The sequence below is a fragment of the Chiloscyllium plagiosum genome, unplaced genomic scaffold, assembly GCF_037043375.1.
Source record: "Chiloscyllium plagiosum isolate Xiang-an unplaced genomic scaffold, Cpla_swu_hap1 HiC_scaffold_2, whole genome shotgun sequence".
Taxonomy (NCBI): Eukaryota; Metazoa; Chordata; class Chondrichthyes; order Orectolobiformes; family Hemiscylliidae; genus Chiloscyllium; species Chiloscyllium plagiosum.
The window spans coordinates 120,643,231-120,715,319 of NW_028270140.1; positions in this window are offsets into that span (position 1 = coordinate 120,643,231).

A 72,089-nucleotide genomic window follows, 5' to 3' on the forward strand; every position below is an offset into this window, starting at 1 on the left:
AACCACTGTGCCACCGTGCCGCCCACAAATAGCCTCTAACCTATCCAATACATCTTCCCTACTTATGTCAACATGATCCAGACTAATCAAACTTCTATCTCTAATCTCAGCATTCATCATGGTCTTCTCCTCAGCGAACACTGATGCAAAGCAATTATTCAGAATCTCTCATGTTTGACACACAGCCTTCCTTCATTATCCTTTAGTGGAGCAATCCTTTCTCTAGTTAACCGCTTGCATCTTATATAAGAATAAAATACTTTGGATTCTCCTTAATTCTGTTCGCTAACGTTATTTCATGACCACTTTTAGCCTGCTTGATTCCTCATTTAAAACTGGTCCTACTCTTCCGATATTCCTCCAGGGCCCATTCTGTTCTTAGCTACCAGGACCTCATGCATGATTCCCTTTTCCTCTTGGCTAATCGTTTGATTTCTCCAGTCATCCATGGTTCACGAATCTTGCCCTTCCTATCCTTTGCCTTCAACGGGACATGCCTATACTGCACTATCTTTAACCTATCTTTGAAAGCCTCCCACATCTCAAATGTGGACTTCCCTTCAAATAGCTGTGTCCAATCCACATTTCCCAGCTCCTGTCTAATTTTGATATAATTGGCCTTGGCCCAGTTTAGTACTCTTCCCTTAGGACCACTCTCATCTTTGTTTACGAGTATTGTCTACCTGACCCTATCCTTTTAACCATGCATTTCCCTTGGTTAATCCACCTGACATGCACATTCCTTGACACTGCAGGCAATTTAGCATGGCTAATGCACCAACCTGCACATCTTTGGCCTATGGGAGGAAACCGGAGCACCCACACAGACATGGGGAGAATGTGCAAACTCCACACAGACAGTCATCTGTACTGCGATACAATGAAAAGTATTGTTTTGTGTGCTAATCATACCTTACATAAGTACATCAGGGTAAGAGAACCAAATATAGTGTTTCTGCTACAGAGAAGGTACAGAGAAAGATCAACTCTAAAGATGAGAGGTCCGTTCGTAAGTTGCTAACCATGATGAAGAACATGTTCTTAAATCTTTTGGTGTAGAACACAGAATGTAGAACACTACAGCGCAGCTCAGGCCCTTTGGCCCTCGATGTTGCACTGACCTGTGGAACAACAATCTGAAGCCTATCTATCCTACACTATTCCATTTTCATCCATATATTTATCCAATGACCATTTAAATTCCCTTGATGTTGGCGAGTCTACTAGTGTTGCAGGTAGTCCATTCAATGTACCTATTACTCTCTGAGTAAAGAAACTACCTCTGACATCTGTCTTATATCTATCAACCCTCAATTTAAAGCTATGTCCCTTCGTGTTAGCCATCACCATCTGAGGAAAAAGGCTCTCACTGTCCACCCTATCTAACCCTCTTATTATCTTATATGTCTCAATTAAGCCACCTCTCAACCTTCTCTCTGACGAAAACAGCCTCAAGTCCCTCAGCCTTTCCTTGTAAGACCTTTCCTCTATGCCAGGCAACATCCTAATAAATCTCTGCTGAACCCTTTCCAAAGCTTCCTTCCTCTCATGCCCTGACCAGAACTGCACACAATACTCCAAATGCAGCCGCACCAGAGCTTTGGACAGCTGCAGCATGACCCTGTGGCTCCAAAACACAATCCTTTTACCAATAAAAACTAACACACCCTATGCTATCTTAACAACCCTATCAATCTGGGTGGCAACTTTCAGGAATCTATGCTCCTGGACACTGAGAACTCTGCTCATCCACACTACCAAGAATCTTACATTAGCGCAGTATTCTGCATTCCTGTTGTTCCTTCCAAAGTGAATCACCTCACACGTTTCCACATTAAACTTCAGTTGCCACCTCTCACCCCAACTCTGCAGCTTATTTAAGTCCCTCTGTAAACCGCAACATCTTTCAGCACTACCCACAACTTTACCAACCTTAGTGTCATCCACAAATTTACTAACCATTACATCTACACCCTCATCCAGGTCATTTATAAAAATGACAAACAACAGTGGGCCCAGAACAGATCCTTGTGGCATACCACTAGTAACTGAACTCCAGGATGAACATTTCCCATCAACCACCACTCTGTCGTCTTTCAGCTCGCCAATTTCTGATCCAAACCATTCAATCACCCTCAATCCCATGCCTCTGTATTTTGTGCAATAGCCTACCATGGGGAACCTTATCAAACACCTTACTGAAATCAATATGCACCACATCAATTGCTTTATCCTCATCCACCTCTTTGGTTACCATCTCAAAGAACTCAATAAGTTTTGTGAGGCACAACCTATCCTTTACAAAACCGTGTGGACTATCCCTAATCAACTTATTCCTTTCTAGATGATTATAAATCCTATCTCTTATAACCTTTTCCAACACTTTACCCACAACCAAATTAAGGCTCACTGGTCTATAATTATTAGGATTGTCTCTACTCCCCTTCTTGAACAAAGGTACTATATTTGCTCTCCTCTAGTCTTCTGGCACTACTCCTGGACACAATGATGACATAAAGATCAAAGCCAAAGGCTCTGCAATCTCTTCGCTGGCTTCCCAGAGAATCCTAAGATAAATCTCATCCGGCCCAGAGGACTTAATTATTTTCATATTTTCCAGAATTGCTAACACTTCCTCCTTGTGAACCTCAATCCCATCTAGTCTAGTAGCCTGTATTTCCGTATTCTTCTCAACAACATTGTCTTTCTCTGTGAATACTGATGAAAAATATTCATTTAGCACTTCCCCTAACTCCTGCCCATGCACAACTTCCCACTACTATCCTTGATTGGCCCTAATCTTTCTCTAGTCATTCTTTCATTCCTGATATAGCTACAGAAAGCTTTAGGGTTTTCCTTGATCCTATCTGCCAATGACTTCTCATGTCCCCTCCTGGCTCTTCTAAACTTTCTCTTTCAGTCTTTCCTGGCTAACTTGTAACTCTCAAGCATCCTAACTGAGCCTTCAAGTCTCATCCTAACATAAGCCTCCTTTTTCCTCTTGACAAGAGATTCAACTTCTTTACTCAACCATGGCTCTCTTGCTCGACCACTTCCTCCCTGCTTGATGTGTACATACTTATCAAGGACATGCAGTAGCTGTTCCTTGAATAAGCTCAGCATTTCAATTGTGCCCATCCACTGCAGTTTCCTTCCTCATCCTATGAATCCTAAATCTTGCCTAGTCACATCATTATTGCCTTGCCTCCAGCAATAACTCTTGCCCTGTGGTATACATCCATCTCTTTGCATTGCTAAAGTAAACATAACTGAGTTGTAGTCACCATCACCGAAGTGCTCAGCTACCTCCAAATCTGGCCAGGTTCATTATCCAGTACCAAATCCAATGTAGCATTGCCCTTGTCGGCCTGTCTACATACTGTGTCAGGAAACCATCCTGCTAACCTTGGACAAAAACTGACCCATCTAAATTACTTGAACTATTTCCAGTCAATATTTGGAAAGTTAAAGTCCCCATAACAACTACCCTGTTACTCCCGCTCCTATCCAGAATTATCATTGCTATCCTTTCCTCTACATCTCTGGAACTATTCGGAGGCCGATAGAAAACTCCCAACAGGGTGACCTCTCCTTTCCTGTTTCTAACCTCAGCCCATACTACCTCAAACATGCTTTCTGCCACCATAATACTGACCTTGAATAACAATGCCACACCTCCCCTTCTTTTACCATCTTCTCTGTTTTCCTGAAAAATCTAAATCCCAGAACCTGCAACAACCATTCCTGTCCCTGTTCTATCCATGTTTCCAAAATGGCCACAACGTCAAACCCCAGGTACCAACCCATGCTGCAAGCTCACCGACCTTATTACGGATGCTCCTGGCATTGAGGTAGGTACACTTCAAACTACCTTCCTGCTTGCCGGTAAACTCTTGTGACCTTGAAACCTCATTTCTGATCTCACTACTCAACCTCCTGGACACTGGAACTACAATTTAGGTTCCCATCTCCCTGGTGAATTAGTTTAAACCTTCCCGAAGAGCATTAGCAAATTTCCCCTCTGGTTCAGGTGTAGACCATCCTGTTTGTAGAGGTTGCACCTACCCTAGAATGAGACCCAATTATCCTAGTATCCAAAACTGTCCCTCCGTACCATCCCTGTAGCCATGTGCTCAACTCCTTCTCTCCCTATTCTTCGCTAGCACGTGGCACAGGCAACAAACCAGAGATAACAACTCTATTTGTTTTAGCAATAAGCTTCCACCCTAGCTCCCTGAATTTCTGCCTTAAATCCCCATTCGTTTTCCTACCTATGTCGTTAGTGCATGTGGACCATGACTTGGGGCTGCTCTCCCTCCCCCTTAAGTATCCCAAAACCACGATCTGCGACATCACGAACCATAGCGCCTGGGATGCAACACACTAACCGTGAGTCTCTCTCAGTCCCACAGAACCTCCTATCTGTCCCCCTAACTATGGAGAGCCCAATGACTAACGTTCTGCTTTGGGGGTGGCACAGTGGCACAGTTAGCACTGCTACCTCACAGCACCAGGGACCCCAGGTTCGATTCCAGCCTTGGGTGACTGTCTGTGTGGAGTTTGCACATTCTCTCCATGTCAGCATAAGTTTCCTCTGGGTGCTCTGGTTTCCTCCCACAGTCCAAAGATGTGCAGCTCAGGTGAATTGGCCATGCTAAGTTGCCCAAAGTGTTAGGTGCATTCGTCAGAGGGAAATGGGTCTGGGTGGGTTACTCTTTGGAGGGTCGGTGTGGATTTGTTGGGCCCAAGGGCCTGTTTCCACACTGTAGAGGAATCTAATCTCCTCTTCCCCTTCCCTTCTGAGCAACAGGGACAGACTCTGTGCCAGAAACCTGTACCCCATTGCTTACCCCAGTAAGTCGTTCCCCCCCCAACAGTATCCAAAATGTGAAACTTGTATATGATTGAGGGGAATGGCCACAGGGTTTCCCTGTACTGCCTGCCGGTTCCCTTTTCGTCCTCGAACTGTAAAGTATCTGCCTTTTTCTTGCACCTGAAGTGTGACCACCTCCCTGTAACTCCTCTCTATTACCTCCTCTGCCTCCTGAATGATCCGAAGTTCATCCAGCCAGCTCCAGTTCTTTAACACAGTTTTCGAGGAGCTGGAGTTGGGTGCACTTCCCACAGAGGAAGTCAGTAGGAACACTAGTGGTGACCCTTACCTCCCACATTCTGCAGGAGGATCATTCAACTGCCCTAATCCCCATTTCTCACCATTCTAAAATCACAAAGAGACAGTGGAAAAAAATAAAGAATAAAAAAAACTAGTTATCTTACTAATCTGGTGTACAGAACCCAGTTTTTTTTGGTTAGCGGAGGAGGATGGGTGGGAAACACTACCTTAGTAAGTGAAATACTACATTTCGGTGGCTGTGTTACCTGAAACAATACCTAAATAGTGTTTTGGGTAACGCAATCACCCAAATGTACTATTTAATTTCCCCAGCAATCCCGTGTCCGTTCCTGTTCAGTGTGTGCTCCGCCTATTCACGAGGTAAGTTTTAAAATCAGTGATTCACCTTCCCATCAGTCCCCTGGTCGATGCTCCTGCTCTTCCTGCTGCTGAAACAAAAATGTAGGGCCCGATGCTCAAGGAGTGAAACTTACTTAATGTATGATTTATCTTGCTTTCTAACAAAACAATACATTTCACGGTATCTCGACACATGTGACAATAATGAATCAAATCAAGTCAACTTTTGTATCTTCTGGGAGAGAGTGGAAGAGAGTATAATCATGGTGAGAAGGGTTTTTGATTATGTTGGCTGATCTCTAGGCAATGGGAAACATAAATGGAATCAGCAGAGTCAACCATTTACATTTTAAGAACTTTCCACAGATGTGAGTTAGATCTCATTCGAGCAGAAAGAAAACCACAACAAAATATCACAATAACTCACCTGGCTGCCAGATTCCATATTGGGTTACGATAGAGGATTCTGATATCTTTCTTCAAAAAAAGTGAAATGTCCATTGTCTCCAGACATTCCCATCAAATATCACAAGTCAGGCTAGTTGAGTTGCTCTTACAGAGATCTGATGTGGCGACAACGGGTTGAACTTCCTCCTCTTCTGCTGTAACTATCCTATAGTTCTATTCTATAAATTATATCTGCTATATGTAGGAGAGAATGAAAGTAGCTCAAATCACAGCAAGCACTTAGTGCTCCTTGTAACATTGGATCTTTTGGTCTCAACAAAAGGAAACATAATTTATGTTTAGAAGATCTATACGCGACTTCCTATTCTCTTACCATCCATAAGGATGTGTGTCAGTGGATTACGTTCATTCTTAAAAATATCGATGTTTGATTATAATTAAGTGAGCATCACACAGCAATCCCTAATGAAGCTAATTTTCTCACAAGCAATTGTAACTCCTTTCATGAAAGAGTAAAAACCTCTTCATTTCAGCAGCTATCTGACCAGGGAGATCTGTGGATTTTTCTTTGTACAGAGGATAAATACTTGCAAAATAATTAATTAGTACAGCCCAGACCTGTTTATACTCAGCTTAGGTTCAATGGGCTTTGAAGGTTGTATGTGATCAATTTGATTTGTAATTGTGATACTATTATGTGCAATGTTTGTGAACATACTTCATATGCTGTAGATTTGAATCACCTGTGTTGACTGTAGTTTTTTTCCTATTGTGCACAGTGGCTCAGTGGTTAGCACTGCTACCTCACAGCACCAGGGTCCCAGGTTTGATTCCAGCCTCTGGCGACTGTCTGTGTGGAGTTTGCACATTCTCCCCATGTCTGCGTCGGTTTCCTCGCACAATCCAAAGATGTGCAGGTCAGGTAAATTGGCCATGTTAAATTACTCTTTGTGTGGACTGGTTGGGCCGACAGGCCTGTTTCCACACTGTAGGGGATCGAATCTAATCTATATTTTCTGGAATTGACTGGTTCTTCATTTCAATTTTAATGTACAATGAAATCTTTTTTTTTGTATTTTACAGTGGTAAGAAGCTCAAATGCGGCATAAATACAGACAGGAATGTGTTGGGCTGAATAACCTGTTTGTTCTCTATGTAGTATGCTATTTTGTTTTGGTCATCATATTATTTAAGAATTGAATCTCTAAAATTCTCTACCTTCCCAATTATTTGCCAGAGTATTCAGAAACCGAAGACTTACACAAGGTGTCATTTTCTTGTGGTGCTGTCATCAAATGTTAATCTTTCACTGTCTGACATTAATCAGAAATAATTAATTCAATGTTATTTGAAAGATTGTACAGGTTGAGGCTCCTTTCTCCAGAAGAGATTTGATTTGATTTGATTGATTGTAGTCATGTGTACCTAAGCACAGTGAAAAGCTTTGTTTTGTGAGTGGTACAGGCAGATTATGGTAACAAGGACATACAGAACATAGGGTACTTAGACAGAGTAAGGCACAAAAGCTACCCTGCATAGGAGGTGCTTGAAGCAAGATCAACATTAACAAAATCAATATTATTTCAAGTGAGAGAATCCACTCATCGATCTATTAACAGCAGGGAAGAAGAAGCTGTTTTTGAACCTGCTAGTGCATGTGTTCAAGCTTCTGTATCTCTGCCAGACAGAAGAGCTTGTAGGAGAGCATTGCCGGGGAGTGATGTGTCTTTGATGATGTTGGCAGCCTTTCCATGACAGTGAGAAGTGTAAATGTAGTCCATAGATGGAAGGTTCCGTGATGGTCTGAGCTGTGCACACAACCTTCTGTAGTTTCTTATGGTCCTGGGCAGTGCGGTTGCTGTATCAAGCTGTCATGTAGCTGGATAATATAAAAAGTGGCATCTGTAAAAGTGGTGAGGATCCTTATGGACTTGCCGAATTTTCTCAGCTGCCTGAGGAAGAAGAGACGTTGTTGAATGCTGAGGAGTGATTCAGTAGAGGTCTTCAAGATTATGATAATGTTTGACAGGATGTATATACATATATGTTATATATTTGACAGGATATATATATATATATGTTTTATATATATATATTTCCACTTGAGGCAGACAAAACTAGGAATCATAAATGTAAAAAAGTTAGTTATTAATATCTCCAATTGGCAACTCAAGAGAAATTTATTTAGTCAGAGAGTAATTAGTGTTACATTGAGATTGACAATTTTAAAAAGGTATTTGAATTTCCAGTGACTGACATTGCACAATAGATTTCAAGTTTTATAACTTTTGCTGTAACAAACTAAAAGCAGCATTGACTAAACATCACCCAGCAGGCAACTAATGCTCTAAATTATAGAAAAGATAACCTTATTAATGTTTTAGCATGACGGATAATTCCACGCCACATACATATTTATTCCATCAAGTTTTCCACATGATTACAGTGTTTATGGGAAACTGTCCACAATCACTCCCACCTCTCAATGGGTTCGCAGCATTCACATCAAATGGAGGTGGAGGAGAGGGCTGTAAAGTGCTGTCAATTGGGCTTAATATTTAGCTCTTCCCTAATTGTGGGTTGAAACGTTGTTGTACACAAATGCTCTTTAGCAGCTGAGGGCTGACTAAGACCATCTGAATTGCATTTATGCCACAATATAAAAGTCCAAGGCTCCTTCATAGCAGCATCATCAAACAACACTTTACAATGAACCAGAGAAGGAAATATTGTGGCAGGCTAGCAAGGAGGGCAGTTTTTAAGATGATTCTTAAAGAAAACAAAGAATTGAAGATACTTCAAAGAAGGAATTGTAGAGCAGAGGAGTTAGTTGGTTCAAGTTTCTTGGATGATGTTTAAATGTGTGTCTGCCATTCAGGTTGTGACTCCTTTACTCCCCTACAAGATTTTACAATCCAGGATGAATCCTTCATCAGGTTTGCATCCACCTTTCTCCTCTTCCCCCTACACCATCAGAATGGTAGGATCATATTCATTATAATAATTGCAGTAATCTCCCTGTAACACATCCAATTTTGCTTAAGGGAAGACTGATGGAGTAGGGCTACTGCAAGACAGTGATGTTTGCAACTGTTTGGCTAATGTTACAGATCTCCAAGTGACAGCCTGAAGTCAGTTGTAATTCCATTATTAACAGTTCATTTGAAGTTATCAGCCCAGGAATTACTCGAAAGCTAAGGGCTAAGTCCGTGCATCTGTTCACACTGTTATATAAATTTGGAATTCATCAAAGTGTTACACAAGATCACTCAATTTGAAAGAAAACAATCACAATTTGTAGCGTGATTTGCATCAAATTCAATTATTTCCAGCTCTTCTTGTACCTTCCTGTTGTGATAGTAATAATAAAAGCACAAGTATTAGGACGATATCCTGCAATTTGTGGGAGGAGTCTGCTGTAATTCTGGCATTGAATTAAGCTCATTATTTACTAAGCAGAGGAGAGAATTAAGCCATTTTTCAGGAGCTGGTAATGACCCATGGAATGGAATCATTATCCTAACAAATTCAATCTACAGACTGCAGAGTATAAATACAAGGCCACAGTCTACATTTTGTGGCAAAGTCCAAGATAGTTGCTCTGGATGTGGGATCAGCTAAGACCTACCTAGATCCAGGGTGGGAGTGTGAAGCTGGGGAAGAGTGAGGTGAAGTCAGGTGTTGGGGAGCACTGGCAGTTAGAGTCAGCCAGCAGGATGTGTTGGCACCATATTTAAAAGGTTGCCAACTCTTTGCCAAATTGTACTCTCACAAAGGCAGCGCCTGTCGAAGGCTGAAGAAGAAAATCTTTGGAAGAATCTGTGGAAGGAATATTAGGTTGGGCAGAGCATAAATACGGTGCCATGATACATAAGATTTTTGCTGGGGCATTACTGAAGGCCTCCCTGTATTGATCTGGGCATCAGAACTTTATCTGAGAATATCTTTGACCTGTTCAATGGTTGCTCAAGACAATCCAGGGCAGGTATTGTATCCCACCTCTGAAACAGTGCTTGGTTCCTCAGGGCTGCCTGCCGCTATAGCCTCAGTGTGTAGCCCTTGGCTCTGGGTATCCATCCCTGAGAACGTATAGGGGCCTGACGAATCCAGTACTTTGGTCTGTCTGTGTCTCCTTCTGGGAATAGTGTACCATGCAAGAAATGGTTGTGGTGGGTGCAAATCAACTGTACATTTAATAAATGGAAACCCTTCCTATTACTGAAAGCCAAATTCTGGTTAGTGGGACCCTTATTTTGTCAAGGTGCCAGAAGGTCTGATTGACACTCTGCATGACTCTCGTGTAGGCACATATCAAGTCTCAGATGGATAGCCTAATTCCCTGAGTATTTGTTCTCTATTATACATGGATATCATTACGCTATACACTGGCTACTTTCAATACACACATCAAAAAGATGAACAGTACTATATACAAATAACTTACACGATAAGTTGAGAATTAGCTACTATTTACATGAACTGGCTTGCTCTCAAGTCGCTTTGGCAGCTCCTGATAGAGTAAAATTCATACCACATAACAAGTTACATAGTCCTTTACCGACACAGTGTGGGTTCAATCATTTCTTGGCTGTAGAAATATAAATTCCATGGTTAGTTTCTGGATGAGTTCCTTCTTCTAGAGGGTGCATTTAAGCATGAGGACGGTGAGGTAGATCAACGTAAACTGGATCAATAACTAGGCGTGATAGGAGACATATGCACGGATGTATCTGCACAATTGAGCCCCAGTCTTAAAAGTCATCCTGTCAATTAGTCACTTTCATATTCCTGACACCCTTTTGAATTTGCTGAATAACAGTAGCAAAAACTTATTGTGCATTTGCTAATTGAGTCCAGATCTTGATGTAATGTTTCTGAGAGAAATTCAATGCCAGTGTTGTGCTTCTAATTATCCGTTAAAGTTTGTTGGAGTCCATCACTGACACTGACAAAGATATCACTCCTCCCTTTGATATTTGTGAGCTCGATTAGGCACATCCTGGCTGGTACCAAAGGTGGTGTTTTGAATGTGAAAGTCCCGTACTAGTAGTGTTTTAGGGAAATACTGTATTCTCCCTTCCTCGATACATTATCCAGGTGATGTCTGAGTTCAGGCTCCAGGTCTCTCCAGTACAGTTTAGAATGGTATTTGGCCGAAAACCATGTAAGACATGCTCATTTGAATAAATGGGTTAGGAGCACACAATTACTCTGTTTATCTGCTGACATTTATCTAGAATAGTTACTATGAGCCTTCCATCTTTCTCAACAGTGAATGGAAGAGTACTATTATATACTCCCTCTCAGATAATGCCAACATTTTCCACCCTGAAGACTTGTAACCCATTTTGATCTGGTGTTATGATCGGGATCCTCAGTACCATCCTCTGGCCTTTCCTCGGCACCCTCACAATCAGTGTTAAACTAGACCATGTCAGTTGATGTAATTGTTGCCAGAAACATTGCTTTTCTTGCCCCTCGGATGCTGCCTGACCTACTGTGCTTTTCCAGCACCACTCTAATCTAAACTCATACTGTATGGTGCCTGCTTGGGAAAAGTGGGTAATCTTTGTGGCTTTAGATTTAATCTGCCCATTGCTCCCTCCTTCTCTATACGACTGCAGTCTTGTTTGTTTCCACGGGTCCTCCAGACTGTACAAGCCTATGCTAGATTTCCTTTTCCATGGGTCCCTGATCCTGTACTAAGTGGCCCACTCTCCTGTCTCTGACTCCCACCAGGGTTCATCGGTTAAATGAGAGCACTAAATTCTGGCTCTCACTAAATTCCTGCCCTGGGCTATCCTAGCTCAGAACTTGGGCTTTTTGTCCTCCTCAAGCACTTGATTTATAGGAAAAACTGAGGACTGCAGTTGTTGGAGATCAGAGTCGAGAGTGTGGTGCTGGAAGAGCGCAGCAGGTGAGGCAGCATCTGAGGAAGAGGAGAATCGACGTTTCGGGCATAAGCCCTTCATTGGGAATGAAGGCTTGTGAGCCTGGGGGGGCTGAGAGATAAATGGGAGGGGGTGGGTTTAGGGGGAAATGTAGCTGGGAATGTCATAAATAGATAAAAGTGGGGGTGAAAGTGATAGGTCAGTGGGGAGGGTGGAGCGGATGGGTTGGAAGGAAGGAAGTTGGACAGGTAGGACTGGTCAAGGGGGTGGTGCCGAGTTAGAGGCTTGGGACTGGGATAAGGTAGGGAAGGGAAATAAGGAAACTGGTGAAATCCACATTGATCCTGTGTGATTGCAGGGTCCCAAGGCGGAAGATGAGGCATTCTTCCTCTAGGTGGCAGGTGGTAAGGGTTACACAATAGTGGAGGCCCAGGACCGGCATGTCTTGGTGGAGCGGGAGGTGGACTTAAAGTTTTCAGCCACAGGGCAGTGGAGTTGGTTGGTGCGGGTGTCCCAGAGATGTTATCTGAAATTATCTACAAGTTGACATCCTGTCTCCCTGATATAGAGGAGACCACATCGGGTGCAACGGATACAGTAGATAACATGGACATCTACACTGCTGAAGCCAGGCACCAACTTGGCACTGCCCCCTTGACCGGTCCTACCTGTCTCACTTCCTTCCTTCCCACCATCCGTTCCACCCTCCCCTCTGACCTATCACTGCCACCCACACCTTCCTCTACTTATAACATTCCCAGCTACTTGCTACCCCCACCCACCCAGCCCCACCCCCTCTCATTTATCTCTCACCTCCCCGGCCCACAAGCCTCATTCCTAATGAAGGACGTATGCCTGATACGTCAATTCTCCTGCTCCTCAGATTCTGCCTGACCTGCTGTGCTTTTCCAGTACCACACTCTTGACTTGGTTTATGGCCCAATCACTAGTCAGTAACCTTCACCCTCTTTTAACCAGTTGAATTCTGGCATCATGTGGAGCAGCGGCCCTGCAAAATCAAGCTCAGGCTGGATGTTCGAGAATTCAAGGTTAATGGGATTCACCTTTGGAGGTTATATAGGTGTGTTTAATTTAAACCCACCCAGGGACACCAATGTTGTCTGTGCGTTGAAAACGAGTTTATGTGTCAAAAACACCTTACCCATGTTGGTGAGGTGGACAAAGGGACACAGAATTTGGTTTACTGTTCAACTCAATTTCATTAACAAAACATTCCTTAGTAAAAGCACCATGTGAACATTTCCCAAATTCCCATAATATTCACTCTCTATCTTGCTCTTTCCATCTGAGAAAGGATATTGCCCACAGTGATCCAAGTGTTTGAGCTGGACCATTAGAATTTCCATCTTTTCCAATGTAGGGCACTTTCTCTTCCATGAAGATGGATCTCGCAGGCCTTCTTGGATTGCTGCACAATCTTCTGTCACGTGTCTTGCTACAAGTCTTTGCTGAGGGGACAATTTCTGGGCTTGTATTTTTATTCCCCTCGTCCTAGGCCTTCCCAAATATTCTGTAGCCTTTGGTCAGCAGGGTCATGAGCTTGGTTCAAAGCATGCACTGGGGTCGGGTCAACACTCTTCATTGCTGCAATACTAGAGAGGTGTAAAGTGCATGTCCTCAGGCTCTGGCTGGAAGTCAAGATACCAAAAATACTGATTGGTGCTCCTTCAATGCACATAGCATGACATTGCAGTGCTTCCTGCTTTGCTGCCCATTGCTTTAGCTGGGTCTTCATAGAGTATATAGATTCGCTCAAGCAGATCAAAATAAATACACCAATGAGAGTTTTCTGTCTCATTCCTCCTTTCCCATCTGCCATAAAACTCTGACCTAATCATTGAAAATGCCTCTGATAAATTCTCCTTTTGTACTGAGCACACGCAAAATGGAAGTGCAACAATTTTATTTCTTTCCATTTGTCCGCGCCCAGATTTTGGAACAGTTTCTTACTGTCAAATGAACAGGAATTACTGCTGCCTTTGGTCTCTGAGACACTGTGCACTTGTAAAATGAAGCAAGTTAGCAAAGTTTTGCTTGTGATTCAAACTAAGAAGCTCGATCTTATCTTTTGCCCTCCCCATTAAAAGTGCTGAAATAATGCCACATCAGTGCTTCACTTTGTGTCCATTTCTCTGTCTTTATGTTTTTCTGCATGATGTCTTAAGAACAATGTAGCACAACAATGGCCTGTTAACAGAACAATGTGTCTTTCATGACCTTTTACAAATAATAACCTAATGGATTGAATGAAACAAGGCCTATTTTGAGGTTAGGAGCACATTCCACTATCCTTTATGCTTTAACTGAGCTACCAGGCATCTAGTCAGGGTGTTCTCAAGCAAGGGGTCCATGCCTCTGCACGCTGGGTAATGGTTTCATAAAGGTCAGACCAGGGAGGGAACTGACTCAGTTAAGGAGATGTACAGTCACCAGTTAGGAGTCTGGGTTCTTCTTGTCCGGGGCTGTCTGCTTAGGTGACTTAAGAGAGTGAGCCATAGTCAATCTGTCGGGTTTGTCTAGAGAAACTAGGGGAAATGAGCGAAGGGGCACTAGGGGACTCGCTGCCTCAGAAAAGAGCCTCAGGAAGTTATCCGCTGTGATTAGGAGTTCCAGATTCATGAGAAGGGAGTTGAATATCACCCCTACCCCACTCACCTGGGCTTTTCCTGCCCTATTGTTGGCTGTCTTCTCCTGTGATGAGAGAAACAGAAGGATAGAGTGAAATGGAAGTGGGTGGTAGCTGTTTAGGCTGGTAATCCAAAGGGGGGTGAAGTGTCCTGGGTGAGTGGGTAGGCAGTGCAGAGGCCATGCAGGGTTAGTGGTGTGGGGAGTTGATGGGAAGGGGGTAAAAGGGAGTGAGGGAACATATTGCAGGACTAGTGAGAGTGGTAGAGGATGAGCCTTGGGGGAGGTGGGTTCAGTAGCAGAGTTAGTGAGTGGAAGGTTGCAGAGAGGAGGTGGTGGCACTTACCCAGAGAAAACCAATGATGGTCCTGCAGCACTAGAAGCTGTTCTTCTGCACTGTGGAGACTGCACTGACCCAGGTGGTGACCTCAGACCATTCTGGCTGGATCTGATGGAGTGACCTTCTCTGCCAGTCCTCTGAAAAGCGAACATATCTCCTCTCTACCACCAGCACTACCAGGACCTTGTCAGAGAATCATGACACCAACTTCTTCATCTCCAACATATGCAGACTGTGTCTGCCAATTAGCAGGGCAGCTGCGGAATGCCAGTGCTCACCTGGGTATACAGCAATCTGTTAAAAAAAAAGTGTGGCACTAGGGATCTAGGGATGCTGGTCTTTTGGTGGATATCCATGGAGAAGTGAGTTGCTGTAGGAATGGCACATGGTAAGATGGGTTACAATTGGATGTGAGAGAAGCCCCAGCTGTTCACAATACATGTCAATGATTTGGAGGTGGGAACCCAATGTAATATTTCCAAATTTGTGGATGATACAAAGCTAATGTGTGCTGTGACGAAGGTGTAAAGCAGAAGATTTGGAAAGGCATAATAAATAAACAACATGCAGATGGAATGTAATCTGAAAAATGTGAGGTTATCCACTTTGGTAAGGAGAACAAAAGTACTGAGTATTTCCCAAATGGTAAAAGGTTAGAAAGTGTAAATATACAAAAGGACTGAGGTGTCCTTGTCAATAAGTCACTGAGAGCTAAACTGCAGGTGCAACAAATAATTAGGAAGGATAATGGAATGCTAGCATTTATTGTAAGAAAATTTGAGTACAGGAGCAGTGAAGTTTTGCTTCACTTGCTTAAGAGCTTGGTTAGGCTGCTCCTGGAGTACCATTTGCAGTTTTGGTCTTCTTATTTTGGAAAGATATGATTGCAAAGGAGGGTGTACAATGAGTGCACATGCTTAATTGGTATTACATTTGGTGGACATTGCCTAAAAGAGTTTGCATAGGTCTGCCACTGGCTCTCCACTCTGCAGAGAACCCCATCATCTAAACAAGATTTCATCTGCAACTGGACAAGCAAGAAGAGATTGAAAGTTGAATCTCCACCACGGCAAGTTTTGAAACTGAATTCAGTAAATTTGTTCACTTAAGGACTAGTACCAGAAAATCATATACCATTCTGGATTTGCACAAAAAAACACACAATTCTACAGTCTTTTGTTAAGGGAGCCAACTACATTCCTCCTTAGTGGGATTTACATGTGACCCCACTCCCATGCTGTGGTTGGTTCTTGATGCCCTCTGACGTAGATGAGCAAGCTGAACATTTGTAAACAAAATCTGACACAAAAATCAAGCAATAACCCAAGCTTTCTATCAGGACAAGACTAAGGTAGCCTCAGCCCTGTTAACCCGGATAAAACTGCTCTTATTATCTTCATTGATGCCCAATTTGGAAAAATGTCCCACGAACAGGCAACAAACTGACAATCATATTCACATAATCAGGCAGGACTTCTCAACTACCATTACAGGATAAATCCACACACAGCATCAGTTGGGAGGTTCAACGTTGAATCCATATGCTATAAAGTTTCATGGCTTCAAATCAAACAAGGTCGACACATATTTTTCTGATCACAAGACCTCGGTACCAGGGTGACCAAAACTGAGGTTGGGCAATAGTAGTGGATGTTGGCAGAGCCAGAGACCTGGGCAGGGCCAGATTCTCAGTGAGGATATCCATCAACCCATGCAATAAAATAATTAATCAACCAAATATAAAACTATATGCTTAGTATTCTCCACATCCTGTCAGCCTCCTATTACTTTCATAATGCTCTGCACTGCTGTGCTCCCTACCACACAAACACACACATCTTCAGTGACTCCCCTCACCCAATACACCAATTATTGTATCAGTAGTCCATTTTACTATCACGGGGAAGAATGTTTGAGGGAAGCAATGATTTAGAATGCACCTTGGCAACGAGGTATTAATGTGGAACACGAAGAACAAATCAATAATTCTATCAAAGGCCAGCTGAACTCTGATTGATATTGTCACCGTGCTGGATCTGTAGTATGTGATGAGGAAACCAATATGAGCAAAATGTTTTCTTGACCTCATTAGCACAATTTACCTCTAAAACTTATCTGTCCCTATTGTATAAGCTTGAAGACAAAATCTAATCCAGAATGAATATAAAGCCCCCTCAGAAAGAGATAGGAGCCTAATTTAACTCTGGCTCATTTCCAAACATCAAAAGCAGCAAGCTATACTCAGAGCTAAAATGTTTCCATACCCAATACAAGTGGACAAAGGTCTGCTGCCTTTATCTCATCTAGACCAGAATGAGATTGGGCAACAAGATCTATCAACGAACAGAGAGTGTAGGCTCAGTAATCATTCCAGTTTAAACCACCAAAACCAGAACTTATTCTATGTTTGTGCATGGCATCGGTCAAAAAATACTGAAGGATGAGCCTCGCTTGCCTTTACTGAGCTTCTGACCAGATGCCAATGTCTAATCAACTCTCTTAATTCTACTTGCATTTGACACTTAATAGGTTTTAATAACCACTCAGCAGTAGTACTGAAGGCTTAAGCACCAGATCTTCCTGTTCTCCTAGTCAAGCTGTTCCAGTACATTAAGATTTATATAAAATTGCGGAAGATTTCCCAAATCCGTTTCATCAAAAAAAGGACCCAGCCAAATACTGCCCTATCAACCTCCCCTGAATTATCAGCAAAGAGATGGAAGGAGTCTTCACTAGACCCACCGAGTACCAGCCACTCAAATAACCTGCCATTATGCTAATTTTCAATTCAACTAGTTCTCATAGTTTTCTGCATCCAAAGAAGAGGTTGCAGTAGCTTACCTTGACTTCAAAGCAACATTCACCAAGTAAGGCACAAAGGAGGTTAGAATAGAATACAGTTAGGTTAAATGGGGCTGATTGCGTTTGATTCCACAGCGTCTAACCCTGCTAAAAACCCTTCCAATGATGACGCTCGTTTATAACTGGACCTGGAATACAGCCAGTTATTTCGGTATTAGATACAGGTGTTTGGTAGGAGTACATTGAAGGTTGCCTAACAGTAGTTATGTTGTAGGACAGAGTACACAGGGTAAACCATTCATAGTTAACTAAGGAAGGTGGGTATGAAACTCAAAGAAAAACTGCATAATAATGCATAGACTAATTCTAAGTGAGAATATTGGACTTTTTTTTAGCATCCCACAAAGAATGACTTAAAAAGAACAGTGAAATTAGAATATGAGAGAAAGCTAGCTAGAAAGATTAAAATAGAAAGGAAGAGATTTTGCAGATATTTAAAAAAGGGAAAGAGTAACTAAAGGGGATTTTGTCACTTTAAGAGGGTGAGGCTGGGAAATTATTAATGGGGAACTAGGAAATAACAATGAACAGGTTTTTTTTCTGTCTTTACAGTAGAGGGCACACATACACTCCAAAAATAGTAGAAAATCAATATAAGACCATAAGACATAGGAGCGGAGGTAAGGCCATTCGGCCCATCGAGTCCACTCCGCCATTCAATCATGGCTGATGGGCATTTCAACTCCACTTACCCGCATTCTCCCCGTAGCCCTTAATTCCTTGTGACATCAAGAATTTATCGATTTCTGCCTTGAAGACATTTAGCGTCCCAGCCTCCACTGCACTCTGCGGCAATGAATTCCACAGGCCCACCACTCTCTAGCTGAAGCAATGTCTCCGCATTTCTGTTCTGAATTTACCCCCTCTAATTCTAAGGCTGTGTCCACGGGTCCTAGTCTCCTCGCCTAACGGAAACAATTTCCTCGCGTCCACCCTCTCCAAGCCATGTACTATCTTGTAAGTTTCTATTAGATCTCCCCTTAATCTTCTAAACTTCAATGAATACAATCCCAGGATCCTCAGCCGTTCCTCATATGTTAGACCTACCATTCCAGGGATCATCCGTGTGAATTTCTGCTGGACACGCTCCAGTGCCAGTATATCCTTCCTGAGGTGTGGGGACGAAAACTGTACACAGTACTCCAAATGGGGGCCTAAGCAGAGCTTTATAGAGTCTCAGTAGCACAACGGTGCTTTTATATTCCAACCCTCTTGAGATAATTGACAACATTGCATTCGCTTTCTTAATCACGGACTCAACCTGCATGTTTACCTTTAGAGAATCCTTAACTAGCACTCCCAGATCCCTCTGTACTTTGGCTTTATGAATTTTCTCACCGTTTAGAATGTAGTCCATGCTTGTATTCTTTTTTCCAAAGTGCAAGACCTCGCATTTGCTCACATTGAATTCCATCAGCCATTTCCTGGACCACTCTCCAAAACTGTCTAGATCCTTCTGCAGCCTCCCCATTTCCTCAGTACTACCTGCCTAACTTTGTATAATTGGCAAACTTCGCTAGAATGCCCCCAGTCCCTTCATCCAGATCATTAATATATAATGTGAACAGCTGCGGCCCCAACACTGAATCCTGCAGGACACCGCTTGTCACCGGCTGCCATTCCAAAAAAGAACCTTTTATCCCAACTCTCTGCCTTCTGTCAGACATCCAATCCTCAATCCATTCCAGTAGCTCACCTCGAACACCATGGGCCCTCACCTTGCTCAGCAGCCTCCTGTGTGGCACCTTATCAAAGGCCTTTTGGAAGTCTAGGTAGACCACATCCACTGGGTTTCCCCAGTCTAACCTACTTGTCACCTCTTCAAAGAACTCCAACAGGTTTGTCAGGCACGACCTCCCCTTAGTAAATCCATGTTGACTTGTTCTAATCCGACCCTGCTCTTCCAAGAATTTAGAAACCTCATCCTTAATGATGGATTCTAGAATTTTACCAACAACCGAGGTTAGGCTAATTGGCCTATAATTTTCCATCTTTTGCCTTGATCCTTTCTTGAACAAGGGGGTTACAACAGCGATCTTCCAATCATCTGGGACTTTCCCTGACTCCAGTGACTTTTGAAAGATCTCAACCAATGCCTCCGCTATTTCCTCAGCCACCTCCCTCAGAACTCTAGGATGTAGCCCATCGGGGCCAGGAGATTTATCAATTTTAAGACCTTTTAGCTTTTCTAGCACTTTCTCTTTTGTAATGGCAACCATACTCAACTCAGCCCCCTGACTCCCTTTAATTGTTAGGATATTACTCATGTCTTCCACTGTGAAGACTGATGCAAAGTACTTATTAAATTCTCCTGCTATTTCCTTATCTCCCATCACTAGGCTTCCAGCATCAGTTTGAAATGGCCCAATGTCTACTCTTGCCTGTCGTTTGTTTCTTATGTATTGAAAGAAACTTTTACTATCATTTCTAATATTACTGGCTAGCCTACCTTCATATTTGATCCTCTCCTTCCTTATTTCTCTCTTTGTTATCCTCTGTTTGTTTTTGTAGCCTTCCCAATCTTCTGATTTCCCAGTGCTCTTGGCCACTTTATAGGATCTCTCTTTTTCTTTGATAGATTTCCTGACTTCCTTTGTCAGCATGGCTGTCTAATCCCTCCCCGGATAATCTTTCTCTTCTTGGGGATGAACCTCTGTACAGTGTCCTCAATTTTACCCACAAACTCCTGCCATTTTTGCTCTACTGTCTTCCCTGCTAGGCTCTGCTTCCAGTCTATTTTCGTCAGTTTCTCTCTCATGCCCTCATAATTACCTTTATTTAATTGTAACACCATTACATCCGATTTTGCCTTCTCTCTTTCAAACTACAGACTGAACTCTACCATATTATGATCGCTGCTTCCTAAGTGTTCCCTTACTTTAAGATTTTTTATAAAGTCTAGTTCATAACATAGCACTAGGCCCAGAATAGCCTGCTCCCTTGTGGGCTCCATGACAAGCTGTTCCAAAAAGCCATCCTGTAAGCATTCCATGAATTCCCTTTCTTTGGATCCACTGGCAACATTATTTCCCCAGTCCACCTGCATATTGAAGTCTCCCATGATCACTGTGACCTTGCCTTTCTGACATGCCTTGTCTATTTCCCAGTACATGTTGCGCCCCTGGTCCTGACCACTATGGTTTTTTTGCCTTTGTGGTTCCTCAATTCCACTCACACAGACTCCACATCATCCGATGCTATGTCATTCAGTGCCATAGATTTAATTTTGTTCTTAACTAACAAGGCAACCCCGCCCCCTCTGCCCACCTCCCTGTCTTTTCGATAAGTTGAAAACCCGTGGATGTTTAATTGCCAGTCCTGACACCCCTGTAACCACATCTCTGTGATGCCTACCACATCATAATCATTCACGATGATCTGTGCCATTAGTTCATCTGCTTTGTTACGAATGCTATGAGCATTCAGGTAAAGTGCCTTAATGTTAACTTTCTTATCATTAGAGATATTGGAAGTCATAAGATGTCCTAAGTTATCCTTCCTTTTTGCTGCTTTCCCAGTCTGTCTCAAGTTTAAATCTGCCTGCACATATGCTATCCTGCCACTTATCTTTCCATTTAACTCCATACTCCCTGTCGCTTTCACTTTCCCTTTCCCCCAAAGTCCTACTGACCACCCTATTTATCCTCTTTGCTAGAACATTGGTACCTGATCGGTTCAGGTGGAGACCGTCCCAACGGTACAGATCCCCCCGGTTCCAAAACTGATGCCAATGCCCCATGAAATGGAATCCCTCTTTCCCACACTAATCCCTTAGCCACGTGTTTACTTCCCTAATTTTATTATCCCTATGCCAATTGGCATGTGGCTCGGGCAGTAATCCGGAGATTATGACCCTTGAGGACCTGTACTTCAATTTCCTTCCTAGTGCTCGATAATCCCCAAACAGGTCCTCCACCCTAGCTTTGCCTATGTTGTTAGTCCCAATGTGGACCACAACAACTGGATCCTCCCCCTCCCGCTCCAATATCCTTTCAAGCCGGTCAGAGATGTCCCAAACCCTGGCACCGGGTAGACAACACACCATGCGAGACCCCCGATCCGGCTTGCAAAGGATACTATCTGTCCCCCTAATTATAGAATCCCCTATAACCACTACTTGTCTTTTTGCTCCCCCCTCTTGAATGGCCTTCTGCACCATGGTGCCGTGGTCAGCTGGCTCATCCTGTCCAGAGGGAAGTGAGGGAAGAATGTAAAACAATTACACTCACTAGGATAAAGGTACGGGGGAAGTTATTAAAATTTATGATTTGCATTCTAAGGTCTTAAAAGAAGTTGCTACCGAGTTGTTGGATTTTTGAAAGGGTCCCAGCAGAATGGAAAATTGCAAATGTTATGCTTCTGATCAAGAAGAGGAAGACTGAAAGCAAGAAACTATAGGCCAATTTACCAACAAATGTCAGAACCCATTATTAAAGAGAAATCAAAACACAATCAGACAAATTTAATATGGTTTGGGAAAGGAAAATCATAGAGTTCTTTGCGGAAGAAACAAGGATAAAAGGGAGCCTGTGGATTTGATGCTATTGGATTTCCAGAAGGCCACATCAAAGGTTTCTTCACAAAATAAGATCTCTGAGTAGAGGTGGTTACGTATGGGTTGAGTACTAGTTGGCAATTAGGAAGCAGAGATTGGAGATAAATTGATTATTTTCAGGTTCCTGAAGAAGGGCTTATGCCCGAAACGTCGATTCTCCTGCTCCTCGGATGCTGCCTGGCCTGCTGTGCTTTTCCAGCACCACACTTTTCAACTCTTATTTTCAGGTTAGTAAACTGTGACCAGTGGAATGCTGCAGGAATTGGTTCTGGAACCTCACCTATTTATAATCTATTTTAAAATAAAGAAAACAGAAGTATGGTAACTAAATTTGTTAATGACACAAAGATAGGAAGGACAATACGTTGTAAGGTAGATGTGAGGAATCTTCAAAATGGATGTAGATCAGTTAAGTGAGGGATCAAAATTTTGAAAGATGAAAGCTGATGTGAATAAATGCAAACATACTCATTTCAACAAGAAAAATAGAAAAGCAGCATATAATTTAAATTGAGCAACAATGCAGGACATCACAGTACAGAGGGTTCTGGGAGTTCAAGTATATGCATCACAAAACATTAGTATGCGAGCATGCAGCGACAACATTTGATTAGAAAGTATAGTTATAGCCATACAGTGCTTTAGTGAGACCACAGCTGGGATATTATGCACATTTATCTTCTTACTCAAGAAAGGACATAACACATTAAATGCTTTTCAAGAGCATTCGAAGTACTGATTCCTGAGACAAAGGGTTCACTTAAGAGTGAAGGTTAAGCAGATTGGGCGAATACCTATTAGAGTTTAGAACAATGAGGAACCATCTTATTGGAACCAGAATACATACGGGACTTGACATGGTAAATGCTGAGAAACTGTTTTACTTTTATTTGCAATTCTTGAACTAGAAAACATTGTTTAAAAATTAGACATTGCCCATTTAAGACTGAGATAAAGAGAATATTTTTCTCTCAGAGGGTAATTGGTAGGTGAAACTTTCTTTCCCAGAACCCCCGTTGGAGGTTAGGTCTTCAACAGATTCAAGGTTGAATTGAAGAAAGTTGATTATAAAGAATTTAGTAGCAGAATGCACATTTAAATGGATAACATTAATCAAATAGCATCAGCATAGCTTCAGGAAGGGGAAATCATGTCTAACAAATTTATTAGAATTCTTTGAAAAGGTAACATGCAGGGTAGTTAAAGGGAAACCAGTAGACATAGTTTATTCAGATTTTTAAAAAACATTTGATCATATACTGCACACAAGGCTACTTAGTGAGATAAGAACATATGGCATTAGTATTAGCATGAATAGAGGATTGGCTAAATAAAAGAAGTTGGGATAAGGGGGACTTTGAGAATTGCAACCTGTAATTAGAGGAGTGTCACAGCGATCAGTGCTGGGCCAAAATTGTTTACAATATACATGTTAATGACTTGGATGAGGGAAACGAATATGTTATCACCAAGTTTACAGATGACACTGTTGAACCCCATTTTGAACTAATTGCAATCTATTCTGCTGCTGTGTGGGTTCCACAGTGGTTAGCATTGCTACCTCACAGTGCCAGCAACCTGGGTTCAGTTCCAGGATTGGGGGACTGTCTGTGTGGAGTTTGCACATTCTCCCTGTGTCTGCTTAGGTTTCCTCTGGGTGCTCTGGTTTCCTCCTAAGATCTAAAGATGTGCAGGTTAGGTGAATTGGCTGTGCTAAATTATCCATAGTGTTCAGGGATGTGTAGATTAGGTGCATTAGTCAGGAGTAAATGTAAAGGAATGGGACTGGGTGGGTTAATTTTCACAGGGTCAGTGTGGACTTATTGGGCTGAAGGGCCTGTTTCCACACAGTATTCCGGGATTCCTTTGGGGAAGGCAAGTAAACAGGATGATACAAAAAGTTTGCAGGGACAGATTGAGTGGGCAGATGGAACGTAATGTGGGAAAGTGAGATTATGTAGTTTGCCAGGAAGATTAGAGATATTGAATATTATCTGAATTGAGAAAGACTGCAGAAAGCTGCTGACAGAGCTGTTTGAGGATCCTCGTGCATAAATCACAAAATGTAACATCAGAGTTCAGCAGGTAATAGGGAGGGCAAAAGAAATGTTGGTGTTTATTTCTGGAGAAATGGTGTATAAAAATAAGAAAATCTTGCTAATATTATACAAAGCACTAGTCAGACCATCAGTGAGATATTATGAACAGTTTTGTTTCACTTAGCTAAGGAAAGACATATTAGCATTGGAGGCAGTGCAGAGTAGGATCACTTGGCTGATTCCTGCTCCTCGGATGCTGCCTGACCTGCTGTGTTTTTCCAGCACCACTATAATCTAAACTCAGGTATGAAGGGACTAGCTAATGAGGAGAGGTTGAGTTGGTTGAGTCCATACTCATTAGACTTTTGATGAATGAGAGGCAACCTGATAGAAACATAGAAGATTCTTATGGGAATTTATGGATTAGATGTGGAAACATTGTTTCCCCTTGTGGGAGAGTCTACAACCAGAGACAGACTTAGAGCAAGGGATCCCTCTTTTAAGACAGAGCTGAGGAATATATTTCTTCTCTCAGATCGTATTAATTCTGTGGAATTGTTAAGCCTGGGTCATTTAGGTTATTCAAGGTTGACATCGATTTTTAATCAGTATGCGATCAAGAGTTACAGGAAATCGCAAGGAACCAGAGTTGAGGATTATCAGATCAGCCATGAGCTCATTGAATGGTAGAGCAGATTCAATATGCCTAATGGTCTACTTCTGCTCTGACATCTTATGATTCTGGATGACAGGCAGGAAAGTGGAGTTTAGGTCACAGTCAAATCAGTCATGATCTTACTGAATGGAAAAGCAGACTTGAGGGGCTGAATGGCCTACTCTTAGTTAATTCTTACGTTCCTCAACATTGGGGAAGCTTTTACAAGTAAGTGAAGATGTATCTCTTGTTGCTGAAGGAGGACCTCAGACTCACAGGCTGGTAGTGATCATATTGTTTCTGCAGTTGCTTTATTTTCCTCAATCAGTCACTATGGATACTTAACAACTTTTACATGGCCATGCATGTTAAAAAAAACAAACTGGTTGGGGTTTTGAACCAGACTGTTAGGATCCAGTCCGTTAAAAATAATTGGCAATCTTCACTGGGTTATTTTCACATGACTTGCTATCTGGAAATGAAATGTTCACTGTTTGAGTTATCTACTGCTTTTAGATGAATGGCAGCAATATGCTTACAAGGTGGTTTGATTAATCACTTTACATTTGCAATGTCCAATAGATTTAAATTGAATGGAACGTACAAAATGTTGAATATTGGATATAATATTTTAAAATATAATAATACAAGAATATTTTGTCCTTTGTTCATGAAATGTGTAAAATATTTGGATTGAATCCAACATGAATCACAAGGTAACCCTCCTTTAAGACTGACTTGCAAGTAGAAGCTTAATAATGATGCATTTAATGCGATATTCTACTTCAGAAATAATTTGAACCGTCACTCATTTAAACATTACTAAAGACACAACCTTCCAACAAAAGACCACCTGTAAGCTATATTGCCTTCAAAACTATAGATAGATCACGGAATGGAGTCCTGTATCCAACCAGATACTTATCTTACATTGCAGTGTTTTTAAAATTGAGCATCCTGCAATCAGGTAAGTTAGTCACGTAATGGGAAGCATTTAAATGTGTGTTTATTATAACATTTAAAGTGAGGAAACTAACCAGAAAATTTGCATTTCTCTAACCACTTTAAGAATGCTCCAATGCACCTTGCAGGAGATTTGACACCCAGCCACATAAGGGTCTATTATGATAAGTGACTAAAAGTGTGCGGCATGGTAGCTCAGTGGTTTGTGCTACTGCCTCACAATATCATGGATCTGTGTTTGATTCCACCCTTGGAAGACTGTCTGTGTGGAGTGCACACGGTCTCCCTCTATCTGTGTGGGTTTTCTGTAGGTTCTCCAGTTTCCTCCAAAGGTGTGCAGGATTAGCCATGATAAATTCCATGGTGTCCAGGAATATGCACATGAGAGGGTTAGCCATTGTAAATATGGGGTTACAGGGATAAGGTGAGGGTTTGGGTGGGCTGCTCTTTGGAAGCTTGATGCAGGCTTGATGGGCTGAATGTCCTCTTTCCACACTGTTGGGATTCTATTATTAAACATCTATGACTAAAAGTTTGGTCCAAATGTTAGAAATTAAAAGGAAACATATACACACAGAGGTCTATGGCGGGAATTTCAGAATTTAAGGCTTGTAGACAGCAGTAGATTATGGCAATTTAAGAAGTGAAGCGGTCTCTTACTGGGAGAAAGTATCTAATACTGCCTAAAAAGTATAAATGGGAAAATCGGGAAAGGTATCAGATGTGAACAAAATGGTTTTTCACATGAAGTTGCTATTTGGAATAGAAATTCATTCCTTTATGTTGTCCTCTTTATTTTAAAAATAAGTAAAACTCAAACACAATATTGACAGTAAATGTAGAATTATATCTCAAATAATGCAGGGTTCTTTTCCTACAAGGCTATACGAAAATGTAAAAACCTGAGAATGAATTCCAGCAGTGTGTTTAAGCATAGTCTTGTTTTTGATGAGCTCTATCATAGCACACAGCATGGAAGGAGAGGAGAGAGTGAGTGATCATAAAGTCTGCCTCTCCTGGGTGCTGCTTTCCTCTGCAAAGTAATGGAATCAATTAGCAAGGTCCAACAATTATGAGTGTATTCCAAATGGTATTGGAGGTTGTGCAATTACTTTGTTAAAATCCAAGAATGATTTTAGACTAGAGCACACATATAATTGCTGGTTGGGTGATGAGAATTCAGACTGTGTGACACCAAATCTGTTTCAGGAGTTGGGTATTCAGCTGTTTAGCTTCAAGGATCTAAATTGTCCTCCCATGAGCAGTTCAATGGATCTGTTGCAGAATATAGTGTCTGCACCAGTTTTCTCTCATCCTCCTTTGGGGGTTGTCTCTTCCTTCCTCGATGTGGAGGTGCCGGTGTTGGACTGGGGTGGACAAAGTCGGAAGTGACATGACATCAGGTCATAATCCCACAGGTTTACTTGAAATCACAAGCTTTCAGAGCACTGCTTCACCTGATGAAGAAGCAATGCTCCGAAAGCTTGTGATTTCAAATAAACCTGTTGGACTATAACCCTGGTGTTTTGTGTGACTTCTGACTCTTTCTTCCTCAGTTAGAGATTCACATTCAACTTCCAACACGTAGGCCCAATTTTCCTCCCACATTAGGGGTACAGAGTCGAGAAATTTCCCAACTCTGTAAACACAACTTGGAGAAAATTAATTCAGGTTGAGGGCAGATGTTAGCTGCAGTCAGCTCCGCTGCCCACAGTTTGGAGACCACTACAGGGGCTGCCGAGTACTGAAGCAATTGGATAAAAGATACACTTTGATGCTCTGGCATATGGTCCCTTTTGTAATGGAAACAGTAAGGCATGTTGGCTCAATGGTTGGCACTGTTGCCTCATAGTGCTGAGGACCAGGGCTCAATTCCACCCTTGGGTGACTGTCTGTGTGGAGTTTGCACATTCTCCATGTGTCTGTGTGGGTTTCCTCCTGGTGTGCCGGTTTCCTCCCACAGTCCAAAATGTGCAGGTTAGGTGAATTGGCCATGCTAAATTGGTCATAGTGTCCGAGGGTGTGCAGGCTAGGTGGGTTAACCTTGGGAAATGCAGGGTTTAAGGGATGGGTCTGGGTGGGATGCTCTTTGGAGGGTTGGTGTGGACTTGATGGGCTGAATGGCTTGCTTCCACACTGTAGGGGATTCTGTGATTCTCTCAGCCTTCACCCTTCATACCACCTCACTGTCACACTCTCCTCTTGTTCTAACCATGCCAGCATATGCCACATTCATGGCCCCTCATCTTTCATTCCAACCTCTGTGCCTCTTGACCACTCTTCCCATGGACGCTCATACTCTCCATGCCAACATAACATCAACTCACTTCAGCATCAGTTCCCCACTCATTCTCTAAACTCTATAACCCTTCTGCCAACTTAGTGTCAATTCATGCCAAACCATGACATCCACCCTTTTAACTTTACACGTTCCATGCTGATTCACTCTACCCTTCAATCCACTTATCATTCTGGCGCTGAAACATATTGCTGTTCCTTCACTGTTACTAGAACTCGCTCCCTAAAGGCATTGTGGGTCTATCTGCAGCACATGGACTATAGCAGCTCAAGAAGGAAGCTCACCAACATCTTCTCAAGTGCAACTAGTGATGGACAATAAGTGGTTCTCCTGCTGGTGACATGTACATCTCATGAATGAATTTAAAAGAAATACATGGAAATGTGCTGTCATGAAATAAAATTCTTAGTATCTATTACAACCTTCACTATTTTAAAAAGATAACTGATTTAAAGGAAACAATCTATACCTTCAAGTACTTAATAAATTATTAAAACAGATATTTCCTTTAATCACATTATCCTTTATAAAAACTGTTGTCAATCAAGCTATTGTGATAATGTGTTAACACTTAAAATTCATAACCCTGGGCTAGTGACATAGAAGATGGTGAAGTTTGAATTTAATAAAAATCTGAAATTTAATAAAAAAGCTGGCCCATTGGTGACTATTGTTGATTGTTGTCAAAACCCATCTGGTTCACTTATGTCCTTTCAGGGAAAGAAATCACAAAATTTGCATGTCCTACATGTGACTCCAGACTCACAGTAATGTGACTGACTCTTAGCCATCCACTGAATAATTAGGAATGGGCAATAAACATTGGTCTAACCAGTGAGGCCCACATTCCATGAACAAATTTAAAAATAGTCAACAAACATCTCTTAAAATTGCAAGCTCTGACTTTCTTTCAACTGAAAGCCACAACAGCATTTGTTTCTAACAAAATTGAAAGGGTTGGGGTATAAATTATTTGCTTGGTAATTCCACAGGGTTTATTCATCTTCTTGATAAATTAATACCTCTGTTAAAAATCCAAACAAAAGGTACCCAACCTCTCCAAAATGATACCTTGCCTCTCCTAAGGAATCAGGTGGTTTTCAATCTTTTCCTCAAATATCTGAAGCCCACAAGTTGTATTTCAGAAATATAGGTAATCAAAATTGTTTGAGTCAAGACAACAGCATTTTTACATGTGCATTTGTCTCCATGAAGTGCGGGTATATGAAATACCTGCCACCAACCTCTAACAAAAGTATTGGCTAGGAATTCTGAAATCAGGGCTACAGTGTCATTTTGGCCTATGCAATGAGCATTCTAATCTCCACAAAGATTCAGACCTATAATCTCAGAGCCTCCTTTGTTTACATATTATACAATTCAAGCTTCTTTTTATTTTTAAAAATTCATTAATATAACTTTCAGCTCTTACATTCCCTACTTTTTTAGGCCTTTACTTACTCCCCATTATCAATATCTGGCTGAAGAATGTCTCCTCTTTCGATGTGTTCCCACTTCAGGCGCAATTCTGATAAAATATAAGTTTCTTGAAATAGCTTTAGGATTGGAGTGTTTATTTGCATAGGGTTAGGTTACTAGTCCTCAGTCACCCTGTTGCAGTATGTAACTGGAGAATATAAATGTGCTTCAAGGCAAAGATTCTGCAGAAGGATTCGGACAAGTATAACATAGTGAAGCAGTTCATGAAGATTATCCAAGTCCTGAGTTAAGGTCACTAAAAACTTTTCAAGGCAGTTTTATATAATCTAACCAAATTTGAAGGTAACTTGACTGACTTCATCTGACTTGTACAAGATATAGATGTGTGAAAATATAATGGAGCTGCAAACACAAAACCGTCAGGTTTGCTCATAGCTGACAAATATGGAAAAATCCCTGGCTCACAGGAATTTTAGACAATGCATATGTGATGTATTTTAGTTTTCATAAGTCAGAATTAATCACAGAAATCACTGGAGCTTCACTGAATATTTAGCATGCTGCTCTCCATGTAGCTGGTAGACTGATGCATTGTTATTTAGCATTTGACTGAAGTGTGACTGATTTGTTTTTATTCACTCATTGGACGTGGACATCACTGACTAGACCAGCATTTATTGCCCATCCCTTGGTTGCCTTTGAGAAGGGGGCGGTAAGCTGTTGAAGCCCATTTGCTGTCCATCCACAATGCTGTTGGGGGGTGTGTTCCAGGATTTTGATCCCAATGTCACCAAAGGTATGGTGAACCAAGTCTGGATTGTGAGTAGTTTGTTGGGGAACTTGCTTGCAGTGGTGATCCCACATATCCGCCCACCCCTCCCTCCCCGCCCTCCCACCCCTGCTCCCTTGTCCTTTTAGATGGTAGTCATTGTGAATTTGGATGGTAGAGTCTAAGAACTTTTGGTGAATTGCCACTGTGTATCTTATAGAATTCACACTGTTGCTACAGTTAGTGGAGAGACTGAATGTTTGTGAATGGGATACTAATTAAGCAAGCTACTTTGTCCTGGGTAGTGTCAAGCTTCTTGGGTTTTGTTGGACCTACACTCATCCAGGCAAGTACAGAGTACTCTATCACACTTGTGCCTTGTAGGGAATTACTCACTATATGAATCCTATCCTCTAGTACCCCAGAATATATTTTTACATAATAATTAATTCCTAGCTTTGTTTTGAATACTAAAACAACATAAAATACTTCTTTCTTTCAAAACTATAAACTGAATACCATAAGAGTCTTTTATGTCTTGATTATTCATGTAATAGCTTGGGTGATAGGATGTTCTGTCCCTGTCTGGTAGATTTAGCATTCATTTTTCTCCATGGTGAGTTGGCAGTCGGCATGGGCATTATTGTACATGTTATTCCTGGTATTGTGGGAGTTATACTTCATGTTGGTAACTTTGTGTCACTGTGACATTGTTGATATTTCTCCCCCTTTTGGAGATGTTGTTGATGTTATTTTGACGGGGAGAGGAATGGACCTGGGTAGGGTACACTTCGGAGGGTCGGTATGGGCTCGTTGGGCCTCGTGGCCTGTTTCACCACTGTAGGGATTCTATGATTCTATGATTTCAGTGATGGTGTTGTTGATGATCTTTTTTTGTATGTTCACCTCAGATGAGGGTCAAATATGGAACCTTTGCCTTCTCACTTGCTTTCTGGTTTTAGTCACAATGGTGTATGAATGATTTTGAGTGCTCAGTTTTACGAACAACCTTTGCTAGGTTCTAGTCTTTCACAGGGAGAAAGTGAGGACTGCAGATGCTGGAGATCAGAACTGAAAATGTGCTGCTGGAAAAGCGCAGCAGGTCAGGCAGCATCCAAGGAGCAGGAGAATCGACGTTTCAGGCATGAGCCCTTCTTCAGGAATGAGGAAAGTGTGTCCAGCAGGCTAAGATAAAAGGTAGGGAGGAGGGACTTGGGGGAGGGGTGTTGGAAATGCGATAGGTGGAAGGAGGTCAAGGTGAGGGTGATAGGCCGGAGGGGGGGGGGGTGGGGGCGGAGAGGTCAGGAAGAAGATTGCAGGTTAGGAAGGCAGTGCTGAGTTCGAGGGATTTGACTGAGACAAGGTGGGGGGAGGGGAAATGAGGAAACTGGAGAAATCTGAGTTCATCCCTTGTGGTTGGAGGGTTCCTAGGTGGAAGATGAGGCACTCTTCTTCCAACCGTCGTGTTGCTATGGTCTGACGATGGAGGAGTCCAATGATCTGCATGTACTTGGTGGAGTGGAAGGGGGAGTTGAAGTGTTGAGCCACGGGGTGGTTGGGTTGGTTGGTCCGGGTGTCCTAGAGGTGTTCTCTGAAACGTTCCGCAAGTAGGCGGCCTGTCTCCCCAATATAGAGGAGGCCACATCGGGTGCAGCGGATGCAGTAAATGATGTGTGTGGAGGTGCAGGTGAATTTGTGGTGGATATGGAAGGATCCCTTGGGGCACCTCCACACACATCATTTATTGCATCCACTGCACCCGATGTGGCCTCCTCTATATTGGGGAGACAGGCCGCCTACTTGTGGAACATTTCAGAGAACACCTCGGGGACACCCGGACCAACCAACCCAACCACCCCGTGGTTCAACACTTCAACTCCCCCTCCCACTCCACCAAGGACATGCAGGTCATTGGACTCCTCCATCGCCAGACCATAGCAACACGACGGTTGGAAGAAGAGCGTCTCATCTTCAGCCTAGGAACCCTCCAACCACAAGGGATGAACTCAGATTTCTCCAGTTTCCTCATTTCCCCTCCCCCCACCTTGTCTCAGTCAAATCCCTCGAACTCAGCACCGCCTTCCTAACCTGCAATCTTCTTCCTGACCTCTCCGCCCCACCCCCCCCCCTCCTCCGGCCTAACGCCCTCACCTTGACCTCCTTCCACCTATCGCATTTCCAACGCCCCTCCCTCAAGTCCCTCCTCCCTACCTTTTATCTTAGCCTGCTGGACACACTTTCCTCATTTCTGAAGAAGAGCTCATGCCCGAAACGTCGATTCTCCTGTTCCCTGGATGCTGCCTGACCTGCTGCACTTTTCCAGCAACACATTTTCGGCTCAAGTCTTTCACAACTGGATCCTGTGCATGGAGAGCTTATCATTTCAACAACACCAGCAGGGATTCAGTATGTTTCTGAAGTGGTTGAGCTTTTTTTACCAGTCACTTTAAGTGGCCTTCAGCGAGTGTCTTTCCTGGCAGAGGTGTCTTATACTTCCTTTCATTTAACAGCTCCACAGACGATTTCATGTCAGCTTTGGAATGTGTAGATCAGAATGACAATAAGGCAAGATTTGGAGCCTTCTTAGTCTCTCAGCATTTTGTCAGCACTGTATTGATTGTTCTGATGTGCCTTTTTATAAACCTATGTCCTCTTGGGTACTGTTGTTATCAGGTACTGATGTTCATTCCTTTACTGTTCAGTGAGTTCCTTAAATTCTTTAAAGGTGGATAGGATTCCATTGTCACATAATATTCTTTCAGGAATCCCTTGCTCAGTGAACAGCACCGCTACTGCTGAGATAATTGTTGCATCTCTCAATTTTTCAACTTTCAGATAAAGGGGCATTTTGAGGAGTAGTCAGAAAATATGAGGTATATTCTTCATTGTGTGGAAATGAATCTGCTTCTACAATATGCCATGATCTAGTTGGCACATCAGCAATTATAATCTCTTTCTGCTCACTTCCTGGCATATGTAGTATGTCGACAGCTTTCTTTCAATGCTTTTGTATCCAGTACACAACTAATCCAGCTCTGAGGTGAGACTTTTTATTCCCATGTGACCTTCAAGTATCTTCTGCAGAATTTCTTCTTGCATTAGTTATTTTGGAAAGGTTAGTATAACACCGTCTTTTATTAAACAGTCCTGATAAACCAGTCCTGTTTGTTTGCTCTGGTTGCCATGTCACATCAGACTATCTCTGGATCATATGTTGAGAGAGCATTTCTAACTCTTCGTCGTTGCTGGTTTCATCTCTAATTTGACTCAGTTTTGATGGTGTTACATTCCCACATCTTTATATTTAGATCTCTTATCTCATGGATTACTGAGATAAGCTGCAGATCTTTGCAACTGCTCAATCGCAGAATAGCAAGACCAGCTGTTTCAGTAGCATTGAACATGCAATTACTCTGTTTTCCTTTGAGTGACCCTTTTATTTATTTTTTTAAGCTGTTTATTCTTAGTTGCCTGTAGATAGTGAGCACTGAATGACTCATTTACCTAACATTTTTCCATAGGTACCTTTAATTCCCAAATATACAATTAAAATCTTCTAGTATCGACTAAGCATGATGGTGTTATCCTGTGCTCCAAAGGGTTTTCCAGCTATTGTTTTTCTCTCTTAGAATAGTGTTACAGAGTAGGAAACCAGCATACAAATCATTCATTTTCTCAAATCTGAAACTTCAGACATACCTGTACATTTAAATTCACAGGATACTGTTTCTGAAATCATAGCTTCTACTGATGAGAAGCAGTCCCTTTTTGAAAAAGTTAAACGAAACGTAAAGGTGCTTGTTTATTGCACAAAACATGCCCAGGAGATGCACTGACAGCAATTGCAGTCAGAGCTAGTGGAGGAAATTGCTCCCAAAGTAGAAATCCAGACAAGTGAAAGGAGCCAGAGAGTAACCTTGTACCAGTTCAATTAATATTGAAAGCACGTGAAACTTCAAACATTTTTACAGCTGGTAAAGTGACCACATAATCTGAGATGGTAGGAATTATGGGAGTTAGAGAGATACCTTCAATGGTGTAAGAAAGAGATCACAAAGCTTCAAAATAAATGACTTATAGTACTCTTTAGGAAAAGCCAAACTCAAAGAAGCACAACAACTTCATGCAGCTGATGGGAATATATAGAGTTTCAGTGGATAATTTTCAGATATCACCTACATAATGAGATTATTGAGTTCATGGGAAAACAGATTATCTTTGTGAAATTTAAAGTTGACCTTGGGAATGAGTTTAAACTCAACAAAAAGTGATATGGTCTAATGACCTAAAGTTACCATTTGAACATAACACTCCAGCTGTTAGCACTGAAATAGTGCAATCAAGACTTGCAGGTTGAACATGAGAAGCTGGACAAACCTTGTTCTCAGGGAATTAACATTCTTACCTGTGTATTGGAACAGGCCAGACCGCCCCCCCCCCCCCCCACCCTCAAAGTATTTCAAGAAAATAGCCCAGACCCTAACTTTGCTAGTTCTTTTATTCCAGGTTATTCCAGGAGGGATGCAGTCGGTCAAACCATGTAGTTTTAAACAAAACAGAATTTACTTACAAGATTATAAGAATGATGTGGAAGCTTTGGAAAGGGTGCAGAGGAGATTTACTAGGATGTTGCCTGGTATGGAGGGAAGGTCTTAGGAAGAAAAGCTGAGGGACTTGAGGCTGTTGTCGTTAGAGAGAAGCAGGTTGAGAGGTGACTTAAATAGAGACATATAAGATAATCAGAGGGTTAGATAGGGTAGACAGGGAAAGTCTTTTTCCAAGTATGGTGACGGCGAGCACGAGGGGGCATAGCTTTAAATTGAGGGGAGATAGATATAGGACAAATGTCAGAGGTAATTTCTTTACTCAGAGAGTAGTAAGGGTATGGAATGTTTTGTCTGCAACAGTAGTAGATTCGCCAACTTTAAGTGCATTTAAGTCGTCATTAGACAAGCATATGGACATACATGGAATAGTGTAGGTTAGATGGGCTTCAGATTGGTATGACAGGTCAGTGCAACATCGAGGGCCGAAGGGCCTGTACTGCGCTGTAATGTTCTATGTTCTATTACTAAATGAAACACAAACAAAAGAGAACAGAATACAGAATAACTTAATCTCTCTGAAAACCCAACAGATTATACCAACTTAATGATTCTGCTCCCAATACTTGCAACAATCCTCAGCAACACCCCTTGGCACAAAAGATAAAATCAAACACAGGGTCTTACAGGAGAGAAGTCTGAGAGAGAATAAAAGCCTGGAGCTGCTTCTTTGGGTTCAGCAGCTTCAAAACACACTACTGTGCTAAAACCAAACCAAACCAGAGAGAGGCTGAGCTGGGAGCACTGGGCACTCCCCTTTCATTGTAAAATTGAAAGCCTTTTTTCTTGAGGCAATATCTGTTAGCTATAATCAAACTGTCCCTAAAACCCATCCAAACCCAAACTTTGCTGAGTCTGTTCTTTTGTGACCTCTCTGGAAAAAAAACCAAGGACAACATAACCTTGTTAAAGGAGCAGCATCACCACACCTGAATTACATAACAGAAAGATATTCCGATGGATGTAAAAGCCTCTTTATTACAGAACTTCAAGAAGTTGAGTGAAGGCAACTTCCTGTGACAGTCAATGACCTAATCAGTTAAAAAGAACATTGGAGTGACAGACATTGCCAATGGAAGAACTTCGCCCTTTCAAATAGCTCTGCAAATACTGTGCAAACATTTCTCATCAGTCCTGTTTTGGTAGTCTATTCTGTTGTCTGTGATGCTCCTGCTTTCTTATGGAGCCCCTGAGAGGTCTTTGCCTAGCACTTCAGCAGCCTCACATTACAGCAAGTGTCAAAGTGGTGCCATTAACAATAGAAAAAGGAATTTCAGTTCTAAGAGTATTGGACAAGACTTCATTTCCTTGCCTACAGTGTAACCTTCAGAATGTCCTTCACTTCTTCTCATCTATTATATGCAACATTAGATCAGAGATCAAAGGAGATAGAAATTAGAGAGCGAGCATTTTATTTCTTTGCTTTTCTTTACATGTGGTTGTAATCATCAAAGTCCTAGAGGCTTCTCCTTTGAATCAGTTTTTACTTGATTGATTTTACTGCTAGTACCTTCAATTTTTCATGTGGGTCACAGTCCAAAGATTAGTCATTGTCAGGAGCCATCAAGCCACGTTATCAATATGTAAGCCCTCCAAAGAAAGAACAATTAAGCATGTGTGTTTTACACATCTGGTATGGGAACCACTAATTTGGTTATACAGTACAGTTCCTCAAGCACAGGTGGGGAAAGAGAAAGTGGAGCAAATGTGTTGAATGTTTATGGTAAAAAGGAGCGGCGTGTGTGACAAGGGTGAGATATAAAGTGAATTGTAGTTTTTCAGTGGGTACTGTTGCTGGACATATGCAAAAGGATAAAATACAAATGATGTCAGATCAAATGGAATTGGAACCCTGCTCTGTGAGGTTCCAGACATCTTGCCCTCACTTGCCATCCTTTTACACAAAGCTATGTTCAATAAAACCTGTTGCTGTTCACTCACAAGGTTGTAGCTCTCACATTACCACCCAAGATAGCAATATGAAAGCAAGGTAAAATAGATGTCAAAAATGAAACAAAGAATACAAGGCAACATATAGTAGAATTAGAATCAATTTTAATTACAGTTAGTTCCAATTTGGATTTTCCTCATTTATATAAATGATTTGGATGTGAACAGAGGAGGTATGGCTAGTAAGTTTGCAAATTACACCAAAATTTGAGGCGTAATGGACAGTGAAAAAGGTTACCTCAAAATACAACGGGATGGGCCGATGGGCCGACGAGTGGCTGATGGAGATTAATTTGGATAAATATGAGGTGCTGCATTTTGCAAAGGCAAATCAGAGCAGGACATTTAATGATAAGGTCCTGGAGACTGTTGCTGAACAAATAAGCCTTGGAGTGCAGGTATGTAGTTCCTTGAAAGTAGAGTTGCAGGTAGATAGGATAGTGACGAAGGCATTTGGTTTACTTTCATTGATTGGTCAGTGCATTGAGTATAGGGGTTGGGAGGTCATGTTGCAGCTGTACAGGACATTAGTTAGGCCACTTTTGGAATATGTGTGCAATTCTGCTCTCCTTGGTATAGGAAGGATGTTGTGAAACTTGAAAGTGTTCAGAAAAGATTTACAAACATTTTGCCAGGGTTGGAGGATTCGAGTTGTATGGAGAGGCTGAGTAGACTGGGGCTATTTTCCCTGGAAAATCAGAGGCTGAAGGAGTATGGATAGGGTAAGTAGACAAGGTCTTTTCCCTGGGGCGGGGGAGTCCAAAACAAGAGGACATAGGTTTGATGTGAGAGGGAAAAGATTTAAAATGGACCTAAGGGGCAACTTTTTACCGCAGAGGGTGGTGCATGTATGGAATGAGCTGCCAGAGGAAGTGATGGAGGCTGGTACAATTACAACATTTAAAAGACATCTGGATGGGTATATGATTGGGAAGGGTTTAGAGAGATCTGGGACAAATGTGAGCAAATGGGACTAGATTAATTTAGGATATCTGGTTGGCATGGATAAGTTGGACAGAAGGGTCTGTTTCCATGCTGTACATCTCTATGACTCTATGATTCTATCTTTAACAGGATTCATTTAAAATTATGATTTAAAAAAAAATCCTTCTTTATAAAATCATTGTACAAATTTACACTGCAATTTCCTTGTACCAACAAAAATGCACTGCTGTGATGCTTCATATACTTTCTCGATAGAAAATATTGCCTTTACACTCCCTGTAAAATCCAATTGCTGGTGCCTGTAATGCTAAATCTGGTATCTATGCACATTTTGCCTGTTGATGCAGATTAACCATAGCATCTGAATCAATTAGCTGCTTGGTCTAAGTTAATGCGAATGTTTTATTTATCCCCTCCCATATATTTTTCAATCCTTCCTTTAATTTCGCTACCTCATCCTGCATGACATACGTATCAGTGCTGTTGCTTTTGCTGAATTGTCAGGTACTGTGCTCCATCTCCGGATGAGATATAAAATAGACCTACTTTATCACTGTCTTTGAATGTTCCATTTCCAGAAGACACAAATGTTAATGGCTCCACTGAACCATCCAAGCTTGTTAATTCTGTGGATTATGATCCTTTTACTTGAGACTGCCGAGAGTAAAAGAAACATTTTGACACCAATGCTGAATATTTTGCACAGAGTCTTGGTTGGAATGCCAATCTGGAATATTGCGTTCCAGTGAACATCTTGTATCGAGTTCTGAGGGAGGGTCACTAGACCCAAAACATTAACTCTGGTTTCTCTGCACTGATACTGCCAACCCTGCTGACTTTTGCCAGCAGTTTCTGTTTTTGTAACACCTTGTTTTGGCCTTGGAAAAGGTAGCACAGATTCTTCAGAAGAATATCAGAGTACAAAGTATTAAGTTAAAAGGGCTGGTTGCATAACCTTGATTTGTACTGCATTTCCTTGTGTTTAGGTGCTTGAAACATGAGCCAAATGAATTATTTAAAATAATAAAACAATTCAATAGGGTAGATACAGGGAATCTATTTTGTTGGTCGGCAAATGGAGGAACAAATGGAGAAAAACCTTAAAATTAGAGCCAGGCCATTTAGGAGTGAAGAGAGGAAGTGCTTTTTCATGCAAATTCTGGTACATTTCAACCCCTCAAAAGGCTATGGATGCTCGGGTTCATGGCAAATCTTGATCAATCGATATTTGTTGAGTAAGGGAAGTATGGGAAATGGAGCAATTTTGAGCAGATTGTGATGACGCACAGAACAGCCAAGTTCTAATTGAATGGCAGGAGGTCTTGAGGGTTGAATCGCTGATTCCTTTTGCTATGCTGCTGTGATGTTTATAATACTGTTAAGTTGAATTCGCTTTGAGTCTAGTCAGACACTTCTGCAAATGTTCAGCCTTGATTCAGTCACACCATACGATCATAAGGCCATAGTAAATAGGAGCAGGAATGGGCCGTTCAGTCCCTTGGGTCTACTCCAACATTTAATCAGATCATGGCTGATCCAAGATTCCTCATGTCCACTTTCCTGCCAATTCCTCATAACCCTTGATTCCCCGACTGACCAAGAATCTACCTATCTCAGCCTTAAATGTACATGAGGACTCTGCCCCCATGCTCCCTGTGGCAAGAAGATTGAAGAAGAAATTCCTCCTCATCTCAGTCTTAAATTTATTTTGCAACCATGCCCTTTGGTCCTAGACTCTCCCATGAGGGAAACATCCTCTCAGTATTTACCCAGTCAAGCTGCTTAAGAATCCTGTATATTTGAATCAGATCATCTCTCATTGTTATAAATTCCACGCCTTATTCTCACACCTTATTTATAGACTGAAATGTATTGAATTTTCTACTGAGGAGCACTGAATTGAGAAGATCATGGCCTGGATTTGTCCATGTGATAGGTGTGTGAGCTCAGTACTATGAACATTATATTAAAGTGGCTGCCTGGATGTTGGATCTTTGGTCCATGTGGGCTGTGTTGGAACTCAGCCCAGGCATTGCCAGAGAGGGAGCAGAAGCTGCTCAGTAAAGGAACAGGCTATGTACAAGATCTGTCTCAGTTCACCAGCACTGCACTGAATTTTAAATTAAAGCAATAAAGTGTAAAACTGCCCTCCAGCCCTTACCTCAATTGATTCTCCATGACTCAACCTTGCCAGTGCTTGCCACCTCATGCCATTATCCACTCCCATAGCATGTCATATGACAATATATACCCTTCTAGGCAAAAGTGAGGACTGCAGATGCTGGAAACCAGAGTCTAGATGAGAGTGGTGCTGGAAAAGCACAGCAGGCCAGGCAGCATCCGAGGAGCAGGAAAATCGATGTTTCGGGCAAAAGCCCTTCATCAGGATTAAAATATCAATTTTCCTGTTCCGCAGATGATGCCTGACCTGCTATGCTTTTCCACCACCACTCTAATCTAGACCCTAATATATACCCCTCTACCAATGTCCTGTGTCCAACACTGATGACTCTTTTTAGCTGATGTGCCAACTTTGTGCCAACTCAAGAATTCTTGCCTCCCCACCACCCTTTGTCCTCATCTCATGTCCACCACAGGCAGTCTACAACACTACAAATTGTACAAAATAAAATATTAAGTATGTATTGCAGACTTCACTAGAAAGAAACACTCATTCATCAAAACAAACCTATTGCATTTACATTTCTTCAACTACATAATGACTTGGAAGAATAAACATTTTATTCAACTGCACAATCCCTAATAACAAAAAAAATTGGAATTCATTTGTAGTCCCACTTAAAAGACTCTCTAATCATTCAGAGAAGACAATCAAACTATGAAATGGCAGACACCCTACTGTGATAGTTGTTATTTGCAAAATCAGCCTTACAGCAGTAATCCATTAATAGATTAGATTACTTACAGTGTGGAAACAGACCCTTCGGCCCAACAAGTCCACACCAACCCACAGCCCCTACATTTTACCCCTTCACTTAACACTACGGGCAATTTACCTAACCTGCACATTTTTGGATTGTGGGAGGAAACCGGAGCACCCGGAGGAAACCCACACAGACACGGGGAGAATGTGCAAACTCCATACAGTCAGTCACCTGAGGCAGGAATTGAACCCTGGTCTCTGGTGCTGTGAGGCAACAGTTCTAACCACTGTGCCACCATGCCGCCCATAATAGAAACCCTCAGTCTTTTTGTTTCTTTATTTATTCACAGGATGAGGGCATTGCTGGCACTGCAGCATTTACTGCCCATTCCTAATTGTCCAGAGGGCAGTTAAACATCAACCACATTGCTTTGAGTCTGGAGCCACATGGAGGCCAGACCAGATAAGGACGGCAGTTTCCTTCCCTAAAGGACATCAATGAACTTTATGTGAGTAGACATGGAAAGAGATAACTAGCAGTGAGTTATTTTCAACATTTCAGTAATATCATCCATTGACTTAAAGGGCAGGACTTTTCAATGACTGAGTAACTTGACTGTTCTCTTTGAGAATTGCGTTTGATAGGTCCTTTTGACACTTTTGATGTGCCTTCTTGACATGTCTTCTTTACACCTTTAACATGTCCTGTTCACATGCCCTCTTCATGCATTTTACATACTCTCTTAGCATATTTGACAAGATTTCATGACATCCCTTTTGATACATTTGACACTTTGACATGTTCTCTTGACACTTTTGTCCTGTCCTCTTAACACCTTACACATGCCCTGTTAACAGGTCTTCATAGCTCAATTGACATGTCCTATTGACACTTTTGACAGTTGATTTTGACAGATTTGTTGACAGTTCCAATGAATTTGACAGATAATGAGTTTATGTTTTGTTTACAGACATTCATACCTACTTTTAACAATACCAAGGTGGTCATCCCCAGTGGCATCCCAAACGCATAAATGTCATTTTTGATATTTATTCTTTCTTTTTCCTTTGTGCTTTCCTGTATCCACCCCCTGTGACCACTGTATACCCATTTTAAATTTTTTCTGATTCTCTATTTGTTTAAAAATGGTTAATCTCTGATTACTTCCTATTGTGAAGAAAGTCCATCAACCTGTAATCTTACTTCTTTTTTCTTTCTCTGCAAATCGTACCTGACTGGTTGCATATTTTCCAGGGTCTTATTTAAGAATTATAGCATCCACAGTGTTTTGAATTTGTCCCAGTATAATTTTCCTGCCTGTGGGTTGAATTTATTCAGAATTCATGCTCTTACCAGACTTTTTGTGCCTGTCAATCTGCAGTGAGATCAAGGATTTGTAGGTGTGATGGTTCTTTAATATGTTCTCATAGAGGATTTCACTCGAGAACATTCAGCTGGTGTGCAATCAGAACAAGCTAATATGAATGTCCATTATCAGGGCACTGCCATGATTCTTTATTTAAGGAGTCCACTTTAAGTAAGCTCAGCAGTTCTGAGAAGGGTTCAGAGGAAGGGTCACTGGACCCGAAACACTAACTCTGATTTTTCTCCACAGATGCTGCCTGATCTGCTGAGCTTTACCAGCAATTTCTGTTTTTTGTTTCTGGCAATTTTAAGACTGACTCTCACCAGTAGGAGAGCTGTCGGGCTCGATACTCCAGGAATCGCTGCGTGTGCCAACTGCGTGTTTGCTTTGTTGCAATTAGTGATGACAGCAGCAATGCAGGCTTATTTTGTATTTGGCTATTTTGCATAATTGCACTTCAGTTGCTATAGTGCAAAAATATCAGAAGTTTGTCAGCAATAACTACATTTCAGTTGCTGAAGAATAGTGTGGTAGAGTAAACAATACAAGCTACAAATTGTTAACACTAAGTAAACCCATTGGACCCATTTAATGCAATACTACTCTTTCAGTGTTTATGATGTAAAACAGAAGTTGTTTGCAGAATGAATAAATAATGTGGCAAGTGAGGAGAATAATGTACTTGCAAAGGTATTGCCAGATGGTTATTCTTCCAAAGAACACAAGCTGGACCTCATACTTCTAGTTAACTAATGTTCAATTTTGAAAGAAGTATTAACAAATTGGTTGATAATTATTGTATACTAAGGCGAGGCAGCAATGGTTTATTGTTGAATATGATGAATTAGAATTCATAGAATTATTGCTTTAAAGAATAATTTAAATCTTTAAGGAGTTTACATCTGGTAAAGGGGAGGGCAAAGAAAAAAGCAGAACTTTCCCCTTATTATCCAGCTGGTTTAGTTAGGTCATCAATGGAAGATAAACAATGGATGGACATGCTGAATTAACTGGAAAAGTTAATTGTGTCATTCAGAATCAGAGTGCTTGTGGAGATAAAATAGCATGATTGATTGAAGCCTCAAATAGATTGTTTCTACCAATGGATTTCCCCACATCTGATGGACATCACTTACAATAATTCCATTTTCCTTTGGTAATCTATTGGATTTCTTCCTGCATTCTACCAAATTGGAACCACCTTACCTAAGAGGTACAGTTAGTAAGTTTGCAGATGACACCAAAATTGGTGGTGTAGTGGACAGCGAAGAGGGTTACCTCAGATTACAACAGGATCTGGACCAGATGGGCCAATGGGCTGAGAAGTGGCAGATGGAGTTTAATTCAGATAAATACGAGGTGCTGCATTTTGGGAAAGCAAATCTTAGCAGGACTTATAAGGTCCTAGGGAGTGTTGCTGAACAAAGAGACCTTGGAGTGCAGGTTCATAGTTCCTTGAAAGTAGAGTTGCAGGTAGAGAGGATAGTGAAGGCGGCGTTTGGTATGCTTTCCTTTATTGGTCAGAGTATTGAGTACAGGAGTTGGGAGGTCATGTTGTGGATGTACAGGACATTGGTTAGCCCATTGTTGGAATATTGCATGCAATTTTAGTCTCCTTCCTATCAGAAAGATGTTGTGAAACTTGAAATGGTTCAGAAAAGATTTCCAAGGATGTTGCCAGGGCTGGAGGATTTGAGCTATAGGGAGAGGCTGAACAGGCTGGGGCTGTTTTCCCTGGAGCGTTGGAGGCTGAGGGGTGACCTTATAGAGGTTTACAAAATTATGAGGGGCATGGATAGGGTAAATAGGCAAAGTCTTTTCCCGAGAGTCGGGGAGTCCAGAACTAGAGGGCATAGGTTTAGGGTGAGAGACCTACGGGGCAAATTCTTCACACAGAGGGTGATACGGGTATGGAGTGAGGTGCCAGAGGAAGCGGTGGAGGCTGGTTCAATTGCAACATTTAAGAGGCATTTGGATGGGTATATGAATAGGAAGGGTTTGGAGGGATATGGGCATGATGCTGGCAGGTGGGACTAGATCGGGTTGGGACATCTGGTCGGCATGGACAGGTTGGACCGAAGGGTCTGTTTCTATGCTGTACATCTCTATGACTCTATGACTCTAAGTACTGTCTAGAGTGCAGCATTGGTATGATTTAGGAAATTTGGCAGCCAATATGTACACACGAACCTCCCACATACAACAATGTGACAATGACTGGATAATCTGTTTTTGAGATGCTGATTGAAGTGTAAATACTGTTCAAGACAAGAGATTACTTCCCAACATTTCTTTGAAATAGTGCCAAGGAATCTTTTAGATCCACTTGACCAAGTCAATTGGACCTTAGTTTAATGTGTAATCTGAAAGTTGGCACCTTTGACATTGCAGTGCACTCCCAGGTCCGCACTGGGATGTTAACGTTCATTTTCACACTCAAGTCCTCGTGTGGAAATCTTGTGATTCAAAGGTGAGACAGCATCTTAGCAGCATAATCTTGAATTCTCAGGAATTCATTTTACAATGTGATTAAGTGCCTTTGTGAAAAGAAGGAATCCAAAATCTGTCCTCTCCTCTTAATCATCCACAGTAATATAACCGGTTAAAGCAGGGACCTGGAGATTATGTAGATGTGTTTTAGCCCATGCCCTATCTGTGACTTAGTGTACTATAATCTGAAGTAGATCTAATTGGAACACAAAATAATGATTCCAGTATTAGAAATAGCAGGAAAGTGAGTAATGCAATTAGTTAGAATCACAATGTCACTTCACCTACAATGCAGAGCTGGTGTACCATTGTTATAATGCCAGCTATTGGTAGTACTTGACAAGTCAGATTCCAGAGTGGCTTGAGAAACCATAAAGTTTAATTTTGCAGTTTGCTTCCCGTGGTGATCAATCATTGAATATATTTGCACAGTCTGTCAATGTTCCTTGAACAAAAAAAATGTTTATTACATGAAAGAAAGAATAAAACAAAGCTAAGTAAGATAAAGCTCTGTAAGATAATTTGGAAAACTCTTATTATAGAGAGCAAAAGGGATTGATTTAGCTCCTTTTCTCAGCAATATTCATTAAAGACACTCAGCTCCAGTGAAGTACTGTTCTCATCTTCATTTTCATTTCTTACTCAACTGACGAGGTGCACAAAAAGGAGGACAAATCCAACCCAGCCAATTGTCACCATAGTGCTCCTCTCTATATCATCAGCAAAGTGATGGCAGTGGCTGTTGATAGTGTTATCAAGTGGCACTTGCAAAGGTATAAACTGGTTATTCATGGGTCCCGCTAGGGCACTGGACTCCTGAACACCTTACAGTCTTGGTGCAAATATGGACAAGAGACTGGAACTCCAGAAGTGAGATCGAGAAAGAAGTCTTAAGCTGACATTACTGGACTTCATTACAAAGCTGCAGTTGATGGAGTATAAGGTCAAACAACTTCAGCAAAACTGTTGCCAATAGGAACTATAGGGGGAAACTCTTCACAGGTTAGTGTCTTTCCTAGCACAAAGGAAGATCATTCTGGTTGTTGGAGGTCAGTCATCTCAACTCCAGGACATCTCTGTAGGATTTCCTCACAGGGGGTGGTGTCCTAAGACTAACCATCTTCAGTTGCTTCAGCAATGACCTTCCCTCCATCATAAGGTCAGCAGTGGGTATGTTTACCGATGATTGCACAATTTTCAGCAACATAAGCTACTTCTCAGATACTGAAGCATTTCATGTCCATATGCAGCAAGACCTGGATAAGTTTGGGCTGAAATGTGGCAAGTAACATTTGCACCCAAAAATGGCAGGCAATGACTATTTCTGACATGCATGAATTTAGCCATTGGCCCATCACCAAATTCTTGACAAACAACATCCAGATGTTACTCGCCAAAGCCCTTCATCAGGAATGTGCTTTTCCAGCACTACTCTAATCTTGACTTTAATCTCCAGCATCTGCAGTACCCACTTTCGCCTATCCAGATGTTGCCATTGACCAGAAGTTGAACTGGACTACCCATATCCATACTATCCTGAAGAGAAGGCCAGAGGCTAGGCATCCTGGAGTATGCAACTCACCTTCTGTCTCTCCAATGCGTATCTACTATCTACAATTCACAAGTGGGAAGTGTGAAGGAATACTATTCAATTACTACCTTCAACATTCACTACCTTCACAATTGATGCACACTAGCAGCAGTGTGTACTATCTACAATATGTGCTGCAGTAACTCACCAAGGCACCTTCAACAGCACACCTTCCACGGCCACATTCCTGATCACCCAAAAGGACAAGAGCAGCAGATGCTTGAGAATACCACCACCTACAAGTTATTTTCCAAGTCACACATCATCCTGCTTGGTACTATGTTGCCATTCTTTCATTGTTACAGGACCAGAATCCTGAACTCCTTTCCTAACAGCACAGTGGGTATTCCTACACTCCAAGGACTGCAGTCATTCAAGAAGATAGATCCACCACCTTCTCCAGGGCAATAGCAATGGGTAATAACTGCTGGCCTAGCCAGTGATCACCACATCCTGTGAACAGGAGAAGTAAGGACTGCAAATGCTGGAGATCAGAGGCGAAGGTGTGCTGCTGGAAAAGCACGGCAGCTCAGGCAGCATCCGAGGAGCCCTTAATCAGAAACATCGATTCTCCTCGGATGCTACCTGACCTGCTGTGCTTTTCCAATGCCAGACTTTTCGACATCCTGTGAACAAACGGATTGATCTGGAACTCACTGCCTGTAAGAGTGGTAGAAGCAGCAACCCTCATAATATTGAAGTATTTAGATGTGCACTTGCAATGCCAAGGCAGCCAAGGTTATGGGCTAAATGCTGGAAAATAGGATCAGAACAATGTGGTGTTTGTTTTTAACCAGCGCAGGTTTGATGGGCTGAATGCATCACTGAATGCTAAGAGAAAATACTATTTCCACCCCTATCTATTTGAACTTCCAAAACAGCTCAGATTTACCAGACTTGAAGAATTCCTTAAACCACAAAAAAATTGACCTTCTGTTGGAATGGATCTTTTCTTCTGAACTCAAGCTGCTTTTGGTCCCTGCCCCCACCTTTCTCTGATTAGAAAAAACTTAAACAGCAATGATCTCACCAAATCGCTATTGAGCCATTTAGCTTAAGTCACATGATTTCTTAACAAGGCGAAAGTGAGGACTGCAGATGCTGAAGATAAGAGTTGAGAGTGTGATGCTGGAAAAGCACAGTGGTCAGGCAGCATCCAACGAGCAGGAGAATCAACGTTTCGGGCAAAAGCCCTTCATCAAGGCTGATGAAGGGCTTTTGCCCAAAATGTCGATTCTCCTGCTCCTCAGATGCTGCCTGACCTGCTGTGCTTTTCCAGCACCACACACTCGACTCTGATTTCTTCGCAAGGCTGTTTCATGCTCCTTCTCCAACATGGGCTTTCTGACCTCTAAAAGCATGAACTAAAACTAAAAATCAATTTTTCCTCTATCTCAAATCTAATCTGCCATATAACAACATCTTAACAACTTTTATCATAATCACCTATGCAACAGAAAGAAAAGAACAATATTATTAAATAGAAATGACAACCTGATTTAACAGAACTGATGATCATGTCATTCATTTGATCTGTACAGGTCACATTAGGACTGCAGTATCTTATTGATGGATCACTCAATGATTCATTATCTTAATACAGCTGACTGTCCAGTGGATGTGAAAACAATAAAATCTTGATCGGCATAAGAAACCCCTTCCTCTATTAAATGTGAAACGTATCATTAACCTTGTCGTAACCTTATTTACTTCGAAAATGTCAAGCACTGAGTTTCTGCTGGCACAGTACTGCAGTATTTTCAGCATACTCTGAGCATTTACCAGGGGATTGCTGTTTCCTAATGTTGCTATAGATTGGACTTTGGCATAAGGATGGGGGGGAGCACTGCCAAAAATAAATCAGCATTTATTCTGAAACATTCTAATTAAGATGATTTTCCCTAGACTTCACCAAGGCACTTCTGTTTCAGTCCTGGACACTTACATGAATGGGATGGAATATGGGCTTATATAAGGGCACACCATTTCAAATTAACAGCAAATTTGACCTAACAGAGCAAAACTGCCACAATGTACTTAACATTGATTATACAAATACAGTCAAATGTTAGATCTACGCACTGGATTACAGAATTGCTTGATGTGTGGGGACAGGTGGGGGTTGAAGAAGGGGAGCATATATTGGCAGGGGCGGGGGGAGGTTTGGATTGGAAGACACGTCTGTGAATTACCTGACCGGAAAATGAGCTACACGAAGCATTGACGCATTCTGCTGTTTTTGAACCTGGTCAGGATAATTTAAAATGACTGGCCAGCTCATCGGTGGATGTATTTTATCTGCATCTCGGCTGAGGTGTGCAGGTCTGTTTGAGGGCACATTCACGATCGATAAATGTAAATATCTTTCTGGAATCAATTCTTTTTTAGAGCATGTGCTATGGCAGCCCGATTCTAAGGAAGCGGCAGTATGATTGTAACGGTGATAGCATGGCAGTGCGACAACTGTAAGGTTCATTAGCATGCTGAGAGCACTGTGCTGCATGTATGTGTACAACTGCCTTTTCCCTGATTCAGTTGTGTTAACAGCATTACAATTCTCCTTTTGACTTTTCTAAAACTTTCCTCAGACATTTATGGATGTTAACTGAAACCCAGAAGTTTGAGGATTTGGAAATCTTTTGCCTCTCTTCTCTAATAACTGAACACATTTCTTTTTTTTTTATGTTTTCCTGGGTATTGGAGGCATTGCAATGGGACGGTACTTTTTTTTAAAGAGGAAATTTACTAGTCTGTGCCTCTAAACCTCATGCACTGACACATATGCTTTAAAGCCTTCCCATTATCCCATTAGTGGTCCCCAATGGTCTCATTTACAAACAACTTACCATCAGCCAGCAGCATTTCCAGTGGGAGTTTCCTGGGTTTTGCCCTTCAGTTGCATTCAGTGAACTGAAGCTTGTGCACAAAGAATTGGAGGTAAAGCTGGTATTGCTCAAACAAGGTGGAATCTGTCCGTTTTGAATGTTCTGGAAAGTTCAGTTGGTGAACGATTGTGTCTGGAGAGGAGAATGCAACCTTTTCAATATTACACTCCTCAAAAGAATTAACAGACAGCACAGATCCAAAGAGGATCTCCCTGCTGAGCTCTTTGTCAGAAGAGTTTGTTGCAACTGACCATTTCTGTGGCTTACTACGTGAATATTAAAAGTTATGTTAAATGCCAGGTCTGGCTGTAAAGTTCTCTGCTGCCCATTGTTTTTGTGATTTTGATTCCTTCTGGGGACCTCTATGACATTAGCCAGACAGGTGTATGGGCAAACACCAGGTCAGGTCGACATGTCCTGTATAATTTCACTTCATTACCATTGTGCTTTATGGACCTATAGCTGTTTCTGCCTGTTTTACAATATTGTATGTACTGTTAAAGTTATGGAATTTTGTAACTCCTTCTGCAGGCAGGTGTAAACATTCTACTGAAGCTGCAGTAACTTGACAAGGAGGACTCTCCAGACAATACTCATTGGAGCTTTTGGAAAACCAATGTTTCTGTCACTAAGCTCAAATTCCCTATATTCTCACAGTACTCCATAAAGATATTGTGAGAAAAGATACACCCCTCCCTACCGTGAAAAACCCTCAAATCCCTGGACTGACTGTGATGCTTGTTGGAACAATCTTAACACTATCGTGATTGGCAAAGATACATTCCCATTAACAATATGGTCCTAAGTCCCATTGTAAAAGCTGGATCATGCCTCCTGAGAGCACACTCTGCTGGTAATTTATTTTACTAAATTTTACCCTAATGTTTTTGCCTCTTGGCATTGATGCATGCCATATTTTGCTGCTACATGACAACTATTCCTTTTGAGGGATGTGTTTAGCATCCTTTAGTTAAGGAAGATAATTTAGTTACAGTGGCAAACACAGACACAATGATCTGGCGGAATTATATCCGTGTTTGAATTTACCACCTGACCAACACTATCAGATGACCATCACTTTCACAGGCCCGGCATGTTTTATTTGCCCCATCCTTCTCTTTCACTAGCCCAATGGGCCAAACATCTATTAACGACCTCCTTGCTCCAGCCCTGAACTTGTATCTTTCTCCAGGTTCTCTGCTGTTTCATCTTGTGGCTTCTCCTAGCTCATGCTGTCCTCTAGACCCACCTACTGTTCCCTCAATTCTATTTCCACTAAAATGACAGCTACTCATCTACCCCTCCTGGTCCCCATGTTAGTTGACGCTGCAAATGGTTTTCTGTCATTAGGTCTTGTGCCTCTCGACTTTAAATCTGCTATTATCATCCCTCTCATCAAAATATCAACTTTAGACCCCACAATCCTTGCAAACTGCTACTCCATCTCTGAACTCCCTCACTGTTCCAAAATCCTCAAATATGTTGTCAGCACCTAAATCCATACCCATCCTTTCCAGAAGTTTTGTGTTTGAATTGAGATGAGTTGAATTTATTGTCACGTGTACCAAGCACAGTGAAAAGCTTTGTCTTGTGAGCAATACAGGCAGATCACAGAGTTAAGTAGCATAGATAAATAAACAATAGGTAAACAGCTGCAAAAACAAAAAAAAACACAGGTACGGGCGAATGTTAAGAATTTGTGAGTCCATTCAGTATTCTAACAATAGGAGGGTAGAAACTGTTATGAAACCGGCTGGTGCTTGTGTTCAGGCTTCTGTACCTTCTCCCCGATGGTAGAGGTTGTAGAAAAACATTGCCAGGGTGGGATGGATCTTTGAGGATGCTGGCGGCCTTTCCTTGACAGCGGGCCTGATAGATGGACTCTATAGATGGGAGTTTGGCCTTTGTGATTGTCTGGGCAGAGTTCACCACTCTAACCATCTCCGATCTTGAATGGTACAATTGCCATACCAGGTAATGATACATTCAGTCCTTGCCATAGTCGCCGGGTGTCTGTCTGGAGTTGGATCAGTATCAAACTCTTCTATCAAGTTTCCGTTGCTGCCTTTGTATTGAATCAGCACTCATCAAAGTCATGTTGACTGATGACAATAAAGTTAAAAATCACACAACACCAGGTTATAGTCCAACAGGTTTATCTGGAAGTACAAACGTTCAGAGCACTGCTCTTTCATCAATAAACCAATGGCCCACCTATAAATGTTGGCAAGGGTATTCGCCATCATGCCAAATTTCCTCAGCTGCCTGAAGAAGATGAGGCGTTGTTGGGCCTTTGTAACCAGTGCATCCACATGAAGAGTCCAAGAAAGCTTGTTGTGGAAGACCATTCCCAGGAGCTTGACATTCTCCACCCGTCCCACCGCTGTGCTGTTAATGTGTGGGAGGGGGGGGGATGAGTAACATCCCACCGAAAGTCAATAATGAGTTCCTTGGTTTTCGCGGTGTTGAGAGCTAGGTTGTTCTCAGTGCACCATTTTTCCAGGTGTTCCACTTCCTGTCTGTAGTCTGTTTTGTCGCCATCTGAGATTTGATCAACCATGGTGGTGTCATCCGCAAACTTGTAAATGGCATTAGTCTGGAATTTGGCGACACACAGTCATGGGTATACAGTGAGTACAGTAGGGGGCTGAGAATGCACTGAGGGGCTCCAGTGTTGAGTGTTTGTGACGATGAAATACTGTCCCCAATCTTCACTGCTTGTGGCCTGTGGGTCAGGAAGCTGAAGATACAGTTGCAGAGAGTGGGGCTTAGTCCGAGATCACTAAGTTTAGTAATCAGTCTCGAGAGGCTAATAGTGTTGAAGACTGAACTGTTATCAAAGAGTAGGATTCTTACATAGCTGTTCTTGGTATCAAGCTGTTCTAAGGAGAGGTGAAGGACAAGTGATATGGCATCTAACATGGATCTTTTGGCTCGATAAGCAAATTGGAGTGGGTCAAGAGTAGTGGAGAGGCTAGAGTTGATTAATGCCATGACTAGCCTTTCAAAGCACTTCATGACCACCAAGGTTAGGGCCATTGGGTGGTAGTCATTGAGACGTGCTGCATGAGCCTTCTTAGACACAGGGATGATGTTAGCCCTCTTGAAACAGGCAGAGATTCTCCACAGCTGCAGGGAGAGGTTGAAGATGTCCAAGAAGACCTCTGCCAGTTGATCTGTGCATGCTCTGAGTGCACGGCCTGGTACTCCGTCTGACCCCATCACTTTCCTTGGATTCACACAAAGGAAAACTGATCTGACCTCTGAAACCAAAAGAGAAAATGCTGGAAAATCTCAGCAGGTCTGGCAGCATCTGTAAGGAGAGAAAAGAGCTGACGTTTCGAGTCTAACTGACCCTTTGTCAAAGCTTTGACAAAGGGTTAGTTAGACTCGAGACGTCAGCTCTTTTCTCTCCTTACAGATGCTGCCAGACCTGCTGAGATTTTCCAGCATTTTCTCTTTTGGTTTCAGATTCCAGCATCCGCAGTAATTTGCTTTTATCCTGATCTGATCTCTGTTTGGATAGGTTTGTCAGGACTTGGTGGATTAGGTGTTACCTCTCCGCCAAACTTCTGCTCAAAGCGAGCATACAAGGGATATATCATCATTTGCTATCTTGAGCTGTCTCTTTTTAGAACCTATGATGTCATTCAGTCATTGCCATAGTCGCCGGGTGTCTGTCTGGGTCAAGAGTTTGGATCAGTATCAAACTCTTCTATCAAGTTTCCGCTGCTGCCTTTGTATTGAATCAGCACTCATCAATTGATTTGGAAGTACAAACGTTCAGAGCACTGCTCTTTCATCAATAAACCAATACTTCCAAATCAACCTGTTGGACTATAACCTGGTGATGATTTTTTACTTTGTCCACCCTGTCCAATGCCCGCACCCCCACATCATAACTGTAATAAGGGTGAAGCATCTCCTTCTCAACCTATCTTTTGGTTTCAGATGGGCGGCACGGTGGCACAGTGGTTAGCACTGCTGCCTCACAGCGCCAGAGACCCGGGTTCAATTCCCGACTCAGGCGTCTGACTGTGTGGAGTTTGCACGTTCTCCCCGTGTCTGCGTGGGTTTCCTCCGGGTGCTCCGGTTTCCTCCCACAATCCAAAAAAATGTGCGGGTCAGGTGAATTGGCCATGCTAAATTGCCCGTAGTGTTAGGTTAAAGGGGTAAATGTAGGGGTATGGGTGGGTTACGCTTCGGCGAGTCGGTGTGGACTTGTTGGGCCGAAGGGCCTGTTTCCACACTGTAAGTAATCTAATCTAATCTATCTGCAGCTTTGAGTGGTTGACCACAATACCTTTCCAAAGTTGTCCAACTCATTGGGACTGCTCTTACTTGGTTCTGTTCTTATGTACATAATCAACTTAAGGTAAAGAATTGCCATCAATGTTTTCTAGCTTTATTCCTGCATCATTAAATCTTATGTTAATTATGTTTAAATCCAAGTGTCTATCCTTGGCTTTATCTACATGCTGCCTCCAGGTGACATCATCCAAAGAGAATGGTGAAAACTCCCAGTTCTACCTCAAAGCTACCTTGACGAAAATCTCCACCTCCTCTTCCACTCTCACAAAATTACAAGGCTGCTCATCCAACATCTGACTGAAAACATTGTCTTCAGTCTTTCCTTCAAATTCCATCTCCTAACTTTCAAATTCATCCGTCTGAGAGTCAGCCAGTTTAGTTGTGATCTTGTCTGAGATTGAAATGAGTGTCTGACCTTCTATCTGTGGCATCGCAAACACCACCTAATTCCACTTCTGCTGATCTCTCAGCTCATGTGTTGCTGAAATCCTCAGGTATGTCTTTGTTACTTCTGGACTTGACTGTCCCAATGTACTCCTGAGTGGCTTTCCACTTGATGTGCAGGAGATCACCCAAAATTCTGCTGCATGATTCTTAACTTAGAACAAGACCCATTCCCCTTGCACACTAGTGATCACTGATCTGCATTTTAACATTTTCTTATTTGTTTACAAATCTCATGACTTCGCCCCTCACTATCTTTTTAATCTTCAATCTCAATGAAATATCTATACTCTTCTAATTCTGTCCTATTAAACATCCCTGGTTTTAATTTCTCCACCAATCATACCTGTCCCTTCAATAGTTTTGGCCCTAAACTCTGGAATGCTTTCCCTACAGTTTTCCACCAGTCCACCTCACTTTCCAGTTTCATGTTTCTTGGTAAGAACTTCATCTTTGACAAAACTCTTGGCCAATTGTTCTAACACTCCCTATTCTAAATTAGTATCTAATTTAGATTTATAAGACTCCTCAAAAGCACCTTGGGAGTTTTTATTATGCTAATGGTGCTGTGTAAATAAATGTTGTTGTTGCTGTTCCTCTCGCTGTGAGTGTTACCACAGCTTTTACTCCAACACAGAGACATCTGTCAGATTAGCCAGAATGCATTCTATGAATGCCTCAGAGAAACAACAGATGCTGTGCTTGCTAGTAGCAAAACCATCATCAGTTTCCCTATGCAAAGAAAGCATTGGTTAAAACTGAGTCAAGATTAGAGTGGTGCTGGAAAAGCACAGCAGGTCAGGCTGCATCCGAGGAGCAGGAAAATTGACACTTTGGGCAAAAGCCTTCCTGATGAAGGGCTTTTGCCCGAAACATCGATTTTCAAGCTCCTCAGATGCTGCCTGACCTGCCATGCTTTTCCAGCACCACTCTAATCTTGACTCTGATCTGCAGTCCTCACTTTCACCTAATCAGTTAAAACTGGACCAGATTCTAAGGAAGTTATTTTGGCTAATAAGGTGAGAAAAGGGAAAATGGCCATGATGCTAATATGACTAACCTATTTAAAATTCTGATCTTAACACTCAAGCTTGGTCCTCATTGCTAATTACCAGGATGTGTACTTGCCCAGATGTCCTACACTCCAAAGCAATTGGTTCAGTACTTAAGTGCTGATTGGATGCAACTTCTGAGGAGCAGTGTATGTAATCCCCTTCCATGCACTTCCACTGATAATGAAGAGTGCACTGAGCTATATAAAACCGACTATTTCAGAACAGCCCAGGAGCTGATGTAAAGGGCATACAGGTTCTTGGATATAGCACTTGAAGGTTCTGGTAGAGGAAATGCAGAAGAAAAGTCCTGTAGAGGTAGTCCACGTGTTGCAAAAGGGTTCCATACTGGAGTCCGTTTGCAAATTGAGTTGTGCACAGGTCAGAACACAAAGTAGGAAAATGTCAAGCAGCCATTCAGATGTACAGGAAGTGTGCGTATGTCGGATCTTTAAAGTTACACCCCTGTACTCAATCCTGTCTGTGAGTACGTTCGTTCATGAGTCACACACTCATAAATCAGGGACCCCTTGTGCACTCAGTAAACAACAGACACTACCTTGTCATGCTCTCCCTCTTTCCTGTACAGGCTGGTGCTGCTCTGCTGGGCCTTATGTCCTATTCCAACTCCTCCCCCAGACATGGAGGATCCCTTACAAGCAGCATGCCCATGAGCAAACTCTCCTTTTCTCCTGGTGAAACTTGAATACAATTTCCACAATAAATGTTGATTGAATGTTGATGAAGTCTTTTCAAAGTTACCAGTAAATTACCTGATGCACGTAAAAGGTCTTTTTCATAGCTCTAGCCATGATGGAACAGGGCATGAAGTGTTGGATTATTTTCTCCCTGGCTTCCATTAACAGCCTAGGATACAACTCATCTAGTACGGGTGACTTATCCACCTTCGAGGAATGCATTCTTATTATGAAGGAGACCTATGGCCGAGAGTTTCATTTTCAGGATATAATGTGACAAGGCTAGAAAGAGATCTGGGAAACACAAGTTTATACCCCATCATCATTGAAGGGAAGTGTAGTTTCTAGGCAGATATAAATTAGAACAGAAAGCACAGGAGCAGGCTCTTTGGGATTGATGTGTATTCTAAAGAACATCAGCCCCTGGAGGGATTCAACAACCCGAAGTATTTCTGTTCTCCTTGTGCCTATTCTAGTATTTCACACAACTTTTTCATTCAGTTGGTTGTTGAAAATATCCTCTTACTCAAATAAGCACATTCGGACCCTGTAGCGTGCCATTCACTGAGGAAACTGTACGAAGTTCATGCCTTGCACAATCCAGCCAAGGTCTTTGTCATCTTGTTCACTGCAGTTCCTGCTGCTGTTGCTGTCTAGAGTCACAAACTTTAACCTCATAGTTGTCTCCAATTCTGTAAATGATGACAGCAAATATCTGTTCAAGGATGTTCAAGGCTTGTCAAAGGAAGTTAGCTCACTTTGTCAGTACCATATTATACAAATACAGTATAATAAGTGACTCCCCCATAGACATTAGCTTCTAGAAACTAAATACAGTTGCACTTTTCTTTGCAAGTACAATAAACATCAAGATTTCCAATATGAACTGAAAACAAAAACGCTGGAGATCACAGTGAGTCAGCTAGAGTCTATGGAGTGGAAACAAGCTCATGTTTCGAGTCTAGATGACTCTTCATCAGAGCTGCCTGACCCACTGTGATATCCCTCATTTTTTGTTCTCAGTTCAGAATCCAGCATCTGCAGTAATTTGCTCCTCCAAGATTTCCAGTATGGTGGACAGTGTACAGACAAACAATCTACAATGAATTCTGATGACAAGGAGGAATAAGGATGAAGTTAATTTGATGCTCAGTCCTTTCCATATTAGCCAGTATCAGAATCTGATCTGGGGCACAAATGAGTTTCAGTTCCATATTTGTAGGCTGCAGTGCAAGTTAGTTGTGTGCCACGCAATAATTACAACCTAGGATTCCAGCTTAGCTTCCAGGGCGCATTTTCCAGTTAGTGGGAACCGATCACACTGAGTAGCTGGGACAGCCTTACAATTATCTGCAAGGCCAGCTCTCAAAACCACCACACCAGTGTGCCTTTACTGTGGGCAGATTCAGTCATAATATTGCCAACACTGCAATTTTAGAGTTTACATGGGGGTTGTACCAGAACCAGGTAGTTTTTGTATATTGTCCTTGAGCAGGTTGCATTGCAGATTCACTGGAATAATTCTGGCACTAAAAGAGTTCAATGTTGAGGACAGCCTGTTTAGACAAGACCTGTATTCTCGTAAAAATAGATGATTGAGGGTTGATCTAATTGAGGTTTTTAATACCTAAAGGACTTTTACCTCAAAAGAGCTAATTGAGTATTTGGGCAGAAATTATTTTCACTGATGGGCAATCTGGAGAAAATGGATATAATTCACAATTAGAGTCAGGGTGGCCAAGGATAATGTCTGAAATTACATTGTCACACATAGACTGATGGAAACTCTCTCCCACTCAAAAAAACTATTAAAGCTAGGGATCAGCTGAACATTTTAAAACTGAGGTTAATACATTTTTGTTAAGCAACCATGATGAGTGGAAGAAGTTAAAATACAGATCAGCAACGAACCAACTGAATGGTGGAGGAGGCTGAATACCTATGTAAAAACACCCCAATTGTTTATACAAATAACATAGAATTAAAATGTGTTTTAATCACATGATCAAAGTTTTTGATTTCATGGTGCTTAATGAAAATATTCACTTCTAGGATCCTTTATAATTTCATTTGCCAGGGTGCAATTTAGCTGATAATATGGTTCAATTGTTTCTGAAAACAACCCCAACCTATCTAAGTTTCTCCCCATGGCTGAAATGCTCCAGCTCAGACAACATCCTGGTGAAATTACACTGCACACTCTCTAGTGCAACCGCATTCTTCTATAGTTTGACAATCAGAACTGCAAAGACTACCACAGCAGTGACCAACTAATATCATAGCCACCTGTTATTGTACTCAGTGTTTTGACAAGTAAATGCAAGTATTGCATATGTCACTTTAACTAGCATATCTACCTGTCTTGCTACCTTCAAGGATTTAGTGGACAATGTACATCAAGGTCCCCCGATCCTCTGTACTTCTTAGGGTCCAATGATTCATTTTGTATTATCTTGCCTTAGTCCTCCTAAAGTTTTCCTCATACTTTTCAGGATTAAATTGCATTTCCTAGAGTTCAGCCTAAATGACCAGCCTGTCTATATCTTCCTGTAGTCTAAGACTTTTCTCCTTGCTATTTACTAAACCAACAATTTTGCATGTCATCTGTGGATTTATTGATCATAACTTACATTCATACACAAGCAACAAGGGGCCCAGTACCAAACCATGAGGTATACCACTGGACACAGGCTTCCAGTCACAAATACAATCTTTGACTATCACACCTCTGTATCGTGCCACTAAGCCAATTGTGATCCCATTTGCCAACTGTCCTGGATTACCAGTCACCCAAGGAAGACCTTGTCAAAAGTCTTACAGGTCGTCTACATCAACTTCTACTCTTATCACCTCCTCAAAAGAAAATCAATCAAATTTGTTTGACATGATTTCTTGGTGAATAAGCCATATTGATTATCCTTGATTAATCCTTGCCTGTCCAAGTGGCAAGTATTTCTGCCCCTCAGAACTTTTTCCAATAGATTTCCTACCACCTATATTAGATTAACTGGTCTATAGTTCCCTGATTTATCCATACCACCGTTCTTGAATAATGGTACCAAATTAACAGCCCTCCAGTCTTCTGGCACTAATCAGGGGGCCAGCGTGGATTTGAAAATGAATAATATAGCCCTCACAATCTCCTCCCTTGCTTCTCACATCAGCCTGGGTTACATCTCATCTGGGCCTGGTGATATATGCACTATTAAGGCACTAAAACTTCGAGGCTCTTAATTCTAATGTGTTCAAGTATATTACAGTCCCTCTCTCTGACTTTTTTTATAGTACATCGGTCTTCATACAGTGAATACAGGTGCAAAGTATTAATTTAAAATCTTACCTACAACTTGTCACAAAGCTGTTCCTTTCTAAAAGCTGTTCCTTTTCTCAAGGATGCTGTGTCCTTGGTTTTCTTTTCAAAGAGATCGTAAACATCTCCCAGTGCCAATTGGACTGGTTTGGTACAGAGATTAAAGGACATTGAGAGGCCTTATATGTAAACAAATGAGACTTCAGGCCAAAGTGGTCATGTTTTAGAAATGACCTGTATAATGAAAGGGGAATGGTCAGCTCTCTAGCTGATCAGTTCAGTGCAGAACTAGTTAGGAGTTCAGCTGTATGTGACCTCTCTCTTTCTCACTCTCTCTTTCTCTCTGTCCTTCTACCTTCAACCTGTAAGCATGTGTTCATTTGTACTGGTTGTTAAGGGGTGGGGTTTTGCTTATTGGGATTGTTGTATATATTTGGCACAGCACAATTAAGTCTGGTTTTGTATGGGTTCTTTATTCTGTTCTTTGTGTTTCATTGTGTAATTTTGTGATTAAATTTTTGTCTGTTTACATCTCCGAGACACCCGCACCAATCAACGCCACCGCCCCATTGCCGAACGCTTTAACTCGCCCTCCCACACTGCCAAGGACATGCAGGTGCTGGGCCTCCTCCATCGCCACTCCTTTCCCACCTGATGCCTGGAGGAAGAATGCCTCATCTTCTGCTTCGGGGCCCTCCAAACCCATGGTATCAATGTGGAGTTCACCAGTTTCCTCATTTCCTCTCCCCCCACCTTATCCCGGTCCAATCTTCCAGCTCAGCACCACCCTCATGACTCGTCCTATCTGTCCATCCTCCTTTCCACCTATCCACTCCACCCCCTCCCCTCTGACCTATCATTTTTACCCCCACCTCCATCCACCTATTGCACTCTCAGCTACCTTCCCCCCCCCATCCCCACCCCCTCCCATTTATCTCTCCACCACCAAGGCTCCCAGCCTCATTCCTGATGAAGAGCTTGTGCCTGAAACATTGATTTTCCTGCTCCTCGGTTGCTGCCTGACCTGCTGTGCTTTTCCAGCACCACAGTCCTGACTAAAGCCTGGTAGTCAACCTTGCTAACGTACTCCGGGTAATTTTCACTGCACACTTACTGAAACAAATTGCAAAGTTATGGTCTGGTCTGCCTGCTTAAGAATGTTCTGAGTGGTCTGGCCTAGTCCATAACAAACCTTATCTCCACATAGAAATTGCCACTTTGATCACTAATGCATCCTACTCTTTCACTGGTCATCCTGTTGACTTTAAAATGTTTATGAAACACTTGTACATTTTTCTTTACTTTACTGGCTTGTGTTTTTCATGTGGCCTCTTTGCTCTCCTAATTTCTCTTTTTAAGTAGCCTTTACCATTTTTTATTCTCCTCTAAGGTTTCTGGTGTTTTCAAAATTGAACCACTTGCTGCATAAAGAAGTTCTTTCTATATTGCTTCTGTATGTTTTGGTCAGTCGTTACTTTGTATCATTCAGATATTGGTCCTTTAAAAAATGATAACAAGTTCTGTTTAGTTACTTCACCTAAACAATTCATAGTGTTAAACTCCTGTATCAGTTTTCCTTTTAGCCTTCTCTGCTCTATTGTGAATAAACCTCTCCACTCTTTCCCTATAACTGTCACCCATCATCCCTGGAATTGCCCTAATAAGTGAGACTTTAAAATCATATGCAATGGGAATATCCACTTTCATGCCCTTTCCCTATAACCCTTGATTCTCCTACTGGTCAAGAATAAATCTATCTCAGACTTAAATATGCACAAGGACTCTGCCCCACGGATCTCCAGGGTAAGGAATTCCAAAAACTCACAGCCCTCTCAGAGAAGACATTCGCCTTCTCTCAGTCTTAAATTGGTATCTTTTTATTCTGAGACTATGTCCTCTGGTACTAGACTTTCCCGTGAGGGGAAACGTCTTCTCAGCACTTACTCTGTCAAGCCCTTTAAGAATGCTATAGATTTCATTGGGATTAGCTCTCACTCTTCTAAACTCCGACGATCTGATTCCCATCACTATGTGGGAACCTGTCACTGCCAAAGAGGAAATTCCCAATGCTGGTGCAACTGAATTGTCGTTGTCATCACAGTAGAGGCAGAAGAAAAATTAAATGCATGGAGGAACCTGGGAAATTCTGTCAGACTAAACATCATGGCCACATTTCCCAAATGGTGTCAGATCACTTATTGCTGAATTTAGGCTGATGCTTTGTCACCATTTGGCTCCTGAAATGGATAATTGGAGCCTCAGCTTTACTTCAGTTGGGTAGCCACTTATAATCAAAAAATTGACCCAAAATCCTTAATTAAGAATTTACAAGCTGCTGTTAATATCCATAAACCTCCCTCAATACAGTTGGACTCATGGAGCTTCTATTTAGACCATTTACTCAAAATAACTGAGCATTGGTCTTAATGGGATAAATCAGGTTGAATGCAGTTCTACTTTAGTAATTATAAATATCACTACTATTCTTGAAGACTATTCTATCTACAAGGAATGCAATGAAAAGTCAGCTCATATAATATAGCTAACATGAAAACTTCACCTGCATAATGGCATCCTTTATGGATGACTAAATTCAATAATTGTCATGGTAACCATTTGGCAATGTAACGGAATTGTACAAAACCCATGTTTTTAAACTCTCTATATGTATTTTCCTTTCTGTATGTATTTTAACTAATTCATTTGCTTAATGAAATGGGTAAAAGTTGTTCCTTTACAGGTTCATTGAAAGTTTCATTTGTCAGGATGCAATGTCACTGAAATTGTGGTTCAGTTGTTTACTGTAACGGTAGTGTTCAAGATTTGCTCATAAGTTGCTTTCATTGCCATTTTCAGAATCAGATAACTAAGTGAACTAAATGAAGAATCTTCCAGGATCAAAAGTATTGCAGGAGATTTTCTCGCTCTGTTGAATACAGCAAAATTTATAAAGCATTTGTTTATACTTTACCACAGATGGTGCAGGGAGGAAATCCTCCCACATTATTTTATTCAATATATGTTACTTTGTTCATTTATTCACCAGACTTTGTTTATTGGTATATAAATGCAGCATACATATCCGATACCAATAAAATCAAATTAGAAACATTGTTTGCATTCTTCTAACTGAAAAGTCTTACGATGTTAGATAATGGAAAAAGTTGTCACTAACTTAGTGGCTATGGGTCAGAATTCATGAACAGACGTACCCTTTAAATAGAGTTGCTGCATGTTAATGTTAAGTGTTGGTTCATAAAAAGAGGTATTATTTGCATTAATAAGTTGAATCTTGCAAGAAAAGAACAATTCAACCCAACTTCTTTTTTCTGTGTTGGAAAAAGCTGCCAGTAAACACAGAACAAAAAAAAACACTTTATACAATTGCCTATTTTCACACTGAAAACTTCTGCTAATTTTCTTGTCATCAAGTGCAGCAGTTTTATTTTGTTAACTACATTTTAATTCTTTCTATATTTTGAGTGTATTCCTTCCCCATTTTTAAATTGTTGCTTCCCATATGCTGATTTCTCACTCCATGGAAGGCAGGATAACGTGGAGAAGTTGGTCTTTACCTTGTCCTGGATTCCTCTGTCATTTGTGTAAAACAGAATAGGAGTTGCTGAGATGCCTCTTTTAAAGACAGATGTCCAACTTAAATTAGTGACTTTATGAAGTCTGGTGAAATATGTTTAAGGTGAATGGTATTGAAGCCAATGGTCAAACAGAGAACTTTTGACTCATCTACAGCTGGAGCCATTGGATTAGCATTTTGACAAGTGAATTATTACATATAAGTAATTCAGCCAAGGAAGTTTTAAAGGGTCATTGTCATGCTGTGAAGATGACTTTATCAGAACCTTAACTGAAAGAGGCATTTCCTGAAGTTAAGCCTCCGCTCACGAGGAGCAGTCCGCCTACGCCTATGAGCAATGGGGCTGTTATGTGCTATTAAATGTCATTGTGCTTCAGAGAGGTAGTGGTTAATTACTAAGTCAATAGATGAAATTAGCTAGAAGCAGATGAAAAGAGAATGAAAGAATAACAGCTGGTCTCCTTTGTGCTTAGTTTGAGGTCCCATCCCCTGCCTCCCACCTCCTGTGGTATCTAGAGTGCCATTCTTTTGTAAATTGATCTTTTGAACAAAGAAACCTAGGGGAAGAAGATTCAGATGTTCAACATCTATATATCATGTTTCAATCACAGTTCATCGGAATCACTGTATTTAAAATCCATTTGTTAACTCTCAAATTTTGCATAGTCAGTTTAATGAGTGCCAGCTATATGTTATGTACTGTAAGATTGACAAAATTGTGCCATTTTGATTGCACCTCTAACAATTTTAAAAATGAAATCTTCAAATGCCTTAGTATAGATTGCATAATAGAATGGCTTGAATTAAACTTGTGTGATTTGTCACGGTTGCTACTGGCAATAGTTTCAGGTTCTCCAACTGAGGTAATTGTGACCAATCAATGTCACGACCATTGGATGGAGAGAAATAGAATAAAATGTAACTTTAAAGTTAAGCCATTATTACCAAGACTAGATTTCGTACATTTAGTGTTTACATCAAACTGCATGTAGTGACACCAATCTTTTCAATGCTTTTCTGAATAATTGATGATGTTTTCTCACTGTCATTGAAAACATGCAATTTACGATTATGTGGAAAGGTGGACACACTTTTGGCAGCAGTCTATGCAGCAGAAGGTAATGGTATTTTCAATTAATGGAAATTAGTATATTTATATGACTATCTTCTCCCCTGGGGCTGAGATCATCAAAAATGCTAATGCATTGTAAGAACTTACATTTAAGGCATTTACAATACTGATCCTTAAAGCAACAAATTCATCATTTAGTGACAATGAAATAGTGAATTGTACTACTTCTTCCCACATTAGCACACCCTTGAAGAAATTTTGTAAATTCTTATCTGTGCAATTTTACTATGAATTAGCTTCCTGCTTTTTATTCATCTGCCCCATCAATTGTTTGTAACAAGGTTAATCTGAAAAGGATCCCTTCCTGGTCAATGCCTTTGTCCCAGACTAATTGAATTGATGTTTTAAACACAGCCAATTTATCCAGTGAGATTATTAGTTACTAAACGTAAAAAGAAATAATTATGCAACACAAGTATACACAGATTAAGAATAGGAAGTGAGTAAAAAAAGTTTACATGGACTTGTAGGTGGTTCACGAAGAGTGGACAGTGGAACATTGATAGTTGAACAGTTGATTTCAGGATTCCTGGCTTTGCTGTAGTCCTTTTACAGTGATTGGCTGGCAGTACTCAAAGTGAGAGAGTCCTTCTGTTGTCCTGATTTGGAGATGCTGGTGTTGGACTGGGATGTACAAAGTTAAAACTCACACAGCACCAGGCTATAGTTCAACAGGTTTAATTGGAAGCACTAGCTTTCGGAGCTACGCTCCTTCATCAGGTGGTTGTGGAGTACACAATTGTAAGGCACAGAATTTATAGCAAAAGTTTACAGATGGTGATGTAACTAAAATTATACTTTGAAAAATACCTTGATTGTCTGTTGAGTCTTTCATTTGTTCGAATACCATGATAGTTTCACTCCTTTCATGTATAAATCACAAAACTTTTTTTTAAAAGTTGCATTCTCAGGTTAACTGTAACTATTGGTGTCAGCTAGACAATGTGTTCTCTGTCTGTGCCATAATGTTTAGATTGATTCTAATCTAAAAAGTAAGATAACAGAGTTTTACATGAATTCATGCAATTTTTGAGCAAAGTACAATGTAACTCTGCAAGTACAAATTCACTCCACAAACTTCCCAGGAGCTGAAAAACTACGCCATGTTCTTTGTGACCTGCAACACATTATCAATGAGGATGAGCACCTCGCCAAGACCTTCCCCACACCTCCACTGCTTGCCTTTAAACAACTGCCAAACCTCAAACAGATCATTGTTCACAGCAAGCTGCCCGGCTTTCAGGACAACCCTGTCAACTGTAGGCACTGAAAGATGTGTCAGAGTGTGGACATGGATACCACCATTGCGCGTGGGGACACCTCCCACCATGTACGTGGCAGGTACTCATGTGACTCAGCCAACGTTGTCTATCTTATACGTTGCAGGCAAGAATTCCCTGAAGCATGGTACATTGGGGAAACCGAGCAAAGGCTATGGCAACAGATGAATGGGCACCGCACAACAATCAACAGACAGGAGTGTTCCCTCCCAGTTGGGGAACACTTCAGTGGTCCAGGACATTCAACCTTGGACCTTTGGGTAACCATCCTCCAAGGCAGACTTCGGGACAGGCAGCAGCGAAAAATGGCTGCGCAGAGGCTGATAACTAAGTTCCATACCCATAGGGAGGGCCTCAACCGGGACCTTGGGTTCATGTCACATTACAGGTAACCACCATTGCATTATACACACACACAGACACTCCTACAAACACACACACATATGCACTCCTATACACACACATACACACGTACACACATACGCACAGACACGCACACAGACACACACACCCTTACAGACACACACACTCCCACACTCACACCTGCATCCTCTCAGAGACTTAGACCATTCTACACTCACGCACACACATATACACTCTCTCTCACAGACACTCACAACCCCCCACCCCAGACACACACACACACACTCCCACACTTACACATGCACCCCACTCACAGACTTAAGACACTCTACACTCACATATACACTCTCTCTCACACTCACAAACCCCCAACCCAGACAGACACAGACGCACACAGACACAAAGACCCTCATGCACACATATACATTTCCGTTTGTGAGGTGAATTTGTACTTGCAGAGTTACATTGTACTTTGCTCAAAAACTGCATGAAATCATGTAAAACTCTGTTATCTCACTTTTTAGATTAGAATCAATCTAAACATCATGGCACAGACAGAGAACATGGGGGCTAACACCTTCAACATATTGTCCAGCTAACACCAATCGTTAGTTAACCTGAGAATGCAACTTTTCTAAAAATGTTTTGTGATTTATACATGAAAGGAGTGAAACTATCATGGTATTCGAACAGATGAAAGACTCAACAGACAGTCAAGGTATTTTTCAATGTATAATTTCAGTTACATCACACTGTAAACTTTTGCAATAAATTTTGTGTGTTAGGATTGAGCCCTCCACAACCACCTGATGAAGGAGCGGCGCTCCGAAAGCTAGTGTGCTTCCAATTAAACCTGTTGGACTAAATGCTGGTGTAGTGTGATTATTAACTTCTGTTGTCCTGTTTGGCTTTCTCTGGCTTGTTAGTTAGCTGGCTCCTAGCACTCAGAGCAAGACACTTTATGAAAGTTACATTCCGTGAGTCCTTTGCCAGACACCAATGAATTTATATCTGCAGTATTCTTTTGTTTTCTTTAAAAATGGTCAGAAGTCACATAACACTAAGAGAGAGTCCAACAAGTCTATTTGAAATCACAAGCTTTCAGAGCACTGCTCCTTTGCCCGGTGCTATAGCCTGGTGTTGTGTGACATCTGACCTTGTCCACCCCAGTTCAACATTAGCACCTCCACATCATTAAAAAAAATGCACTTTGGAATTAAAAGTTAAAAATGTCCGTAGTACTTGGAGTTCTTATTCGTCATAACAGCAGCAGTCCAGAGGCAAATATGTCCTCAGAAGGAGTAAAGTTGCAAATTCATACATTTGCATTGTATCTCTCCCTCCCATGGATGAAGGATTTCATGGCATTTTACACATTCTCTCATTTGGGATGCTGGAGATCATGAAAGGTGCTACGTAAATACAGGATTCTTTTTCTTAAAGTACTGTTATGTTAGCTTAAACATTTGATCCTAAACTGTTGGTAAATAAAGTGATTTAATTCAGAACAACTCATAAACTAAGGATCAATATTCATTTTCTATATTAGAATGATAAAGTCCTGGAACAGAGCAGGAGGCCATTTGGCCCATTGTGTCTGTGCTAATGTTTTTGAAGTAACTATCTAAGTGGTGCCAACTATCACGGTGGCACAGTGGTTAGCACTGCTGCCTCACAGCGCCAGAGACCCGGGTTCAATTCCTGCCTCAGGTGACTGACTGTGTGGAGTTTGCACATTCTCCCCGTGTCTGCGTGGGTTTCCTTCGGGTGCTCCGGTTTCCTCCCACAGTCCAAAGATGTGCAGGTCAGGTGAATTGGCCATGCTAAATTGCCTGTAGTGTTAGGTAAGGGGTAAATGTAAATGTTAGGGGTAGGGGTAGGGGTATGGGTATGGGTGGGTTGCGCTTCGGCGGGTCGGTGTGGACTTGTTGGGCCGAAGGGCCTGTTTCCACACTGTAATGTAATGTAATCTAATCTAATCTAATCTAATCTAATACCCTTCTCCTGCTGCAGATTCCTCTCTTTTCAGGTGTACAAACGGATAGTGTTTGTTATTATTAAAATATCAGCAACAGGAATCCTCCACAAGTTTTATATGTTAGCTAATGCATTATCTGTAGTTGAAGTAAGAATTAAAGCAACTGAAGGGCATGCAGTATTGAATGATCACAGGCGTTTATCATAACTTTAAAAGATTGGTAATCAGAGACTTGCAGCATAGATGTAGTGCCTGGTAATTTGCTGTCCCTTTGAATGATGAGGAGCTTGAATAGCTGGTGACCCTAGGAAGAGAGGCTTGAAGGCAAGTAGAAGTGTGGCCAAAGAACATTATACAAATGATGTTCTCTGGGGGAAATGACAGCACTACATTGAGCTTTAATGTAGCAATGTCATTCACACAGTAGTTGGATATATCAGTAGCATCATTCAATTTTCAGTTCAATGCAGCATCAAAGTATGAGATAGCCTATTTTCGCAACACTTTTATATACAGGCAGTTCTATAGCTGGACAAAAAGATGCTTTCTTCTTCAGGCATATAAACAAATACATCATTTGTACAGCTATCTATGCACATTACCAAGTGAGTAGGAAGGGTTACGGTTGCTGAATGCACAGGTGGTGCGCAGCCATCAGCATAACATTATCTTGTTGTTTTGCTGGCAAAGTGAATAATGTATAAACCTTCATAGACTCAAGGATTCCACAACTATTCACACTGAAAACAGACAGCAAGGCTGATTCATGAAAGCTGTACATTAACTGTTCAAATCTTGGCTGCTGAAACTCTGTGGGATCTTCATACGTCTCCAGGGAGGTCTTTTAACAAGGTACATTGTAGAGGAGAGAAATACAGTAGATTACACAACTGAATGATTAAAGGGATGTGTCAGATATCTAGACAGTTTTGAGGATGTTTTGGTTGAACTGGCAGGATATGTGGTGTATTGGATGCCATACATGGTAGCCATTGACAGGGCTATGTGGTGATATAAGCTGAAAATGTGTTGCTGGAAAAGCGCAGCAGGTCAGGCAGCATCCAAGGAACAGGAGAATCGACGTTTCGGGCATAAGCCCTTCTTCAGGAAGGTGATATAAGATTGGTCACTTTCAGAAAGGTTCAGAAAGAATGGGAATGAGCATTACAATGACTTTATAAAAGTCATATTTCAGAATAAGGGCTTCACTGGCCAAGTGCAAATTAAAGTTACCCCCTGATAAAATTAAAATGTCGGAAAATGGGGCTCAGTGGCAGGTTTTCTTTGGGTACTCTGCACCTCCATTAGAACTCCGCAGTGATCTCCACAGTCTGTAGACCCACTTGTGACATAAGGCTCACAGAATGCCATCTGAGAATATTATACAGAGTAGACAGCTGAAGTATGTAGAGCAGGAAGATGATGATTTCAGTCAGAAGCTATGTTGTTTCATCACCATGCTGCCAATTTAGAGTTCAAAACATAGAAACATAGAAAATAAGGGCAGGAGTAGGCCTTTCAACCTTTCTAACCTGCTCCACGATTCAATATGATCATCGTCCAACTCAGTACCCTGTCCCAGATTTTTCTCCATACTCTTTGCTCCCTTTAACGTTAAAAACTATATCTAACTCCTCATTGAAAACAATCAATGCTTTGGCCACAGCAGCTTTTTGTGCAGAGAATTCCAGAGGCTCTGGATGAAGACATTTCTCCTCATCTCAGTCCCATGTGGCCTACTTCTTAAACTGTGCCCCTTGATTCTGGACTTCCTGGTCATTGGGAACATCCTTTTTACATTTACTCTGTCAGATAAAGAGATTAAAATTGCGCACAGTACTCCAGGTATGGTCCTTGTACAACTGCAGCAAGACATCCCTGCTCCTGCACGCGAATCTTCTTGCATGAATGAAAACACCCACCTATAGATAACTGATATTATTTAAAGGTATAAGCAGCTACTTACAGATGAGTTGCTAATCGATTACGTTTGGACATTATGACAATTCTACAGTCTTTGGGGTTGACTCTGGTGTTTCAAAGGTGTATAGGCAAGATTGGGACACATGCTGAAGTACTTTTTGATGACTTCAAGAATACTATACAAACCAGTTGCTCCTGATCTTCAAAACACTAGTAGGTCTTAATCTTAGAAACACTAGTAGGTCTTCCTCTTGGAATGCAGCATGCCTGGGAGAATGAACAGAGGCACACAGAGCTAGAAAACCTGCTGGAGGCCTGGAGGATGACATTGGGGAACGAGTGAAGAATTCTCAGCAGGAGATCATATTCAGTAAGGGTGTTCAGGGAAAAGATCTCCTACCAGGACTTCAACGAGGAACCATGTATGAGAAGTCTACACTTCAGGCATCTTCACTGAAAGTTGCCATCTGTTGTAACTCAATCTTAGAGCACAGCAAGGACCACTTTGACAGTGGCTGTGAAGGTAACCATGGTGATGAACATTTTTGTGATTGGCATTTTCTGACTGGAGTTGGAGAAATTTGTAATACCTTGCAACTTACACTCCATGTTGGGTAAAGGGAGTTATCAAAATTCTCCATTGTGAGAGGTGACGATGGAATGATGCAAGCTTGTCATCAAGACCATACAGCCCTCAGGTGAGGAGCTCTGAGGAACAGGAGTGTGAGGAGGAAGAACAGAAGCTCTTGCGTGTCCAGGCTACAAGAAGAACACATTTGAGTGTGATTCCTGTAACAAGAACTTCAAACCTTTCTGAACACAATTTTAATAGGTTGTTATTGAAAAATTTCTGTTTTCCTATTCATCTTATTAGGATGAATGACTTCATGGCTGATTATATTATACACTGTTACGTGTTTGTTCACTCACTAAATCTATCTATCTATAACAATTTGCTGACATCCTATGTCCTTTTAATAATGTACTTTTCCATTGAGCTTTGTATCAGGAGCAAGCCTGAATATGTCGCATTTAGCCCCTTACGTGAAGTAAAAAAAATAGTTTATCCTTGAGTACCCCAATGGTAAGAGCCTGTCAACCTGAAGTAACCAGTATTCTAACTTTCTTTTTTCTGTCCTTAAATCAATTCTCCAACCATGCTAATAAATTACCTTGCACCCATGGCCTCCATCCCATGAGTCATCTTACGTAATATCCAGGAATAATAAAGAATGAACCACATTGTCACAAATTTGGATAAATTGTTTAAAAATAAGGTTGTTTCCTGGAAGTTTACTGAACCAGGGGAATGTTCCCAATAACGCATCAAGTGAATAGGTACATAAGCTAAGGGCTCTGAATTGGTTAATGTTCATATTATCTTGGCTCCACCCATTCTATTGATGTCACAGGTGAGGTGAGAGTGATCACTCTTAACTCGCACTTGACCAAGTGTAGTGTCAAAGGACCCTAGCAATACTGAATTCAATGGGAACAAGGAGGAAAACACTTTGATGATTGGAGTTTTACCTGTTACATAGGAAGATAGTTGTCATTGTTGGAGGTCAGTCATCTCAGCTCCAGGACATCTCTGCAAAAGTTCATCAGGATAATGTCCTAGATACAACAATGATCACTTGCTTCATCAATGACCTTCCCTTGATTATAAGGTCAGTAGTTAGGATTCTTGCCGATGATTGCACAAAGCTCTATTTGTGACTCCTCAGATACTTAAGCAGTCAATGGGTGGGTGGAAGTGTAGACAAGTAGAGTCCTTAAATAAAATATAATTCAGGTGCATGGGAAAGAGGGTGGTTTCCCAAAAGACAACATGCAGAGAATATGCACAGTAACATAGAAAACAGGAACAGGCCATTTGCCTCCATCACCTGCTTGTTCTGCCACTCAGTCCTCCACAGAAGGGAGGATGCTGGCATAATGTTAACATCATTGAAGTAGTAATTCAGACATCAGACAAACACTCTGGGGACTGAGGTATGAATTCCATCATGGCAACTGGTGGAATTTAAATTCAATTAATAAAAGCATGAAATTAAAATCTATTCTCAGACATTATCATCAGCCATCAAACATATTTTGATCATAAATGATCATCCTCACCTGCTCTGGCCTACACTTGGTTCCAGATCCACAGCGATTGACTCTTAACCTTCCTTTGAAATAGCCTAGTAAACCATCCAGTTCAAGGAGCAATAAGGAATAGCAATAAACAATTGTCTTGTACACATTCCATGAAAATAAAAAATAAATAAAATTGACCTGATTGTGACTTTCATTCTACTTTCTGAAAAATAGAAAAGCCTGCTCCATAATACCTTTGACTCCTTTGTCCATCAAACTCTGTCTCAATAGCCTTGAATATATTCAGTGACCCAATTTCTCTACAGGGCAGTGAATTCTAAAGATTAATGACCCTCTGAGAGAAGGTGTCCTTCCTCATCTTTGTTTGTAATGGCTGATCCCTTATTTGAAATGAATGTTTACTTGTTCTAGATTCTCCCACTTAGCATCTCATGTGCAAAATCTCATATGTTTCAATAAGGTCACCTCTCTTTCTTCCAAACTCCAATAAATATAGACCTTAACTGCTCTACCTATCTTTATATCTCTTCACTCCAGAAACCAATGTAGTGAACATTCTCTGTACTGTCTCCAATCTAAGAATAAATATACACCTCCTTAATCAGGGAGCTCAAACTTGATCCATGTATACCACGGCATTCTGCAGTATCTCTTCATATTACTGTCAAACTGCTTTTATATTCCTCCTGCCAAAGTAGACAACTGAATATTTTACCACATTAGACTGAATCTGCTCAATGATTACCCAGTCACCTAACCTGTCTATATCCCTTTGTAGACTCATTGTGACCTCCTGTTAACTTGCTATCCAACCTTTCTTTGTTTCATCTGCAAATCTGATTAC